Source organism: Henckelia pumila, chromosome 3, assembly GCF_033568475.1.
Source record: "Henckelia pumila isolate YLH828 chromosome 3, ASM3356847v2, whole genome shotgun sequence".
Lineage (NCBI taxonomy): Eukaryota > Viridiplantae > Streptophyta > Magnoliopsida > Lamiales > Gesneriaceae > Henckelia > Henckelia pumila.
The window spans coordinates 146307360-146379448 of NC_133122.1; the positions used below are offsets into that span (position 1 = coordinate 146307360).

Genomic DNA, 72089 nt, shown 5'->3' on the forward strand with positions numbered 1-72089 from the left:
ACGTTGTGTATATGAATCCTAGCAAGTATGTTAGAACACTCTTGTGAAGTTTGTGTTTGAGAAGTTGATGAACACTTGTGTAGTTCATGCTTTTGGTTGGATTCTAAACTCTTAGTTGATGTATGAACTAAGTATAAACATGTTTAGATCTTGTTATATGTATGTTTACATGTTTTGGGACATCATTATGTTGGATTGGAAGGGTTGAAAGGATGAAATTTTGCTGTAAAAAACCAGAGCAAAAGGCTGCCCAGAGTTGTGCTCGGTCTGCTCTTTTTAGCAGACCGAGCGCTGCCCATTTTTCCCCAACCCGAGAGTTGGGTTAGGGGGGGCGAACGGTCTGCTCTTTTTGACCGACCCCGCGCACCCCCCTTTGAAACAAAAATTGTTTGATCTTATTCCTTTCTTGTTTAATTAATGATGTTTAATTACTAATTGCCCTAAGATTGAGATTAGCAACCCGAGGCCCCACACAACATGTTTCGAAGAACTGAAAAAAGAACGAAGGACCAGTTGACCTTGATTTATTTCATGATCGCAGTCATAATTTTGAAATTCTTCACAATTAACCTTGCGAAGGAGCCCGCTTCGGCAAGCAGACTTCTTGCTATGACATCGGCCAATAATTTATATTCTACTTTTAATTCTCTTTTGGTATCAAAAATTGCCACAAATTTTCCCAAAGCAGTAAACCGAATCTGCATCTCAGTGAGATCTAGAGCAGAGATAGTGTTGAAATTAGTAATACCCTCTGAGGGAAGCTGAAAGAGATTCGCAAGGAACGCCTCATCAATGATCAACTGGTGGTCACCAATCGGTCTAATGTTTTTGTAGTAACCCGTACCCTGTTTAAGTTAATTAAGGGTTAAAACATGAGTAAGAGGTTATTAATTACATGATCAAGGGATTAAATGAGATGAAAATATGAATGTTGGACTTCAGAATTACCAGATGGATCGCTACATTTAAATGTAGTAGCCAAGTTTCACTTTTCATGGTATGATATGGCATATAATTTTCAAAGTGGCAAAACATGATTAAGGAGTCATTATTTGGTGAAAATAAGTAGAAAATCATCTCCGGAACGTTTGAAAATGGTAGGAATGGTCCCGGGGGTCTCGGACAATTCGAAAGCACCCAAATGAGTTCGGTAGGACCGAACCAGTTCGGACCATCCGAACCAGTTCGGACCATCTGAACTTGGATCCCCAATTCGGACCATCCGAACTCAGCCGAGAACCAGGTGTCAAAATGCTCTTATACGTGAACTACATCCATAGTTCGAACGATCCGAACCCAAGTTCGGAGCCTCCGAACTCAGCCACTTAAAAACGTGACAGACATGCACAGTTCGGACGATCCGAACCCCCCGAGTTTGGGCCTATAAATAGGGGTCTTCAGATGATGATTTAAATTACGAATTCACTTGACTCCTCTCTTGATCAGTAGTATATTGAGGGCCCAACGATATAGTGAGGTACTGGACTAATAGCATCCAGTTGAGAGTAGAAGCTAGGGTTTCGACATCAGCGGGCTAACGACGGACGAAGGTATGGTCCGAGAATCCTATTTAATTTATAGGAGTATATGTTAGCTTAGTTAAGGTTTGTAGAGCATGATTAGTGATATGATATATATTTGACAGTAGGCTTGGAACCTAGACTCTAATAGACTTGATCTACTATTAGAGGTACGTAAGTACTGACTGGGATATCCAGCGAGTATACATGATTATATGTTGAATTTATGTGGCATGATTATGTGGCATGATATATGTTTTACTGCTTTTATATGCATATGTCATGTGCACATATACGTTGAGCCTGTTTCCTTTGAGATAGCCATGATAGTACAGCCGCTCAGCTCTACACTTGTTTATGTGATTTGACACCGGGTGTTACCGCATGAGCGAATACTGATACTACGATGATCTATACGAGTGTGGATGTACCCCATGGTTTGACTCCCAGCTGGTACTACACTCAGGGCGCCTAGTCTGATCATGACATGATAGATGACCAGTTACCCAGTCATCACACTTGCATGCATCATATCTGTATGTTTTCTCATATTTACGTACTGAGCGATAGTCGCTTACGTCCTGGTTATATTCTGGACACCCCATTCAAAGTGGCAGGTCTGAAGCTGGACGGAGTGAGTGGATCAAGGCACGGCTAGCTGCAGGTTCAGGAGACTCTGGAAGTTTTTATTACAGTCTGTATATATTTTTGGGAATAAACACTTGGTTTCGTTTTACAGGTTGTATCCTACCGGTTTTCTTGTAATTATGGGATTTTAGTTTCCGAGTAATAAACTCTATTTAAGTTTGAATTATTCCTGTTATTTTATATTAAGCAACTTGCATGCTTAAGACTGCCAGTTAGTAGGTGATCCATGCGGGTCACTACAGTTTTGGCCCTCAATGTTGCTAGAGCACTTGCGATAGATAGTTAGAACCAGAAGTAAGGAAAGCTCGAAGTCCAGATGACTCAAAGTTCTGGAACATGAAGTAATTTCGACACCATTTATGTCATACACTGACTCGAGTCAACTGCCATAGCATTGATAATGTATGCGGGTTGAGAAGTAAACATTTTTAAGTAAGAATCTAAGAAAAAACATGAAGTTAGGGTTTGTGATGAAAACTTAGTAAGCAAGAACATTGAGAAAGTTTTTAGAAAATTTGAACAGTGAAGAAAGAGGTGAAAGGGCGCAATTGTAATACCTATGTACGGTGAAACTTTTGAAATTCCCTTAACAAGATACGTGGCGGTTTGTCTGAGGTCAACATTTTTAAAATATTTTTGTTTTTGAAATTTACGAAAAGTAAGTAACTAGACTGAAATTTCAAAACTTAGTCTTCAAGGTTCACTCAAATTATATGGAACAAGAAATTAGTCAAACATTAGTCAACTATGTGATATTATCAGTTAGTCCAAGAACTCAATTGACCTAATCCAGTTGGGATACCAAACTGAGTCAATCGAGCTCAAGGGTAACTGTTCTTTGGCTTATCAGTTGACTTTCAAAAACTCAAAGTTCCCCCTTAAACAAGTAATAGCATAAAGTAAGTAATAAATTAAGGGTGAGAAGAGATTAGTCTCATGTGATGGTTTCAGTTGCTTGTGTTCAATTGAGATCTACTCTAGTTGATGTTCGTTTGCAAATAAAAATATTTGAACTGATATTCCCCCCCCTGAATGAATTACCCCTCATTATTTGTCTATTTGAGTTGATGAGCTTGTGAGTGTTGCTTTGTCTAAGTGATTTGATAAAATAAGAAGTCTTCACAATAATAATTTTCAGTTGAGAATGGTTGATCGGTTTAGATATCAGTTTCAGGGATCAGTTGAACAATATTAGTTGAGATAGTATCAGTTGATATAAGCACCAAAACTAATTTCTTGATCTATTTAGTTCATGTCACCTGCAAGAACAAATTAAAATATCCTTTGGTGTCCATATCTACTTGGGTCCAGATTTGATTAGTCCTTGAAGAACCCGTACTTTAATTATCTTCAGAGATTTTCTTGTATGTGAATCTTTCAAGGAATAAGGTCGACTGAAATGTGCATTGTGTCGTGTGTGCACATGTGGTGTCTGTCTAGATTGATTTTTCATGTTAAACCTCCGATATTTCTTTGGAACTGATTTGTTTTTGAATGGGAGTCTATATTGTACGTTCACAGAGTCTTTTCTTGCTTGACCATGTTTAGACCAAACTGGTCTGTTCATAGTTTTGATTGACTTAGAACTCTATGGTTCTACATATCCCAACCTTTTATTGTAAAATGTGTTCGGTTTTGACTGACAAGAATTTCAGGTTATAAGTGTTCATATATCATGTTGGACCTGACAAATTTCACATATCTAGAGTTGTGCTTGTCCAGGCATGATTGATTATTCATCTTAGATGAACTACTTTCATTTGTGTAAAAACCTAAGACAGTCTTGTCATCAGCTTGCTTCTGCACTTTATGTAGTTGATCTAATGAGATAGAAGAATGATTCCAAGTGTTGATTAAATTCACCAACCTTTATTTTCTGATATTATTACTTGGAATTCATTTCTTATGTCATTGTTCTCAGTCATCAACGTAGTTACTTGAGCTTCCAGGCTGTCACAATTAATGGAGTTGTCTGGAAAGTTTTTCCTTTCTATCTTGTACTCCTCGAACTCATGAGAGAGTCTATCATACTCTTTTATCATGTTATCTAGTGCAGTGATGAGATCATCACGCGTAAAGTTGTTAAAAATGAAATTGAAAATAACCTCATCTTCTTCATTGGGTTTTCAGTGATCATCATCAGCCATCAAGCATAGAATAGGTTCTTCATCAGTTTGGCTTGATAGGCTACCTGAACAGCAGAGTTCATCACATGAATCGGTCAGTTGATTCTTGCTTGGCTTAGTTGCTTCACTCTCTTCACCTAACTGGATCAAATTTTGCCATATGTACTTGGCAGTAGGACATGCCTCGATCTTTCTGAAAGTTGTGTTATTCAGAGTACTGTGCAAGATGTCTGTAGAAATATTATCGAGATTTTCCAACATGTTGTATTTACTGATCCACTGAATTCTTGGTTTATTACGAATAATCAGACCTTCATTCATTACTTGCCACATATTATCATTAAGTGCTGCAAGGTGGACTAGTGTTCTCATTCTCCGCTCATCAGTCTTCAGATGAGAACATTGGGATATCATTGTATGAGTCCATTTAGAGAATGTTTAGAAGCGAGAAAGAACCTCTTTGTGATACCAATTGTAGGACCGAACGCTTGCCACTTTACTAAAAACTATAATTATGATAATGATGCAACTCAAATCTTTTATACCACACAACAACTCAAGAGACATGACTCGATCGTTCTACGTATCAGGGACAATTATTACACCCCAAAAATCTTTTTCCTTATAATTGAACTCCTTGCAATAAATGAGAATCGATCATATGACATTGGATATGATTTCAATTGTAGGACCAAGCGCGTGCCGCTTTACCAAAAGCTATAGCTGATGGTAATGGTGCAACTCAAATCTTTCAAACCGCACAACAGCCCAAGCGCCATGATTCGATCGCTTTAAGTAGCAGGGACAATTATTGCACCTCAATAATCTCTCTCCCAACAATTGCATTCATTGCAATCAATGGAAATCGAACCCATGACCTTGTCTCTTATATCAATTATATGATCGAGTGTTTGCCGTTGTACCAAAAGTATAGCTAGTGGTAATGATGCAACACAAATCTTTTAAATCGCACTGCAACCCAAGCGACATGGTTCGATCACTCTACCAAGTAGGGATAATTATTGCACCTCAATAATTTTTCTCCTAATAATTGCACTCCTTGCAATCAATGAGAATCAAACCCATCACATTGGCTCTGATATAAATTGTAAGACCGAGCTTTTGCCGCTTTACGAAAAGCTATATCTAGTGGTAATTAATGATGCAACTCAAAGCTTTTAAACCCCACAATAACTCAAACGGTCATGGTTCGATTGCTCTACATACCAGAAACAATTATTGCACCAAACAGATTATTTGTTAATTCAAAACACCAATTTTAATATTCTTATTCAATAAAAATTTTGAATGATTATTAGTGTGTTAGTACTCGTATGTCCAGATAATTTACTATACTATACCAAATTAAAAAAATAGCTATAAAAATATTATAGCTATATCACGTACGTACGTATCATCTGAAAATTAAAATCATATAGAAGAACTAGGTGTTATGATAAAATACTTATCAGGATGTCAAAGGTTGTAATTTATAATTATTAAGATAAGACACAATTTTATTTCCATATATCATGGTAGGCTGGTGTGGAGGCACAGAACCAGTGGAGGTGCCATATAGAGGCAAAAAAAACTATTATGATATCATCTTACAGTTAAATTTCGTTAGACATATATTTAATTAAAATCTACTTATAAAAAAATATTATTTTTATGTCAAATATTATTTTTCATTGTACATAGGTTGTGCACCTACTTGAGTGTCAATGGATAGGATTGACTATTAGGCCCATGAGTCCGAATGTGGACGTGTTTTATTTTTGGTATTATCTCATGATATCACCTTACAAAGATCAATCTTATTTTTTATTTACTTTCAACGTTTTCTCATATCAGCCATACCTAATAAGATTTGTCATCCATCTTTTACGACTTACCCAGTCAATCAAATAATACAACAACATTAGTAGTTTCACGCGTTAGAGCTAAAGCTTAATCAATGAGAGCATTAATTCATCCTAGTACTTCCATCACAGAAACACGCTTAACCTTACATTAGGGAATTCAATTAAGTGATTGAACTATCATTTTTTAAATGCATTTTATTTACTTAATAAACTACAAACTATATGGATTGTTGACTAAAACCAATAATTTTCTATTAGATATGGATTTTTTTTTATTGGAATATTCCAGTAGCATAAAACACTATTTCCCCTACTTCTAATTAAGTTCTAATATATGCTTCACTTCGGAATGGCAGCCAATAGTAAATTATTAAAGTTGTTAATTATTTGTCTTTTAATATAATTATAACGTGATTTGGAAAATAGTAATTTGTTGTTGGATTCAACTTAGACATGGAGGCACGTCCTTATCCTGAAAATGACATGCCAGTTAGACGTTGCCCAAATTTTTAGATATTATTATTATTAAATATATTATCTGCCCTATATATTTGCTGTCCCGTACAAAAATATGTGACAATTTTAATTAAGAATAGTTTAATTTATAAGAGAAATCAGTTTTTTATTATTATTATTATTATTATTATTATTATTATTATTGGGATGGGGCTTTTCTTTGTTATCACATAGGTTCGAATTCATGTTTTTTTTTTTTCTATAAAACACAACTTTATGTCATTACATCATAGTAAAATAGTTTAAAAAATAACAATATAATTGTGCATATTAACTTCAGCTACCTTTGGCATTCTATATATATTTTGACACATGGTCACTTGAATGATAAAGTTAGAGTTGTACTTGGGTTTGAATTGATTTTTGGTCCCAAGAGTTGTCGAAGTTTAGTTTTAGTAATAGAATTGTTATTTTTCTTTTTACTCCTTGTTTCAAATTAGTGTTGATGTCAATATATTGACAATACTTGATGTGAATTTTTTTTTTGAATGTCGTATTAGTAATATTTAGCGTTATATTAATAATTCGACGAAAAAATCTAAAATAAGAAAAAACACTTTTTAATAAATTAAATGTCCGCTATTCATGAGATCAAAACAAAAAAAACCAATTGTTGGACGAATTTTGCAATATTCCATGTTTAGTTTAACTTTCATGATCAGCCCTATAAAGATCATATAAGGATTATTTTCCCTCATATTAACTTCCCTAACTTGTATTGTATGTCACATTTGTAATTTTGTACATGAGTAATTTTCACACAAATTATTACCTGTTATTTTCGCTTTATAGATAACTGTTGAAGTACAATAACTGTCCATGTTGGTTAGAGCGATCGAACCAGCGGTTGGCTGCTGTAAGTTTTAAAATATTTGAGTTGTACCATTACCACCAGCTATAACTTTTGGTAAAACGACAAACGCACGATCCTACAATTGGTATTTCCAAGGTCATGTGTTCGATTCTCATTGATTGTCATGAGTACAATAATTGTCCCTGTTGGGTAGAGCGACCGAACCGTGACGCTTGAACTGCTGTACGGTTTAACAAATTTCAGTTGCACCATCACCACCAACTATAGCTTTTGGTAAAGCGGCACTAGTAGAAAAGTCGCAAAAGACTTCGGTTATTAACTGAAGTCGTAGATAGATAATTACCGAAGTAGTGTCATGTGAAGTAATAGGTACTGTTTTACTTCGCGTTATAACCGAAGTCATAGCCCTGAAATTACCGAAGTCTTTGGTCGGTTCATGAAGCCAAAACCGGTTCAGGATTGGGCCGATGCCGAAGTAAAAACATATCTTTTACTTTGGTAATTTCATTAATTAACGAAGTTATAAAAGAAAGTCGTTTACTTCGTTAATTTTATAAATTCTCGAAATAAAACATATGTTTGTACTTCGTCGATTAATAAAATTGCAGAAGTAAAAGATATGCTTATACATCGGCAATGATAGTCATTGACGAAGTAGAAGAAAGTCTTTTACTTCAGAAATTTCACTAATCGACGAAGCAAAATAATGTCTTGTACTTCGGTAATTTCACTAATTAACGAAGTAAAAGACATTATTTTGCTTCGTCGATTAGTAAAATTGTCGTTCCACTGTATTAAAATTTAGATACAATAATTACACAATATAAATATATTTTTGAAACTTAAAATAGACTAATAAGTTTCATAAATTATTCATTTCAAAACAACGAACATCCATAAATTCACAAGTATATCCACCAAAATAACCAAAAAATATGCATGTAACCACAAGTATTTTCACAAAACTAAAAGTGCATCTATAAAAAATAATCAAATTCTAACTCTATAAACACTAGGGAAAAAAACTATACATTAATCCATCCTTCAACGTAGGATCTATCATATTTGCAGGTGTTCCCTCACGCCAATGCCTCCAAGCCTGAATCAATCCAGAGACATATATCATTTCTCAGTAACTTATACTTGCAACAAACTTAGAATGCAAAGATTTGAGACATTTATATAATTTGAATTTAGGTGCTAAAACAAACAATATCAGGAGTAAGTTTCTGGATTTTAATCACCAAACTTAGCAGGTCTTCTAGTTTCTACCCATTCCTAAAAGAGTTATTCTTTTGTCCGGTCAAAATTTCAAAGATCAGAACTCCGAAGCTGAACACATCCGATTTAATGGAGAACTGGACATGCATTGCATATTCCGGCGCCATATATCCATTGAAGTTATATTCACTGAAATAAAAAAACAAAAATCATGAAACCAGTATTAAATCAATCATTACCTGTTCAATTGGTTGTGGGCCTCTAAATTGAGTACCCTTGCCTTTAACTTTTGACCATAATCCCATGGCATTGTTTCTGTAACAACAAAAAAAGAATTCAATAATTAACAACACAGAAATCATAGGTCGTATAAGTTATCTGATGCAAATATAATCAAAGAAAATAAAAATATTCATAAAATAAGAAAGTTGCGACCAACTTACTTTTCTAATGGTTGTACACTATAACCTTTATAAGAAATGAATCATACCATTGATAATCACCAAACTCAGGTTTTTGGCATATAGCAATTGAGGGATCTACGTCCACCTCCTCAGGGACCGTCAATCTCAATGACTCAGTCAAATATATTCGACAGTTTTTGTTTAATACTTCCCACAAACTCCTCATCCTGCTCAAGTGGACATGCACCCAAAACATCAAAAAAGCTCACCACATAAGTTGAAACAAGTTTTCTAACTATCAAGTTCAGTAAATGTTGTGTCACAGATTGACTTCGTATGAGTATGTGTTATGCCTTAGATGTGAAGCATCATAGAACAGTGTTACAACAACTCACATTTGCCATACTTGATAGGGACTGTGCCTTCACTGAGCAGCAGCAAAGTTTTTGAGAAGTTCTAATAATAGCTATCTAGTTTCATGAGAACCATGAGAAATTACAAAACAGAACCAAAGTTGCATTTAGATGAAACATAGTAGGTGCGGAAACTTAATGAAAGTAGCATCAACACAATGTAAATTAATAGATAGGTCACCAAAGGACCTTCTTGAAAAACATTCTTCAACTTCGTAGATGCAGCTTCGTGTATGGATAGGAACTAGCATGGTCAAAAATAATTTCTTTTGATTTTCCGTTTTTCAATGGAAATGTAGGAGTAGCTTCTTGATTACTGCAGTTTTAAAGCTTTTAAAAAATAAATCGCTTCTCTTGTGTTTGCCTCTGTTTTGCGCCTAAAGCAGAACAGTTTGGTGCTTTCGTAAACCAAACCAAACTTAGATGTTTTTTTATATTAACTTGGAAATTTGAATATTCCCTTATTAAATATAAACAAGTACAATACCACGTAACAAGATTATACAAAAAATAAATTGCAATCACTGAGTAACAAATAAACACTGCAACAACAGAAGAATAATTAACGAATTAAGCTCCCCGCATCAGCAATCAAGAATTATATCTCAGATGCATGTAATGTAAGAGAGAGAGAGAGAATGAAACTTACAGGCTGGGGAAATTGAAGTGGAGAAGTAAAATACTTAAGTGAAGGTCTCTCATTCTCCTTCACTTAAGGAACCAATATTAAATCAATATTTATTTCTTCCTTGACTCCCTCGGCAGTAACATCCGTATAAAAAGCATCCCACGTGCATCATTTAAACCAATTCAACGCATCAGGCATCTGTACTAAGACTAAGAACAAATTTATGAGAGTGAGAAAACTAGTGATGAATGCAAACCATGGGTATTTGAAGTGTTATCGATAATTTATATTTTATAATACCTCCTTATTATGACGATGGCAGAACATCTGCAAATGAGCTTCCAGAAACCTGTTCAAATCCCAATTATCGTATAATAAATATGGATTCAAACTCCCATTATGAAAGGATATGCAACTGAATCATTTTTTCTGCCAAATCACAAACAATGGGATACCAGGAAAGGTAACATTTATACTCGCTTAGTTGCTTCACGATACACTAAAAATAAGAAGAGGGTTTGTGCATTATACCTATAAGCATCATATAACAAGACGTCATTTAAGCATATATTGAACGCACTTTCTCTCCTCATAGTCAAGGATGTAAGTAAAATACAATGAAAACAACTAATAGAAAACCAAAGTCATTTGTTATATAATTATAGGTAAAATGGGTTCATGATAAGAAATTGTGAGGCCTCGGTTCTAAACATCTAATTAAGTAGTAAACAATAATTAAACAACCAAGATCTAAGAACTAAAAGCAAAGCAAAGGAAATTTTTTTTTTTTTAAAGAGGGCCGCGCTCGGGCGGCCAAAAACCGCCGCTCGAGCGCGCCCTGGACAGAGGTGCTACTGAGTTCTCAGAGTGGGGTGCGCTCGGGCTGCTAAAAAAATGCAGCTCGGGCGCCCCCCTACAGCAGAAACAGAACATCAGAAAACATGCTTTGCAACTCCATCTAAAACTATTCCAATGCAATCCAAATCAACACATATATTATAAATGCAGTTCCTCCGATTAATACATGAAGTTCTAGAGTTTAACAACTACTCCAAAATAGAACATGCCACGATAACAACACGGCAAAGCTTGCATGTCAATACAACATAATAACGAAGTTCGATATCTAAACATGTTCTAACAACACTAGGTAGACATGCTGACACGACTTCTAAACCGAGTCTCACTGCTACAACTTTCCCTCGGAGCTAACCATGCCTCTTCTGACTTGATCCTGCCCCACCTGTTGCCAAGTACACATACAAAACAAAGCAACAGCTGGATAACCGGTGAGAAAGACATTCCCAGTAAAAGCAACATAACAATTAATACAACAATCAACATGCTTTCAATACAACAAAGAAATCAATAATAACATAATGAATGCATGTCTTTTAAACCGGGATATCAATCTGATAAACGAGTGATTGCTGCTGTGCTTTTGGGATCCCGAGGATAAGATCACGTAACAACTCACCGACTCTCCCAATCGAGGTGGTGCCACGTATCTCACTCCTCTAGACTTTGAGCAACTATAATGAGTATGCTAGCACTAGGCGAAACGACTACGACCTAGGCCACTCAATCATAGTTCCCAAACGTCTAAACAAAAAGGGCGGTTCTACCCACTGAAAACAAGATTGGCTCAAGATGAATGCATAACAAAAACATAACACATAAGCCATTTAACAAAAGCCAATACAATCCAACAAGACACAAGTTCCTCATGCTAGAACAAGTGTAAATGCAAGTATGTGATTTCAAAGGGAAAACTCGAGAACCACAGTCCCGAGTATGCTATCCCGCTACGACGACTGCTTTTACCTTTCAATGCAGTAGCTTCCAACTCTGGATACACTACAAAAGAGACTGTATCAACAACTATACAATCTAACAACAACAAGGAAACGGTTCAAGGAATGCTCTATAACGTTCTTTGTTCAAATCTCGGAAATGATCAAACAGCTGCTAACTCTGGGCTTGATACCTCCAAACGAATCTGTACGGAGACAAATGAATGATCAATAACCAAGATCAACTTATAAGCCAAGTTCCAACAACTCAAAAACGGTTCAAAATCCCCAAAACTCAAACCGACGATATAACGGCTATAAACTGAACAAACCGGCAACGCAGACAGCAGTTCAATACCGATATCAACTCAACTCAATGCTAATACAACAACAACAAGGCAAACCCAACACATCTCAAAACTCACATTTTCAAAAATAGCTTCCAAAAATCATAACAATTCCGAACGTCGCTCTAATTCAAAACCGACAAATAATAAACGATCAGAACTCCGCCAAAAACAACATACTAGAATCTAAATCGATTATAAGAACCTCCGAAAAATAAAACATATCCGATCGGAGAAATACTTACGGTATAACGGAGCTCTCACTGCTGTGATCACTAATCTGCCTTCAGAATTAATTTCCAACGGACGGATCGAGTTCGGACTGGATTTTAAGAGCTTGGAGAAAGCTTGGAGGCGTCTTCAATGGTGGAGCACGGCTAGGGGAGGAAGATAGAATGCCAAGAATAGTCAACCCTTGCTAGATATTATAACAATTTCAATATTTGCATTTTAGTCCCTGAAAAATCCAATTTTTGCAAAATAGACCCTGATCAAAATCAAGTCGGCTCGTGAACTCTGTAATCTCCGATTAACTCAAATAAACTCATTTAAGATAAAAACAAGGCTTTACAGAAATATAAATAACTAACGATATGCAGCTTCAATGAGTAATAAAATAAATTATAGTACTTACCCAGAGAAGTGAAGTCGTAGAAGTTGCCTCTGTCAAAAAACATTTCTACAAACAGAAACTAATCGTGATATTGTTTCAGTCTACAATATTTCTGTATTCATAATTAAGTCAATCTGACATAAATAAAAAAAATTAAAAAAAAATTCTTGGGAAGTTCAAGATGAAGTGGCGACTAGAAAATTTAGTTCATACAACTACATAGAAGTAAAACTGAACCTGAATGCTCTGAATAACATAAAAAACAAACCTATTTGACCAAGAAGCTCTACTTTGATTCCATTGTGTTCTACCTTCTTTCCAGAGACAGGTACAATAGATATCTGAAAACACAATTCATGGGCGAACAATCACATTTTAACAAATCAAATTTCAAATTAAAAGTTTTATTTTTGGTTTCGAACTGGTATGATAATACAAGAAATACCTTTCCAGATATATTTTCTCGACTTTGGAAGAGTGGGACCATCACTGTCCGACCATTCTCCTTCTTCAATGGGACCTAAAACAACAATGGTACATACAATATAGAAACCATGAGCCTGTATTTCCATCACTGACATCAGATATAATAAGCAAAGAAATCTTAGTTACCAAACATCCAAACCGAATAAAAATTCAAAACATGTGTTTACTCACTCTGATCAATTACACACTATTAGGTACAATACAATGTCAGGTCAAACAAGTACAGAAATCAACTGAACTTCGTTAGATAGTGTAAAAGAACATATAGCCCCGCCTCTGCCCATAACATAAGAAAAATTCGCTAGCATAAATTCATAGTTCCTCGAGTACTTTCACAGTAAAGAATCCCGTACCCTTGCCAGTCATAAAACTCCAACCCAAGACACTTACAACCATAAAACACCAAAATCAACCGAAAAACTGATGAAAAACCACAAATAACTCCAACAGTCGAAAAATGGCCGAAAAACTGCAACAAACTCCGACAACCAAAATGTAAAGTCGCGAATTACCTTATGAAATGGGTACCGATAGATAACTTGCGGCGAGATCTTACCGAATATGTAGTCATTTGAACATTTCCGTCGAATAGGCGACAAAAATCTGACGAGGAAGGTGGCGGAAAGGGTTTGAGGAGTTGGGGGAAAAGGCAATCGGGTTTCACGACAAAGATGAGAGTCAAAGAAAATGAGAGACGAGAGATCGGTTCAATTTTTTACTTCACAAATTATGAATTAAAATTATTATTTAATAACTTTTACTTCATTAAATAAATATTGGCGAAGTTAAATGTTACTTAAACTCATGAGTGAAGTCCGTGTTTTTTAACATATGAAGTGTAAAATAGTATTTTACTTCGCCAGTTCAATAACCGAAGTCTATTATTATATACTACTTCGTCATTAGGTATTGCTGAAGTAATTTGTAGCGAAGTCTATTAAGAAAATTCTACTAAATGCTCGATCCTACAATAAATTTATCAGATATAAGATGAACAAATTAAAATCTATAATAGAAGTTGCGCACATTTTTACTGCAAGAGAAAATTGCATTAATGACTCCTGTGAAATCCCCCTATGAAAGTTTTTTGAACTGACAACCCATGTGATTCTACATCTGTAGCATACACATTCATTCCAGCTAAAAAATGACAAAAATATTCCTATTTACATAAATAATTAAATTAATTTTGTTTTATAATTTTATATTTAATTGAATAAAATAATAAAATTTTAGTTAAATAACTATGAAATTATATATAAATATTTTTTTATATTTGTTATAAGCGAAATATATTTTATAGTAAATTGTATTATTACCGTATGATGTTTTAATTTAAATTTTCAATAAATGGTGATAAAAGAGTTCATGGAAGTCATTTAAGGGACATAGTGCTACTAGCTCAAAAACTTTTATAGGGAGTTATTAGCAAACTCGAGATTTCACAGGGGTTATATATGTCATTTTCCCTTACTGCAAATTAGCAAAATATATAGGGAAGGTCATATCGATAAAATGGTTTTCTAAGTTTATTTATTCCACCGGAATACTGACATACGGTATGTAAGGAGGGAACAACATTATTACACATTCGAGCTATATTTTTTGTCTTTGTGTTTTTCATACTGTGATTTAGCTTAACTTGTATTTAGTCCAAGTAGCTCAAATAGAAAAGGAGAGAACTAATTCAGAAAAGTTTAAATATTTTTATATTTAGAATTAGCCCAGGTACCCAAGTAAAAATAATTATTAATAATAGATCCAAAAAATTGAGATTTTAGCACTCAAAATCTAATTGTTGTGAAGTTAATTGACATGTATTACTTCGTAATTAACTTGTTAAGAAAATTTAAGCTCGGCTAGTATAAAATTCTTGGCTTCGCCTCATACGTTGTGCACATCGATAATTCTTATTCCTATGATTGGTGTGTAAAAAAGTGAGGAAAAAAGAATGGAATAATTTTTTGAAAATAACCGAATCACTTTAAATAAAAAAAATTTAAAACAATGATGTTGGATCCGAAAATACAAGAAATCTTGATTTTGATGATAACAAAACTTGTTATTATGTTTCTAACATATTTACTCAAGTGTGTAGTTGTTAGATCACATTTTGGAAGTTTCGAGATGATGAACTCGAATTCATTTCCAAACTTTTTTTTTCAAGCATATCTCATAGCTCGATGTTCCAAATGATTAGCTGCCAAAACCGTCGCAAATCTAAGAAGATGATCTACAAATCATATTCACAAGTCAAAGTCTGAATCAGAGCCTAAGTGGTTGATATATTGAGTTGAAGTCTGTGATTCTGCAATGAAATTTTGCCTGGTGTAGCTGAGTATTTCAAGCATATCTCTCTTGTAAAACCTCGAAATTGAGTGATTTTTGATTCCATGAAAACCTAAGAGAAAGATCTACAATATTTATGTTTATCACTTTTTCCAGAAATCGACGAATCAAGATATATAATCACTCGATCGGACCACATTCACTCGACTGCTTTGTCCTCGACCATTTTGGAGCAGGCCTGGTATTACAGGCATATCTCTCTCATATGGAATTCAAATGGAGTGCTTCTTGATGCGTTAGTGATATGTGTTGTTTTAATGTGTTTTATTGCATTATTTTGCATTTGTTTTGCATGTTTTTATATTGTTAATGTCATTCATGTTTAGTTATCGAGTATTTATTGCATTCGGGTCACTCCTCATGATTTTTTATTGGTTGTAGGCAAAAGATGGAGAAAAGGAAGAGTTTGAGCAAGAGTAGAGTCACAAGAATGAATTACAGAGCAGCAATGGTTAAAAATTCATTTTTAATGATTGAGAGATCCAAATCCAATCTACCATCCAGATTGAAGCTCAAGATGTTTTGAAGTTGCTGTTAAAATTTCAGCTCAATCCGACGGTTAGATTGTGAGATATGATTTTTTGAAAATTGTCTTGCGCTGCAGAAAATTAAATGCGAGAATAACATTTTTGGGGCAGAACCTTGGGCCCCTAGGCGGGATTTTTTGGGCGCCTAGGCGCGAGGCGGCCTGAATAAAGCCTGAATTTTTGAATTTTTAAAAGTCTTGATTCGCGGGCTTTATTTGACGGGCTTTGAGGCACATATAAAAAAAAAACTTTAGACATCAGAACGGAGAGGAAAGGAGACGCAGAAGAGGCGGCCAAGAAGCGAGAAAGAAGAACGTGAAGAGGAAGAGAACTTGAAGAACTCAAGAACCTCCAACACTAGTTTTCTCTTTTCTCTTTTTTTTTTGTTGGGATTGAGGGGATCCTACCCCCAAAACTTTGTTTTGATTTCTTCTTGAAGATTGAATTTGGATTTTTTAGCGTTCTTGATTATATTATTGTGTTTATTGCAATTTTGGAGATTGATAAACTTCGAATTGAATTTATGTGTTATAATTGACACTGAAAGCAAATTTTATGACATGATAGAGTAATATAATTCATGGATCTACAACTTGCATAGACATATGAGGTTGGATACATGTTGATAGTCATAGTCCAATAGGTCGAAAGCTAGAGGATTCCACAAATCGTTAATACAATTGCAATTGTTAAATAACACAAGGACACTTGGTTATTGCAATTTGTTAATTAGATTAATATAGCTCGACAGAGTATATTGATAGATTAGGGAATTCCGTCAAAAGCATGACTTGATAATTGAATTTCAATCGTTAGAGAAGAAAAATGGGTAGGTGAACCGAGATCCTAACAATCGTTTATTTATTTTTTTAATTTAATTTTATTATTTTGCTTTTATTTCATCTTTTATTTTAGTTTATTAATTTATTCTCATCTTATCTTTATTAACTAAAGAATAATACTTGAGTAATTTTGTCACAAATGAATCTCTGTGGGACGATACTCGTACTTTGTACACTATATTATTACTTGACTCGTGCACTTGCGATTTATTCAAGCTTAATTGATAGACATATTTGAATTGATTTTCTGTGGTAGTATTTGCTCGATCAGTTAGAAAGCTAAGACAAAAAGCTACAACCTTTTTGTTTATTACTTTGCCCAAAAATCAACGCATCAAGATCTATAAGCATTTAACCTATTGACAGTCACTAGAACGCTGAGATATCCTCGACAGCTAAAAAGTCTGCTCGACTGTCGTTGAGCAGATTTGATATTTCAAGCATAACGTTCTCATATGAACTCCGAATTGAGTTATTTTTGATACGTTGGAAAGCCAAGACAAAGGGCTACAACATTCATATTTACACTTTACCCAAAAATCAACACAACAAGAAATACAAGCACTTGAATAGATAGCATTTACTCAAACAGTCGAGATGTTCTCACTTGGCCTCTCAATCGGTCGAGGTGGTGTCATATGGCCTCTCAACCGATCGAGGTACTGTCACTGGTCTCTCAACCTGTCACTTGGTGCTATCATATGTTTGAATTCTTCTCAGCCGTCCAGTAGCTGTCTAGAAGCGCAAATATGACCGTTGTCCTGTCAGAAACAGTACAAAAGCCTTTCCAACAGTCATATTCTTGTATCTAACATCTATATCATGCTTGGATGCTATAAATACAAGATCCGAAGATTGAGGAAAAGAAAGAGTGGACAACCAAAAAAGTATTCATCTAGTTAGAGTTTTTCCACATGTAGAGAGTGCGTCAAAACAGATTATTTAGCTAAGTTAAGAGCTTGCCCTTGGTGTGAAGAACACAACAGATTTCTTGAACTTTCACAGTCAAGTTCTTCACACCCCAACTCACTCACACACATTTATTAGATGATTTGTATAGATTATTTGAGTGAGAGTCTTTACACAAAGACGTTAAAAATGTGTAAATATTGTATCTTCAGTGTTATGTTATTGGAGAGAGTTGAGAATCTAGGAGTTCTGACTTAGGCGGTGGGGTAAGTCCTAAGGTTGGAGGGGGGTGATTACAAGATGTTGTAATGCTCAAAGTCTTCTAGTGTATCTTTTTCTGTGAGGAAGAAAGGGTTACGTAGGAGATTGAGCTCCGAACATCCATAAACAAATTCATGCATCTTTACTTTATTGCATTTACTTATTGTTGTTGTTTTTGGATGATTTTTTGAATCATTTTTATATGTTCTCTAAAATACCAAAATGTTGCATAAAAAATTGTTTGATAAAATGCTTCAACCAAAATGTTTTTACTATCTCAACTTGTAATCTTTTCAATCGACCTCTCATATGTTTAATCAGTTTTTAGATGGATTATTTCGAGTGTTTTTCGCTTGGTTTTGTAACCAAACTGGATATAATTTCTCGGTATTCGGTTCATTTTTGAACATTTCAAGAATGAGTTATTGTAGCTCAAAAGATTTTAATAGTGTGTATTCACCCCCCCCCCCCCCCATCTACACATACCCGATCCCCAACAAGTGGTATCAGTTGGGGTGCAATAATTGTCTCTGCTGGGTAGAGCGATCGAACCATGATGTTTGGGCTGTTGTACGGTTTAAAAAATTTGAGTTGCACCATTACCACCAGCTATATCTTTTGGTAAAGCGGCAAGCGCTCGGTCCTACAAATTATTATTAAAAAAATCATAATCATTATGAAATTATTTATTACTAATTGTATTATATTGGTATTTTTTCACTATATAATAATTAGTAATATTCTATATTTTTCTTGAATCAATGTTGTTTTTCATTGTTACTATAAAATTAATTTTATTTTGTAATTAACAATTGATAGGATCGAAAACGGTGTGTAGGGGGGAGTGAATACACACTTAAAAATATTTTGATCTACAATAACTCGATTCTTGAAATATTGAGCACCGATGAATTAAATCGAGTTTGGTTTTCAAACCAAGCAAAAGATACTCAAAATAATTTTTCGTAGAAACTCATTTAACAATTTGTAAATCATTTTAAAAAGATGCAAGTTGATAGATGAAAACAGTTTAGTTGAAGTATTTTATCAAACACTTTAAATGCAACATTTAGGTATTTTTTCAAACACATAAAATGCTTCAACAATGCAATCCAAAATAGTAGCAATAAATAAATGCAAGAAATAAAGAGACGCGAATTTTTTTATGGATGTTCGGAGATTTCAACAACTTCTACGTCACCTCTTCTTCCTCCTCGGAAGGATATCACTAGAAGACTTTGATTTATACAACTCATTTGTATAAACCCACTCCGATTTAGGGCTTACCCACTGCCTAAACAAGAATTCCTAGCTATTCAAATGATTGTAGGCCGCAACCTCGCAATGCACATAATGTTTAACGTCTTTATGTCAAGACTACAAACATAATTTTTAACGTTTTTGTGTTTAAGGCTCTCACTCAACTAATTTGTGAATACTTCTCTCGAATATGTGAGTGATTTGGTTCTCTTCAACTGATATACAAAGATTTTGGACAATAAAGAGTGTTCTATAAACTTGGGTTGGAGTGAAGAACTTGGCAGTGAACGTTCATCTTTCTTCTTGTTCTTCACACCTTGGGCTTTGCTCTGTAGCTGATTTCTTCAAGTAAGCTGCTCATGCTTTGAATCTCCTTCAAAATCTTGTGTTTGAACTCAAAGATGTTGTATTTATAGGCTCCAAGAGAGATATAGCTGTTAGACACAAAAATAGATATGTTAGAATGCTTTTGTACTGTTTCTGTACTTTTTCTGGAGTGCTAAACTGATTTCCACTAAACTGATCTTGGTAAACTGAATTTGGTGCGAAGCTGGTATTGTAGCAGTTTCAATACTGTAGCAGTTGAGTGATCTTCAGTTTGGGTAGGTAAACTGATCTTGGCCAACTTCAGTTTAGGTAGCAGTTTAGCAAGCAGAACTGAGTTACTAAACTGGATGTAGTTTGGCATGATCCATTGATATCTGGGCAATGTGATGAACATGAAAGTTGTAGCTCTTGATCTCAGCTTTCCAACACCACAATAATCAATTCATTCGTTGATTTTTGGGCAAAGTGATAAACATGGACATTGTAGCCATTTCTCTTATTTTTCCACGGAATCAAGAATCACTCAATTTGGATTTCATATGAGAGAGTTATGTTTGATATACCAAACTGTGCCATAAATTCTGCTCTGCAGAATTTTAGTTCCTAACCAGTAATGTCAACGTAGTTTAGCAGCTCGTTAGGATTCGATTCAATCTTTAACTTATGAATATGATTTGTAGATCATTGTCTTATCTTTCCAACTCAGGGTGAATAGTTCCATTCGGATAATTGAGCTATAAGATATTCCATAATATCAGAACTGCTCGATGTAAACTGATATATGGTGTGTTTTCTGCTAAACTGAATCCGATCAGTTTTGTAGTGCGACGTAAGTTTGGTATAGATAACATCCGTTTTTGCTCAACTGGCGTGAAATAAATATGTTCCAAATTGAGTTTTCTTTGCAGTCATTTTGGCAGATAATCATTTGCTTCTTTGATCTATGAGATATCATTAAAATAGTAGAGCTCGCCAGAGATTCAGTTTTGCTAACTTTGAGTTTTGGTTTCCATCTTCAGTTTAGCAACTTCGCACTAGAGTAAATAGTTAAAAACACAATAACAAGTTTTGTTATCATCAAAATAAATATTACTTATGTTCCAAAACCCAACAATATTGTTACTAATGCATTGCTATTATCAATATTACTACACTGAGGAACACATAAGGCTTCTACACTTAGGGAGAGTTGTTTTATTGCGGCACTTTTGAGCTTGTATTTGAATTGATGAATTTAAGTCGTGATTTCAAATCTAAATTAAAATATATAACAGATTCATTAGTTTGTTTGGGAAATTCATTTGATAATAGGTTTTAAATTTTTAATTAACTAGTTACGTTTGTGCATCAATAATATGAATTTCAAATTCATTTAAATATGAAGTAATTTTTCCTTCAAATACTTTCTGAATCCAAACCATTCGATCCAAATGCAACGTATATATCTGGTCTCTTTTATTTAATACACAAACCGTAGGGCTAAATACCTTAATTAAGGTTGTTTGGATGGAAGTACTATTTCAAATTCATGTGTTTTAAATGTATTTTATTTTGGTGTTTAGAAAAGTAAGATTATAAACTTCAAATCAATATCTTTCATGCTTATGTAATATTTAATGTTAATTACGATATATTTCAAGTTCGTCAAATAATAGTGTCGTTTGAAATCCATTCTACATTATATAACCAATATGTAAATAACTAAAGTGCGAATTTAAGATTTAATATATTATTTTATTGTTTAAAATAAAATTATAATCGAAATCTATAAATCTAAAATCTAAGCGCAACCTAAATTTTAAACTCATCTATGTTGAGGCCAGGGAGCATGGAGTTTGAAGGATACTTTTTCCTTATAAGTTTTTTTTTCTTTTTCTTTTTTTAAAAAAATTTATTGATGAATCCTGCAGTGTTCTTGATCTTCTTTGCAAACCTTTTATTTTGTTTTGTTTTGTTTTTTTAAATGACTTCATTGTGACAACATGCATTTGATTTTGATGCAACTTACTCTCACATCTTTGTTATTTTTATAAAATTTACAAATTAAATATTCAAAGGTTTGTTGTCACACAAAACCTTAAGCCACTACGTACCTCCATCAAAACCAAGTTTAAAAACAAATCCAAAAATCAATAAGTGCAAAAGAAGTGGGTTGTTTAGCATACTAAAATACATGGAAAAATAACACCTCATGTCCATTTAAATATTCTTTTAAATACTTACGCATTCGAGTGAAGAATTTCTCATTTATAAGAATTTAAAATAAAACTTCTATCACCTGTATAATATTTATTAAAATAAGTACTTAAGTTGTGCTACCATCCTAATATTATATTATTAAATTAATTTTTTTTAATTCTAATCATGACGGTATTATATGAGTAATATGACATGGTGTTTGGGTGAGCTTTTAAGCTCTTAAAAACAGCTTATAAGCTGTTTTGGAGCTTTTAAGCTCTCTAAAACTGTTTGGTAATTTTTTTTAAAAAAAATAGCTTATAAGCTGTCAAAATAAGCTGTTTGACAATTTATAAGCTGTTTTTAAAAAAGTAGATACACTCCTACTTTTTAAGAAAAGATCTTATTTTAATATTTTGTTTTCCACTATTATCCTTTTATATTATCCTTTATATATTTTTTTCAATTTCATAATATATTCAATTACAATTTTCTTTAACAATTTGTTATATATATTAAAATAATGTTTTGTTCCCGGTCAAAAAAATAATGTTTTGTTCTATAATTTTTTTATAATTTAAAAAACTAAACTATCGAGATACTATTTTAACATTAAATATTTTTAACTAAAATCAAAGCATACGATTTTTATATATTTAAATATAAAATAATATATATATAATTTTAAATAATTTTTTTTCTATCATTTTATTATAATTAAAAAAAAGCTATACTATCAAGATATTATTGAGTAATTTTAAAATAATACATATATTATTTTTAAAAAAATTCATAGTGTAAGATTTATATAAATTACAATATAAAATAGTTTTTATTTAATTTTAACATTTATCATAAAATTTTAAAATTATTTTTGTATATATATAATATTTACTTCACCTTCATATTATTATAATTTTTTGGTAATTTTGACAATAAAAAGATCTTATAAAGTCAAACGCATCAACATCTTTAATTTGTTTAAAATAAGTTTATCCAAATACTTTAACAACTTATTTTAAAATAAGACCTAACAGTTTATAAGCTCCTACAGCAATGGAGAAATTTATCAAGATTTTTTTTGGTTTTTAAATATCCCAAAGTTAAAAATTAAAATTGCGTACATGAAAATATTTAAATGGAAATTATTTCACCGCACATATGGTTAGTATGAAGAAGCAAATAAATTTGATTAAAAATAGATATTTCCAAATTGGCATTTCAAATAATAAAATTCAAATTGAGCATAAATAAAAATCCCAATTTCCAAATAACCATTTCAAATAATAAAAGTAAAATTGAGCACATGAAAGTTTTAAGCTAAAAAAAACAAAAACTCTTATGAGATAGTTTCAATGGTCATTTTTTTGAGACGATTCTCTTATATAGGTTATTAGGTTATCCATTAAAAATTATTACATTTTATGCCAAAAATATTACTCATTATTATAAATATGGGTAGGGTTGATCCGTCTCACGGATGATACCGTCTCATAGGAGTGTTACCTGCTAAAAAAACCTATGCACACCACTTACAATTGAAAATATATTTACTAAAAAGTTGCAAATTTAAAAGATGGAAAAACAATTTTTTTGGTCAATTAACTTTTCAAAGTTTGGTTTTGATACACTAACTGTTAGTTTTCCGTTATTTTGGTCCAATAGATCATATATAGATGGCGTGAGTCACGTGACACCGGAAAATACTGACGTGACATTGGAAAATGCTAACATAACACCGAAAAATGCTGACGTGTCAAGCTGTCATATTCATCGATCAATTGAACCAAAATAACAGAAAATTATTATAAAAATTTAGTGCATTAAAACCAAATTTAAAAATTTAATGGACCAAAACAAAAAATGTACAAGTTAAAAAACAAAAAAAAAAAACATTTTCCCTTAAATGTTATATGAGTTAATCTCAATTAAGATCACTGAAAGACAAACATAAAGAACTTAAATGGTTCTTTATAATATTGAACTTGTTTCCCAGTATTTATTTAAAACCGTTGAATCTCCTTTTCTTCAATTCATGTACCTATGAAACATTATATCAAAATTCTACTAGCTCGTAAAGAACAAACTGAGTGGGGTTTATGGGGTACTCACCCAACTTTAAATTCATGGGTCCAACCATGAATTCGTTTTGTCATAAGATGTCTGAATCACTCGTAGGCACTCCATGTTCTTTGTTTTTTTTTGTTTTTTTGTTTTTTGTTTTTTGAGTGTACTTCATGTTCTTTGTTCCTTGAGTATGTATATATAATTTTTTAAGTTGATGATTAATATTTTTTAACAAGTAATATTTAATTTTAGGGAAAATTGCATATATCACCCTTGTGAAATCCCGTGTTAGTTAATAACCCCCTGTAAAATTTTTTTAAGCTAATAACCCTCTGTGATTTTAGATTTGTAGCATACACACCCCTTCTGGCTAAAAAATGACGAAAATACCCCTACATAAAATAAATGATAAATTAAATAGTTCATAAAAGTCAAGGGCATTTTCGTCATTTTATAGCCAGAAGGGGTGTGTATGCTACAAATCTAGAATCACAGGGGGTTATTAGCTTAAAATTTTTTCACAGGGGGTTATTAGCTAATACGAAATTTCACAAGGGTGATATATGCAATTTTTCCTTAATTTTATAACGGCTTTATATATTTTTATCTTGTTAATCGATTTTATTTTTTTTATTTTCTAAATGTACATGGTTTTTCCCCTTATTTGATGTTTTTTTTTTTGAAAAAGTTCATGATGTTAGATCTCAGGTGAGCCCAACACACAGAGATTAGCCCATTCTGAGGAGTACCCCAAACACGCATGGTAATTTGGTGCAGATCGTTGTATGGGTTAAAAATGTTCAAAGAAAGAGTTCAAATCTATGAACATCGTCTTACAGTGCAATTGTGTGAAACAGACCGTAAATTTGATCGGATCATGAAAATGTATTATTCTTTATGTCAATTTTTATTTTTATTATTATTGATATAATTAGGTCGATCTGCACATCTCACGAATAAAGATACATGAGATTGTTTCACGAGAGATTACTAAAAAACGTATACCTCATTCATTAATCTTTATCATTTATTTGTTTATGCATAACAATAATCATAAAGGCTAAACACAAAAGTCATTAACTTTATGGGAAAACCCATATATGTTGTAGCCACGAATTTCAAGTTCATTTGATAATTTTTGGACAAGTTTATTTTCTATGAATGTGAAACCACTAATTTGTTAATTTATATAATGGCAATCACCTAATATAAATGTCATTTCACGTTCATTCATCAAATTCCTTCCCAGATTAATTATTTTGTCCAAGTGCAACTTAAGTTTTTTTTTTCCTATTGACTTGTCTTATTTTGCGTTTTAATCTACTAAGAGGGTATTTGGCTAAGCTTATTAAAAATATTTTATAAGCTCTAAGAGTGTTGGGGTGCAATAATTGTCTCTGTTGGGTAGAGCAATCGAACCATGACGCTTGGGCTGCTGTGCGGTTAAAAGATTTAAGTTACACCATTACCAACAGCTATAGTTTTTGGTAAAACGGCAAACGTTCGGTCCTACAATTGGTATCAGAGCCAAGGTCATGTGTTCGATTCTCATTGATTGCAAGGAGTGCAATTATTGAGAGGGTGATTGTTGGGCTGCTGTGCAGTTTAAAAGATTTGAGTTGCACTATTACCACCAGTAATAGCTTTTGGTAAAGCGGTAAGTGCTCGGTCCTACAAAGAGCTTATAAACTGTTACGATTTATTTTAAAAATAAGCTGTTAAAGTGTTTGGATGAACTTATTTTAAACGAATTAAAGAAGCTGATGTGTTTGACATTATAAGATCTTTTTATTGTCAAAATTATCAAAAATAGTATAATACTATGGATTTTATTTTAAAATAGTTTTAAAATTTTATCGTAAGTATTAAACCTATATTACAAAAAAAATAAAAATATTTCATATTTTAATTTAAAAAAATTGATATTATTTGAAAATTTCATTTTTATAAATATTTAAATTTTTATAAGTGGAGGACATGATGGAGAATTATGGAAATATAGAAGGTTATTTTGGATAAGTAAAATTTTAAAATATATATTTTTTTAAAAAAAATTAGGGTCATCCCGATTTTTTTAAAAACAACTTATAAGCTGTCAAATATTTTTTTTGACCGTTTATACATAAGCTGTTTGACCAAATTATATTCAAACAAATTGAAAGAGCTTATAAGCTCTAAAACAATTTAAAATTATTTTGTGGAGCTTAAAAACTCAGTCAAACACCTTCTAACTCAACAAATTTTGGTTTTGCCGTTATTTTGGGTTTCATAAAAAAAACCTATGTGAGACTGTCTCACCAAATCAATTTTGTAACGCGGATCTCTGACTCGAACCAACTCATGAAAACCGATTATTTTTTATATCAAAATTATTACTTCTCATTATAGATATAGTTTGAGTCGACCTCTCTCACGGATATAGCCATGTGAGATCGTTTAACAAGAGATTTACTATTTAGATTTTAGTCCACTAACTCAACAAACTTTGATTTAGTACACTAACTTTTACTTTTTTAACTATTTTGGTCTAATTACTGACACAATATCAGATCTGTCAAACAAATTTGGTGTCATGCATGTTAGCATTTTCTAATGTTTTTAGTATCATATCGACACAAATGATATTAAAACTAAAAAAAATTAAAGTTATTATACCAAAACTAAATTTTAATACATAGCATACGAAACTCGAAATGTGATAAGTTAATAGTATTTTAATTAACAAAGGAACGTTACGTTAACAAACTTTTTCAAAGTGAAGCATCTACAAATAAAGAAGGTACGTACGTAGAATAATTGTTAAGCCCTAGCCTTAACTTGCTTCTCTATGATAGCCCCAACCGTGACCCTAGTCCCTAGCTCAGAATCTTAAACTCTGTCATTCATGAGTATACTGGGGTCTGTAATTGTAATTGTAATTGTAATTGTAATTTCAGTCGTATTTATTGCCGGTAATTTTGGTAATATATATTGTTAAATTTCAATTTTAATCATGTTTTTTCATCTCTAACAATTTTAGTCATTTTTATCAAGATTGTTGATAATACTACATTAATGTAACATGAGAAAAGACCAAAATTGGAGGAAAAAAAACAGATAACTAACTAAGACTGAATTTAACAATTTAAGTGATCCAAATCAATTAATTACAAGAAATTGTTGTATCATCACAAACAAATTGGTTGACAGACTACTACTTATTTGTTCTATTTTCAATGCAATAAGATCTCTTTTTTCTTTTGATCGATAAAATAAAATAAAAAACTAGTTTTGATATATCCGAGATTATGACGGTGCGACAATAATAATCGATGCCAAATATATTAAAAAAAAATTAGTCTCAAGTCTCGATGTGGTGCCTCGATTTATTTCCTCTTTCTTATCAAACATCATTAAATAATTCTCCACTATCATGTTTATTTCCTACACTTAAAAAGTTAAGTATCTTGTCATTTGTAAGACGATGATCTCGTATATATTTATATATATGAGATATGATATGTCAATCCGATTTCTATATAAAATTAAAAACAATAATTTTTAAATATATTTTATAAATCGAATCGAATAAAAGATGAACGATACTAAAAAATTATTCTATAAAACGCCTCACATAAAATTTCATGTCATTTAAAATATTTGCATAGAGAGGACAAACAATTAAAGTGTATGGACCACTTCTTCACCCCAAACCCCTACCCTACCATACCAACAAATCTACCGCTATAAATAAAAGCAAAAAAAAAAATTTAAATTGAATGACTTTTTCTTATTTTTAGTTTTGAAATTGGAAACACAACCACTAAAATTTTGGTGCGCCTTGGATAAATATTTTCAGATCGAAGTAATAGATTACAAATTATGCCAATGAGCTAAACTACATGAGATAAATCATGTGCGACTAGGGGTGTAAGTGTGTAACCTATAGGATTTTTCATCGAGAGGGTAAAATAAACGCAGATAAAAATTTTTTGTCAAAAAAGTCATTGTTAAAATAACATATAAAGAAATATAATACAACAAATATATCAAGAAAAATAAACGAAAAAAATTAGAGATATAAGAGGTAATATAAACACAATCAAACAATTTCAGTAATTAAAAACAAAAAAACATATTAAACCAAAAATAAATTAACAAAGACTTTCAGGATTAAATTGAATATATAAAAACTATCAGATTTAAATAAAATAATAACATATTCCACGAAATTTATATAAGATAAACTCAAAAATTACATCTAGAAAATGCCAGTATAAAATAAAGAAACTAAAAAAAGCCGTCAAAAGAAAATTGAAAAATTGTATAAAAACTTGATACTTTATTATGTTTATTAAACGTTTAAAAACTTACTTTAATATTCCAAATAAATATTATAGTGTTTAAATTTTGGAACCTCGGCAAACTGCAAACGCTCCGTGCTCCACTCAATTCAAGAGGGAAAAAAGAAAGTCAAGTTTTAGGTTTTTTTTGGCTAAATTTTTTTAAAAATTTTAGTTTTTGAAATTCTCAACCTAAATTAAATTGAATAATATTTGATTTTTTTTCTAGACAAGTTAAAAAATATGATAAATATTCTATGAATAAGTCGAAATCTATAGAATAGATATTTACCGTGATCAAAATATATCTCGACAAGAAAATTTATTGATATGTGCTTATATGATATTATCAAGATATGATTTGATATGCTTAATAGATTTGATATGCTTAATATCTATAGAATAGATATTTACCGTGATCAAAATATATCTCGACAAGAAAATTTATTGATATGTGCTTATATGATATTATCAAGATATGATTTGATATGCTTAATAAAGTTTTATTTCTATTTACAATTGTTTCCTTATTCATGCAGGACTCTATTCATATGGAAATCAATAACTTACCTTGGATTCAAATCTATTTAGAGGGGATTTCCGCGCACAAGTTAGGAGAGTTTCAGACGACAATTCACAGAGCATTCATTGAAGAATTCCGTTCGTGAAGTTGAAGGTCGCTGAAGCCGAATTTTTCAATCATCGTTATTGATTGTCCCCGTGCTGTCGTTGGTGTTGAAGACATCGAAGACAACACTTAGTGCATAGGATTGTTCAAATATATTTTCTGTTTCTTCAAATTTAAACTACGGGAGTTGCATTTATATATTTTATACTATGATTATTTAGGATGCAAGTTTGATTTCGTTGAGAAATTTAAGATTTATTGATTTTTCGTAAAATCACTAGTATTGATTTGTAAGACCGATATTCTATTTTCTAGTAATATTTAGTCCTAAGACACCAACCCGCACGAGTTTTTATACTCGTGCAAAATTATTTGCTTGTGTTATTTATTTAAACTTTAATTTCCAATGCATTATGTTGTCTCTTATGTTGTAACATGGCTATTTTATTAACAAACCGCATACAAAGTTTCTTTCAAATATATACGTAGATTAGATTAATAAAGGTATGCCCTTGTTTCCGGGGAAATATCTAGCTAGGAATACAACTCATATCCATTTATCAAATGCTCGTCTATTTCATCAAATCAAATGTTTTGTTTTATATCCAATTATCAAATGCTCGTCTATTTCACCAAATCTGTTCGTTATCAAGTGCTCGTCGATTTCACCCAATCGAACGTTTAAAAAACTTAAAATGATTTTTTGCAAGTATTAAATTTCCAATGTTCGAAGGTGATCTCTCTCTTCGTAAGCAGGAGAGAAGCTACATATATTTTTTTAAAAAATTAAATTTCAAGATTTTAAAATCATTGTACATCACAAAACCAACATTTATCTCTGAGAAAATGAAACCCACCAGAGTGTTGTCCTTCTGGCATCAATTTAGGAACAAAAAAATCGTCAAAAACAACAAAACAAAACAAAAATAAATAAATAGCAACAAACGAAAAATCCCAAACAAGTGGTGTGTGTCCAAAGTGGGAAAGAAGAGAAGAAAGTAGTCACATGACATGATCCCTTATCACCAGTATTTTCCCTTTCCACCGGCATTTCCTCCATATTTATGGTGACATGCAAAGAGCAGCAAAAACAAAAAAAGAATAAGAAAAAGGAAAGAAAAGGATTTATTTATTTTTCTGGAATATTTGTAAATATCGTGGACCCTTGTGAAACCCTAGCTGTGCGTGTTGTTTCTCTTCAGTTTCTGTGGTTGGCTTGGAAGTTTTAATGGTCGCAGAATGCCCTATCCCACAAAGGGTATCCTTTCATTCTCCAGATCTACCGATTTGTGATGTAAATTTTGAATCTTTCCTCAAGAAAATTAATCGGGTCTGTTTCTTTGGTGCAGCTTTGGTTGCATAATGGTGTTTTTGGTGATGATCAGATGAATAAAACAGGAACTGGAAGAGATATATATATAATATATGGATGGAATTGAACTGACAGAAGAGAGTGAGCATACGTAGGCGGATTGTATAAAGAGTATACTTTGGTGTTTTACGTGTGCTCACTTCTCTTGCTGTCAGCTTCGAATTCCCTCTCTATAATAGTCTATAATATATATCCATTAATATGTCTACAGTACAGCAAACAATATACAGGCTCCTATCATCAGCTTGTTAATTCTTGGGAAAAAAAGCTGTGAAAGGAGGATGAAATTAATTAAGTGGCTTTAATTCAGATCAATCAAGTTCATCTGACAAAATGTGAGGTGTTTTTGCGTATATTTTGGGCAAAGAAGATGAAATTCGTGTCAGGTTTTGTGAAATTTCTCCTCTATTCACGGCATGTTTCTTGATGTGATTGTTTGAATTTCTTTTTTTGCGTAAAGAAATTTTTAATTATTATTATATATATCTGTAGCTAGCTAATCACTCATCATATAATATATATAAATTTTATTTATTATTTATTGGGATTGAGCTTGGAGGCGTGACTTTTGATGCTGCTGTTTGAAAGGACGACCCTGGATTTGGGAAGGTACGCCTGGTTACTGTTCTGGTTTAACGGAAAAAAACTTGTGTTTTTATTATTTCTTCTAGGGCAGTCTGCTAAATTGAATTGCTTTTAAGACTCCATAATATTTGTGGATTATTATTATTATTATTATTATTATTATTATTTTTGCCTGTCATTAACTGCAACTCAAAGAAAATGCAGTGATATGCTGAAACAAAATCTTGGGTTTCTTTTAGCTTGTCATGAATATCTCTTTTTCTTGGATTTGTGAGTTGAATTTTCCTGCGGGATCGGAAGAAGAGTGATTTATACCTTGGGCTATATTTTATGTGACTTCTTCTTTTTTGGGAGCAAGAAATGTCTTTTTGGGTAAAGAAAATGGCTGTGGCTGCAAACCAAATATGGCAAGATTTCGGTTTCCTTCACCGGGTGAATACGCATACAATAATGACTGTTGACCGGAGAAGAAAATTTCGTTGTACAGGTTAATTATTTGGAAAAAGATCCCTTTTTTTGGTTCGATAATTTCTTTAATGACTCAAGTATTTGATTTGAGATCATTTTCTTGAATTGCAGATAGCATATGGTGCTAGGGAATGGGCATAGCTTCCTAAATTGATCAGGTACTTTATCATATTCTTACCTTTTTTTTTGTTACAGAAGTTAATTAGATTCAAAGTTTAGTAATGTTGTAAACGTTAGATGTTTGATTGAGGTTGTTTGCGTTTCTTAATTTCTATTATTTAGTTTGTCGTATGCGTGCATACCTTTAATGAACTCCCTTTTCAGGTAGATGGCTGATTATTTGTTGTGCAATATAAACTGAAGATTTTTTGGAACACACACACACACACGCACACACAAAGGTGCGGATATTGTTGTAATTGTTTGGGCAGAAGAAGAAACTCTAGAAAGGAGTTTTCTTTGGATGGAATCTGCTAATCATATTGCTAATGATTGGCTAAGTTTTGAATTGAGATTTCCTCGTCTGCTTGATGGATTAGGAAAAAAAACTGGCTAAACATTAGGCATATGTTCCTTTTGTTGTTTTCGATATTTACGTATTACAAAAATTATTGTCCTAGACGACGGCGCAGTTAATTAGAGCAATTAACTAGCATGACATTACTTGGCGTTTTGCAGTAGATTTTGAATAACAGCAGCCTTCAAGTGAGATAAAGTAAAGGTGAACCGAGATAAGAGATAGGAAGAGTGTCTTGTTGAAAACTAGTTAGAGGGTTGCAATTACATGTGTGATTTGTCCTAAAATAGATTGCAGTTGTTTCCACCAAATGTTTAACTCCACAAGCCAAACTTCATGATTAGAATATTTTGTTTTCCATCTTCTATGTACATTCACCATGAGCTCGAAAACATTACTAGCTAGAATTTTTGGTCTAGCCTCAACTCCACACTTTTGTTGATTTTTTCACTAAAAGTTTTACTATGTGCTATTTGATGTCCTCGAGGTTTCAATGTAATCAAATAACTTTGACGAAAAATATATAATCATTCGGAGTGTAGTTGAGTTGCTAATTAGCTATATAACTTCTTGTTCTAGAGTACTTTGAAGAAGGGTATCATCATTAAGCGGGATCTTTTCAATGATAAACACAGTAGTTACCTAATTTACACTACTAAACATTTGATGGGGCCGGGGAGGGGAGATGAAATACACGGGTAATTTATTGACGAGTTTGGTAAAGGCTTTCACCATTACTATAAATCTAATTACAGAAGTGGTGAAAGAACTGCTTCCTTAATTGATGAATTTAGAAGCGCTGAATAAAAACCATTTGTTTGGTTGTAATTACTCAATGAGTACTAACAGTAACCATGGTTAGTTAATGAAACATTCGAAGCAGTTTTCGCAAACAACTTTTAGAAATAGGAATTCGTCAACCAGCCTTTACCATAAAACAACTTCTGAAGCTCAAATATTCAGAAGCAGTTTTATACTACATTACTAATAGCTAGTGTATACCATAAGTTATAGTGAGTAATGCCATGGTGTATTGCAAATCTTTCGAACCACACAATGGTTCCAAGGGATGCATAAGACGGAATTCTCTTAAAATTGTAAGTTCTTAGGACCCATTTCATGTGGTGCTACAAAGGCAACAATATATATATACCTACATACATACATACATACATACATACATACATACATACATACATACATACATATATTTTAATGCTTAAGACACTTCACTCGATGACTTTGCCTCCTTTATTGACAGTTGGTGGCCATTAGTGTATCTTGATCAACAAATCTGACCTTTCAACTCCACTATTGGAAATAATTTTATGGCTTATGTGGAGTTCCCCGAGTTTCATTGTGGCTATATATAATTTGTATATTCCACATCTAATTTACTTTGAAGGCATTCACTTGCTTAGTTTTAACTTATATAGTAGCCATTATATTAGGCCAAATATGATATTTTATTCACAATTTGTTCAAACTTTTGTTAAACTGCAGCTTTAACTTATCGACTCGATATTGATCAAGAAAGGAAACTCTCAAACCAACAAACACAACAAAGTTTGCATTCTTTTTCAAAAAACAAAAAAAGCAAAATCAAATTTCTACATCAAATCATATATTCATGAAAAGAATGTGAAGGAACTGGTTTTAAATAACAAAATCAAGGAGAAGTCAATGACTATTGATCTCCAAGTTCCGTGAGTAGTAGTCTAGTTCTAAACAGTTCATGAAGACTTATAGGTTTTGGTTCACTAACTAATCAAGGTTTGGTTTTGATGCATTAGTTTTTAACTTTCGGCTATTTAGGTAATTTTCGATGCCACACCGGCACTTCTCATCTACACATTAGTATTTCCCATTTTCACGTTAGTGCTATGACGAAAAAAAATTAAAAGCCAAAAAAAAAAAAAAACTAAAGTTATTACACCAATACTAAACTTTGATTATTTAGAGACCAAAATTCAATACGAGTTATTTAATCAAAAAAGTTATTTTCCCTTGGTTTAGATGATTTAGGTCAATGCCAATGGAGAGGGAGAGTTTATAATTTTATCTGAAAATGGTTATGATGTGGTTCCTCTTATGCATGTAAAAGCAACCTGTACTAAAGTTTTTTAAACACTTCGGATTTTACTTATTTTTGTGCATTTTCTCTATTTGTTTGTGTTTCTAGAGAGATCAAAGAGAATATTTTGATTATATTGCACAATATTGGATCCTACTCATTTTAGCCTCTTTATTTATGACAAGATGCCGAGCCATGTGTTAAAGCACGACTCATTTGGCGTTCCACGTTTCAACCTTCTTGGCCTATAGTTTGAATGCAATGCCAGGTCCGAATTTACTTCAGATGCGTTCAGTGATTTCTTTCCATTTGAGAAATTGTTCTAACCATGAATTTAAATCAAAATTTGCGTCATTCCGGAGAACAGTCACCATTTTTATACATACAATAAAGGGTTTTACTCTGGACGACGAATATTTATCCAAGGTAGAGTATAAATTTTAACTAGGTATTTCTTGTTAAAATGATTAAACAATATAGAACCATTTTATCTTTAGTGTTGTACTCTCAAATTTTTCTCCCTTTGTATTTCCATTTTTTTTAGGGGGGAGTTAGGATTTAATTAATTATCTTTGGTTTACCATCATATATTTAAAGTGGAAAGGTGATTAAGTGCAATGGATGAATATTGGATTTTCAAATTTCGGTTTCATCGATAAGATTTTATGCCAATTTCTTTGGCAATCATTCATAGGTTTGATATTTGATCATTTCAATTTAATTAATAGAGACTGAAAAATTTCAGGACACTAAATCTGAGTAACATATTCTTGTTTTGCTGTGTGCCTCTTGTCCATTTATTTTCTATGTTTGATATACATAATGGAGGTTTACTGCATAAGATTTTTTGGTCAGTTGGATTTAAGGCAGTGAATTATTTGGTTTTATTTTTTCACGCCTTCTCCTTCTATTCTATCTTTTTTTTTTTTTTTTTTTTGCATTCCGATCTTGTAATATAAACAAAATCTAATTCACCGTGTTTGATTGGAAATTCAAGTATAATAATTAAACTTACCGTAATTTGTTTTTGGGTAGGTCGTGTCATCGTCTATAAAATCATTGTCTTGTATCTGTAAAACTCACAAATAAGAAAGTTTTGGTTCTGTGATCAACCTTGACAAATCCTTTAATTTCCCCATTTTCTCTTGTTTTAGGAGATTGCGTTCATTAAGCACGCAAATAGCAAAATCTGGTAAGTGTACAAAGAGTTTATGTAAGAAGGGTGAAGAAGATTTTATTTTTCGTTGTGATAAATCCTGTTACAATTTTGAACAGTTTTATTTATTTATTTTTTTTGTTCAAGATCTCAAGCAAGATTGTCTTTTGTCGAATGTTTCACGGTTTTGATTGGCTTCAAAAATATTTCCAAATGTTTTAAATTCCTCTTTTAGTGTTTATTTGATTCATTCATGAGTGTGGTTAACCTTTGCACTACCCCTACTTTTGCAGAATTCTTCACCGTTTTTGATATATTTCGCGCTTTATTATCATATTTCGCTTCTTTGTTTGTGTTGATAAAATATTGAGTTCGCTTATTTTTATAGCAGATATTCGATTTTCCAGGTATGTTTCTTGAGTTACATTTCCGTTCTATGCAATGCGTCGATATTCTCTATCTTTTAAACTCTTTAACAACAAAGAATCAAGATTGATTTCAAGAAAATGTTTATTGCAAGTGCAGCTAAAACGATTATAAAACATCCTTATGTTAATCAATATTTGGAAATTATTGTTTGATTTTTTACCGTTTTCTAATATATTTAGCGTGTGCTAACTATAAGATTATTATGCTTGCTTCCAAATATGCATGATCCCCCTTTTGTAATTTTATTCAGTCCTAATTTTTTGTCATCATCTTGGAGGTGATCTGTATTTCTCTTTCTTACTTTTATGTAACAAATACAATAAATTTGTTATTTGTAATTATTCTCCAAAAAGATTGTAGGCATAAATATTGTCTTTCAAAGTGTTGTTTGCGCTTATTTGCCTGTGTGTAGACATAGGGCCAAAGGGAGAGCCAAGAAGGGATTTTTCGTGTATAATCCTGCATAATCTCGAATGTTCTCAGTTCTGGTACTAGACATGGTACTTTGTCATCAAACTTGAGAGGATTTTATGTATCGGACTGAATCCTGTGTTCCCAATACTAGAAACCAGTTTTAATGGAGAAGACTTGTTCCGAAGATCAGTTTCTTGCACTAACATGTTTGTTTTACCAGATTCATCATGGAAGGACATCAAATTTCATCGGTTGTTACGTCAAACGCTCCTCCTCCTCTTTCTGACTCAGAGGGCAGCATTCACCACTACTATCCAGTCGAGTATGCGACGCTGTGCGACGCCTCCTGCTTGAAGCCTGGCGTGGTGAGTCAACGGAATGGGCACTGGGGTGCGTACTTATGCGGCAATAATGAACACATATGGCTTGGATCTTTTGAAACCGAGGAGGAAGCTGCATATACCGCTTGCAAGACGGCATCCATCGAGTTTCATGACTCAAACTGGAGTACACCGCAGTTCTGGACCCCTTTCTCCTCTGACGAAGTCTTCAACATGAACATGGACACCTCATATGGTACAGAGTTTCCGAATTATTTGGGAGCTCAAGTTCAGGAACAGCCTGGTTCAGCAGCTTTTCCCGATGCCCCAGGCTACCATCTGCGGCGACTTTTCACCAAGGTCCTCACACCTAGCGATGCTGGCAAGCTTAACCGCCTAGTGATTCCGAAAAGGTATGCCATTAGGCATCTCCCTCGAATCTGTGAAGACGAAGGCGTTAACGAAGATGTAGAGGTGGCGTTTTTCGACGTGTCCATGAAGTTATGGAAGTTTAGGTACTGCTATTGGAGCAGTAGCCAAAGCTACGTTTTCACCAGAGGCTGGAATGGCTTCCTGAAAGAAAAAAGTTTGAAACCAAAGGATATGGTTATTTTCTCGGCCTACGAGCGCATCGACGGCATGGATGAGGTTGATAAAGTGTACATGATAGATGTGGTGTATAATAACGATGGTGGAGACGGCCAGGTTCGAGATGCGGCCGCCAACAACGGCGAGGGTTTTCCGTTGGAATTCGCGATGTTGCCGGCCGGTGACGGTGGCAATGGAAATGAAGAAATTGGGAGAATGGATGCACAACCTGCTGCAGGTTCTGAAGAGAAGGGTGTCAAACTTTTTGGGGTGAATCTTATTTGATGTGCCTGTTTGATTAATTATGGAGCAACACCAAACTTTCATGGTTTTTAAATAAATTGCTCCATGCAATGGTTTTACCGAATTATATATGAATTTTATAATAATTTTATAATCAATATTTTGTATTTTCAGTTATTTCTACCATGCATCATGCCTTATCTTTTTTCTAGCTCATCAAAAATATTTTTCTCTTTCTTTCTTTTTTCTTTTTTTTTTTCACTTTACGATTACTATGCCATTTTATTTGAGTTGAACTCTATAAGAAACCAAGTTTGCCATCTATCGGTTTCTATACTTTTATGATTTAAAACTGTAGATTAATTTTTAATTTGTAAAATATTAGCCTACATACTCTTTTTTTACTTTGTGACGGGGTACGATCAAAATGTGCACAGTAAATTTCCAAATAATCAATAAATTGGAAAAATTACGTACTCAGATTTATCTATTTCTGATTTTGGTCTAAATTTTAGTCAATTTTGCGATATTCCAAAATTTGGTCATTTATTTAACATGATGATGTGACGTAAATGTACAGCATTATTTCAATATAAAAAAACTGCACGTATAGTTGAGGAAAAAATAATACCATTGTCAGATGTGCCAAAAGTGTGTATGACCGCCGTAGCCTGCGTTAACGCTAAGTTTGGATAAAGGGAAAATACACCGTAGGATAACAACGTGCAATATTTTAAATTAAATTAGATATCTAATATATTATATTATATTACACTATAATCAGCACGATAATAGCACTATTATGTGCTACACGAGTACTAATTTTTTTGGGAAAATAATGTATTTTTTAATTTTTTTGATATGGCATCTCATTAAAATTAGGGAAAATGCTTGTTTATCTATTAACTTGTCCATTTTTTTGGTTAATTTGTAATTTTCGGTGATTTTAATTTAATTGCTGACGTGATAGCTTGACACATCGATATTATCCGACGCCATGTCACATTTTTCGATGTCATATAGCATTTTTCGGTGCCACATCAGCAATTTGACCATAATCATCGAAAATTAAAAATTAGAGTACCAAAACCAAACATTTGAAAAATTAATAGATCAAAACAAAAAAAATGAACAAGTTAATTGATCAAAAAAACTATTTTCCCTTACAATTATTAGAAAATTTAAAATTAATATCACAAACAAATTTTATATATTGAATTGACTAAAACGAAAAAATCAACAAGTTAAAAAACCAAAAAAACAAAAAACAAAATAAAATTGAGCTTCCTGCTGGAGTTGATATAGCAAATGGCAGACAAAGGAAAGTGACAAGGTGATGAAAGAATACTTCAAGAAACAATACTCATTATCTCTAAATCAGCACTTCTTAAACGATCCTTCAAATGGCCGGTTTATACACCCAAACACAAATCCGAGATCAGCCGTTGTAGCTCGCTCATATCACAACTGCTCCATGTCCACAACAAAGTAAGCACCTGCTATTGCCTTGCACCAGATCATGTCGGTCTACACATAGAAACATTGGTTAAAATTAGGCCTTAGCACGTCTCACTTCTGATGTTGCACCACAAAATATCGACATATTAAAGAAGCTATGAAACATCAGTACAACATCTCTTCTACAAACATTGGTGAAGCTTTACGACTACTAATATGCACGTGCTTTGACGAACAATCGCGCCAAATCAATCCCTCCCTTGTCATATTTCTTTCCCATTCCATTATGGTTTAGTACCAGACAACTGTCCTTCTCTGAACAACAAAAGGCTCATATGAGGACCGCAGACCATATTCTACGGCCTCAATATTTCAAAGTTCGATAGGTTGATTTTCAGGATCATGTTATATGATTAAAGAAAGATAAATGGAAAACATGGAAACGCAGCTCGCTAAAGTCACCTGAAAGAGGGTAAGGTTTGTTTTAGAAGCATGATTATTAGATAGTAAAAAGAGAAAAGCTCAGTCCAGAGTGGGATAATATGAAGCACCTCGATCGTAATTAGTCCATCGTAAAGGTTTTACTCGTCAATCACATGTATTTTCTAGGAGAATCAAGCCGTCACATGTTTGTATATTACTCAGTGACTCGTGGATCCTCTCCAACTAGCTCCACTCTTCCTGCAGATGGAAACTTTTATATTTTCATGTTCATCTTCGATGGATCACATCTTGGATTAAGTTGATTTCTTCAGAATTTCAACATGAGTTCTTCAGTGAAATGAGGCATCCGAGTCCTCAGAGCTAGGCCGCCAGTGTCCCCGAACAACCTATGTCCCTCAACTTGTCACGAGTATTTGCTTGTGATACGCGTAGAAACTTTGTTGTCCCAGATTGCCTGCATCACAAAAGGGGGCTTCCAATTCCTAATCTTCCATGCTAGCTAGAAGCACCTTTTGAAAGTAATGTGGTCTGGGACACCAAATGTTTCAAGAAACGTTCGCCATGAACGTATTAGCATCAAAATGCATATCAAGCAGATCTCAGTCTACTACCGATTGAGCATGCGATCAAACGGATTGGAAAACCTAAACATTCACTTCAAAAGTAAATTTTTATCTCGCGCAAACTAATTTTAAATAATGTTTCAGCTTTTATTACATAGCCCGAGCACAAAAGAGCAGTAAAATCCTAGGTATCAATGATAGAATGTCACTCCATTAATTCAAAGTTGTTTTTCTAATTCTAATGCAGTTAATAAATGTTTCTGAAACTACTGTACGGGGTTCTTCGATTCTACCCTATGAGTAGTACCCCAATCTTTAATTCAAGGGCTACAACGGGGCATGGGAATATATTTTTCACATTGGCCAACACACTGCATATTACATGGAGAAAATGTAGTCTCTTAACCTTTGGATCAACACTTACGGCACGGGCACTACCCATATAGTAGCATGAACAAATCCTTACGGCCAAACATGCATGTAGATATAGCACCAAATAGAGGCAATGGTCATCACTAAGAGGCTCCAACATTTGAGATGAATATCCATTAGGTCCTGTAAGATCTTGCTGAAGATGGCACAGATGCATGCATAGCCTGAGGATGTTTTCGTTTTGATACACCATTTTCCGGAGCATGAGGTTTTTTAACCACTTCAATTTGTGAAACAGTTTTAAAACAGCTCCTAGAAACACTGATATAGGATAACTGAGTCCACGATGATGATTCTCCCCAATGCTTTTCAATAGATTGTATGATTTAAGTATTGATATTATGTGTCATATTAGTTTTATGGATTTCTATAAATCTATTTGACTGGCCAACTATTCAGTTTTTGTTTAGGGGATATTTTTATTTGTCTAAGCTAAAAAAATATTAAAATCGTGATGGAGATTTAATTCATGCGAAGAACTAATTTAGACAACCTGTAATTTGTAATGTTTATAGTTTCGTCTTAAATTTCACAAGGATAATCAAGAGAATAGAATGTCGACAACTGTATGCACTATACACCAGCAAGGATGAAGCACAAGACAACAGGAGATGGAGTGGACAAATGCCATATGAATAAGACGTAGAATTAGCTCATACCCTGAACACATAACATCATAAACTACTGGGGAATCACTTGGTTTTACCCAGGTTGTGGTACATTTTCTTAAAAATAATAATAATAATAATAATAAACGATATCAAACTAGCTGTGGTGACTGCAATGGCGACCAACAATTATCACATTCGCTCTACGAGATTTAGATAGCTATAGCAGGACATGATTATAAAAGCTCGAAACATGCATGTTAAAACTCTCCTTTTCAAATTTCACCTACGGGCTACAACTACAATGCAATAAATTTAGTTACTCTTCTGCGGTCCAAAAAAGAGGGAGCCTATAAATTTTGTGAAATGTTAGGCTAAATAGGCATAATGGAAGACGCTCCATAATACGTGACTTCCATGAAATCATCATTCAAAGTACATTAATATGTTTTAACATTTTCAAAGCCGATGCATAAAACTCGTTTATATATAACTTCAAATCATGCCTCACAACAGCTTCTAAAAGTAACTTCTAGATACCAACCACTTCAAAATACACTACAGATGTAGAGGATGAGCCTAGTCGCGCAGCATATCTCTGAGCTATTATATATATCAAGTTGGACTCATTCTATAATTTCTAATTCATGCAAAACTAGGAAGACGGTCAACATATGTACTCGAGCCTTACCTCTTGAGTTTCCTTCATCTCACAAAGCTACAAAAGTGTTTCAGCTTGTGATGCAACACTGGCAAGTAAGCTAATTAAATGAGATCTAAACCATGAACATCCATCTCATCATAATCAATATTATTTACCTTCTACTCAACGATCCATCAAAATTTTCAACTCTATCGATTTTACACATTAAAGATAATATTGCATAAATTCCTTTCTGGAATTGCACTCTCTAAAACTTCGTAACCTCACATCAAAATAATCACAGATCGACAGTAGATGGTTGCACGCCCGTAGACCATAAAGACAATTAGTACTTCAAACTTGCAAAACAAGCATGAATTCAAGTATTCAACAAGTAAAGAAAATAATAAAGTTCAAGAATAAAGTATACATCATAATACTTCGATAATCATAAGCAAAGTAGGCTCATATTTGCATTTCACCCAGGGAAAAAAAATTAAAAAAATAATAATTAATAATCGCACCAAGAAAATTGAACAGGATATCTTTACCTGGGAAGTTAAACATATTGCAAGTGAAATTATGCATACTCCCAAATCAATCACCATCTGCATAGTCTTACATCAGACTTATTTGATAAAAAAAAAAAGACCAAAAATAATAATATTTTAAGAAATAATTAATAGTATATTCACAAAATGGAACCCCCATACCAGTAAACTATATTCTCCTTCTTCCATCTCCATGCTTCTAAAATCCTAATCCGAAAGAAAGAACTAATCAAACAAAAATATTAAAAAATGACATAAAATACAACTGATTAAATTAATTCTTCAGCTAGCAGATACGAAAAACACTGATATCTGAAAATGAAAACACTGTAGTAAAAACAAACAAAAAAACAAAACCCAATTTTTAATTTGCAGTCCGAAAATCAAATGAACAAAGTCTTAAAAACCCATGCTTTTTGCTGTTTGCATCTTGAACAAGAAACAGCTTTTTCATCAGTTTCCAGCCATCACAATACAAGAATCAGATGAATCTGAGAATCAATATCACCCCAGAAAACAAGAAACAAATAGCCAAAGTTTTTGCATTTTGAAACAAGAAGCACTACAGAAAACAAAAACTAAGGATAATGAAAAGGGCTTCAACTTATCGCATCAATGTGTCTCTTTTAGGTGCAGAAAAAAAGGGTTAATTAAACTGATAAAGATTAGCGATAAGCTTCGCATTTACTTTTTTTAAAAAAAAAATCGGAGTTTTTTTAATCCAAAAAGATTGCCTGCCCTAGTACCAAAAATACACAAAGTTTATTTCCGTTAAAATAAGAACAGTAATCAGGCGTACCTTTGTTCATCCCATTTCGTCCTTCTCCCAAAGCAACATCAAAAGTCACGCTTCCATCAAATTATTACACCATTTTGGGATAACATTATTTATTCTCAAATATAAAATATTATTATTAATAGATATTTTAAAAGTACTCGGGACAAACGAAAGTCAAGAAACACAACAGTGGCAGGTTGACTGATGAAGAGTAAAATGAATACCAAATTTCTATATTTCTCTCAACTTTTTACAGATTTTATACCAACAAAATGGTGAGGATATATATATATATATATATACATATTAAAAACATGTCACATATTTAACAGAGAAGGAAGCTGACAGAAAAGAAGTGAGCACACGCATATCACAAAAGCATAAACATGTATACAATTGCCTGCGTATGCTCACTCTCTTCTGTCAACTCTCTCTCTATATATATATATATATACTTATCTTTTTGAAGCAAACTCCAAAACCCATAGATCTGAGCAACCAAAAAAGGAACCCTTTTCAGGAGATGATTAATCTGAGGCACAAACGAACACTTTGCCATACAATTCCGATCAAGCCATTTTAGGGTTCTTGGGAAAATGATGTTTGGGACAAATTCTTGAGTACTGAATTTTCTTTCCCCATGAGTACTGATCCTTTTAGTTGGCATTTTGTAGATTCCTAGCTACTTCCTTTCGGACAAGGTCCCCTAATGGCGTTGGAATCTTAAAAAGACGAGTGATGCCACCTTAATTATGAATCTTAATGCACAGAGGTGTCGACGGCGGATTGGTTTTCATACTATTATTATTTTTTTTTTGAGATAGGTTTTCATAGTATTATTATTATTACACTCAACTTATTAAAAAGTTCCCCCCACCACTGTTCGCATGGAACACAACATAAGTTTCGATCAGTTTTTTTGAGCAAATCATTGATTTAAAAATTTATTTTAAATATTTTTGTTAGTTTAATTTAATATAAGTCTTCTTTTTAATATGAAATTAGTTTATCTTATATTATTATTTTTCATTTTGTGAAAAAGTTTAATTAGCTAGTTACGTGCAAGATTTATTTGTTGCGGATTTAAGTCCAAATGTCATAGCAATAGATAGGTTTTTTGTATATAAATAAATTACACAAATCATTAACATGTATAAATAGTTTACTTTACGAGTTTTACTTATAATCATATTATAGTTATACATAAAAAATTTTGTAGGACAAATTTTTTATTCGATCCAACGTTCTCATGAAAATGAAAATTTTTTTTTACCAAAAATATTACTTTTCACATTATATATAATGAATCCGTTTCTAGGATATAGATAAATTTGTACGTCTCAAAAAGACCTAACTAAGTTATAATTATAATTAAATAAAATGTTCGTCCCACATCTAACTAGTACCAATTGATACTTTTTTTTTTTTTTTTCAAAAAAAAGACTTCATGCACTAATTAATTAGCTATAGAAATCCAAAACTTTAAAATTGATTGTTGTCGATAACTTGTAGTTCATCTGACATCAAATTTCTAAGTTTGAGAAGAGATCTCAGGTTCGACACTCAATTGTAACGATTTCCTCCTTTAACTCAAAAAAAAATATATTATCCAAATTATACTAAATCAAACCAGATCGAAATTTCAAAAAAAATATTATCCAAATTATACTAAATCAAACCAGATCGAAAATTTTTCCAATCAATAATATACATATTACATCCAATAGATATTGGTTTAGGCATAATTATATTTAATTAGGATGTAGATTGAGTGTTCTAAATTGGGTTCAAACTTCAAATCATTGAGCTCAAGGAAGAAAGTTCCATATTTTGGAAAATCCATGGCCCGTTTAAGAAACTATAAAAATATGAGGTGTATTTCTATTCTATGGATAATACCCAAATCATTCATCCAAAGGTCCACATTTCAACACATATGCATAAATAATATTAGGATTTATTTAAGTAATTAACCTCCAGTTGAGTGTCACTTAGAAAAATAACTTCTCATTTTTTATTACTTTATTTTTACTATTTCGCCCTTTTTAAACATGACTCTCGTTACTATGTATTAGATTTTTGAACTTCTCATGAAAATTTAAAATATTAGATTTAATTACTTAAATCATTCTACCCAAAATTTGAAAAATATTTTATTTTAGTAACCTTCTTAATTTAATGACATATTACCTTATACTAGGAGTGTTCATTCGGGCGGTTTGGACCGAACCGAACCGAAATTTCGGTTCTCCGAAAAGCCAAACCAAAAACCGAACCGAATTGGGCGGTTCGGTTCGGTTTTTAATCGAAATTATTTTGGTTTTTCGGTTTTTTTTTTGAACTATAAAAATCGGTTTTTTGAAAAAAAAATTAAAATAAATTTTTTTTTAAAAAAAACTAAATATTTTTAGTTATTCGAATAATTTTTTGGAAAAAATTAATGGTTAAATCAAATATTTTTGATTTAATACTTCGAAAAATATATTTGAAAATAACTACACTTAGAACAAAAAAATTGCTAACGTTTTTAATTTCAATAATAATAATTTATGAATTTATAAAAATAATGTAATATATAATGCAAATATGTGTATATATAATAAAATAACTTCATTAATTTTTAATTATTTCTATTTCAAAAATCAATATTTTTTAAAATCTATAAATCAATACATTTTTCAAGTTGAATCCACAATTCAAGTATGTTTGAATAATTAGATAAGTAATTAAACCAATTATGTTTTTTTTTTAAAAGAACGAATGATGATTTTTGTTCTTTCAGTTTTTTAATAAAAGTAATTTTATGGGCACACAATATTGATGTACATATTAATTAATTGGTAAAAAAATTCAAATTCAAAAACAAAAAAAACAAAAAAAAAAAAGCAAAAAAAAAAAACGGTTTTTCGGTTCGGTTCGGTTAACCGCGAAAAAAAATCGAACCGAACCGAAAATCCGAAAACCGAAAACCGAACCGAATTTTCGGTTCGGTTTTCGGTTCGAACCGAATTTTTGGTTTCGATTCGGATCGGGCGGTTATCCGAATCGTGAACACCTCTACCTTATACCGATTTGCCAAACACTTCACTTTTTTTCACAATTTCTTTGCATCATTAATTCCTTATTTTATTATGCTGTCGGTATTCATAAAATTATAAAAAAATTAGCCACCAAAATTAACGATTAACAAACAAAAACAAAGGAATAAAAATTAAATAAATAGAAAAAAGAACAAAAATATAAAAAAAACATACGTAAAATGGTTGCACCGAGTGGATGATTTGGAATGTTGTTTTTTTGTCCTGGGTGCAGAGAAGTGGAAGGTAGCAAAATTTTGAGAGTAGAAAAATAATTAAAAATAAAAAAGTAAAAAAGAAGGCCGGGAAGAAGACGATGAATAGCACGACGGCAAACAAATCTGAGGAGGGAAAATTAGAGATTTTGGGTGATTAATCTAATTGAAATTAAATAGCATAAAAGGTAGTTTGGACATAAATTAAATTAAAACTCATTTAGAAGGTTACTTTACAAAATAAAATATTAAGAAGGTCAAAAATCTAAATAAATAGTAACAGAAGGTTATATTTCAAATTGTCCCATAATATTATAGGGTTGACATAACAAATCATGGGTTGCTAGATCTCTTATTAGGATAATACTCTTATTAAGGTAGGTTGAACTAAACCATTCTGGAGCTACATTCTCATTTTTTTCAATTTATGCTCGAAAAGATTTTTAGTTTTTGTGAGAACATATTTTGAGTTGATCGTTGATTTGAGAGTCGGAGGGTTTTCGTCGGATATCCCCCGATGTCTATAACCTCATTTTTTTAACGCAGATGACGACCCAAATTTTACTTGATTTGACACGTGAGAAAAATTTGTCTACCAAAACTGTTGTTCATCCTAATCGACTAGTCACACGAAACCTCTTCCTTAGGGTAACAAGATTTCATACAACATCAACATCTGATTCAAATTTTTATATAAAACTGAACTAAACTGTAATTGAACATCTCTTTTCATAATGTGGTCTCTCTGGTTAATGAGATCCTACACTAATGATAATACTCAAATCATGCATCCAATGGTTCGTATTTTTACACATAGACGTAATTAATGATATATTGTTGATGTGGCAAATCATGAGACATTAGATCTATCATTAAAATAATACCCATATGTTAAGTTGAAGTTTACCGATCTGAAAGTTGATTTGTTCTCATTAATTGTCACTTTGTCAGTGACCTCGTTATATAACTTATACTCCACCAAACTTAAATTTAAATTATGCCTAACTTATATAAAAAATTCCTAATATTTTTTTTATAAAGAAAAAGAATTCTTTTTTTAAAAAAAATTATTTAGTTATGATATAAATATTGCATATTAAAGTACTTATACAAAACGTAAGTTGAAGCCATGTCAAGCCTGATCCAGATAGTCTAGAAAAATTATAAATATCAAGTTTAAATGTGAGAAATAATTTTTTTTAGAATTACACTAGTTATAGTTACTAGAAATTTAAAGGAGTGACATTATTTTTTTAAAAATAATTTCAAGGAGTGACATTATTAAAATTTAAGGGACTTGATGAATTGTTTGGTACATGTGACATGTCAACGGTCAAGAGTTGGAAATCGAGAGAGTTCTCTAATATTCTTTAGATTTTCTAGCTATAAACCATTGAATTTTAATTCAACAAGTATTCGATTAATTTTTTTATTTATAGGTAAAAGCTTGATTATCTTAAAATTTTAGGGAGTAGATAGAGGATCGAATGGGTTCATAGCAGGACCACATGAATTGTTATATCATATTTATTACTAGCGGCAATACACGTATATTCTATGTGAAACATAATAGATAGTTAACATACATCTAACGGTTGACATTTATTAATAAATATGGGATCCATTAATTTTTAGTGAACTCCGTAGGTATTGATAAATAATCACCCTTAGATTTATCATGGGGTTATACCTATATAGGTAGGTTGAAATGATCCAATAGTAGATAAATACAATGTATTATGTGTATTAGTGTATTATATATATATATATATATATATATTTATATATATATATATATATATATATGTGTGTGTGTGTGTGTGTGTGTGTTTATTTATTTTGTAATTTGATAGTTTTGTGGATTAATTTGTTTTGTAATTTAGGATTGTTTATTTAAAAATATTTGATTTTAATATGATATATCTTTTTTTTTTTGCAATTGATAGTTTTGTGGGTTTGTTTTGTATTTAGGGTTGAGCATACCAAAAGACCATCTCTAAGGTCCTATCATAGTAATATACTAGCAATCACGCACACGCATTATATGTATAACGTAATAAATGAACATGATATATTTTTAATGTGCAATGAATTTTGAAATATAATTTAGTTGACATTTGGCCATAACGTGGCTGTTATGTTAAGATGAGTGGGTAGATTTAATTTAGAGTTGGAGTGCAAATATATTAAAATTGAGATAGATCGGAAAGGTGGTGGTATAACTGTGGCGCTTAGTGTCTCTTTCCCACGTTTTTTTGCAAGCTAATTGAGAACGAAAGTTGTGGCAAATGAATGTTGTGTTTAAGTTTGGTTTTATTTTTAATTTTTATTGTTTTTTGTAATTTTTTTAATGACCATACCAAGAAACCACACTATGGTCCTCTTACATAATAAATAAGAATAGATAATAGCTCACAGGGGTATAGGCGAGTTGTTAAGACCTGAGATGACGTGGGAAGAGATTCCCCAATATTGCGGGTTCGATCCTAGACACGCTGGGGTAGTCACTTCCCAAGGATCTCAGTTTGTCCCTCGATGTCTAAACTTCTCCATGTTTAGAGTGTGGAGCATATTCCCTGTTGAAATATTATGGGGTATGCTCTGGGAGTTGGACCATGTTGCTCCCTCCTTCAGGTCCCTGCCGCTCGTGCACATCTCTCGATTTAACCTTCACATGAGCCAATGGACCTCCGACTCATGTGGAATGGAGTCCCCTTCGGGGTCAACCTTTTTCAAAAATAGATAGTATATATGAAAACTTTCAATTTAATTTGATATTTTTCCCACGTAGTGACAATGTACCGCTAATTTGATAATGTAACGACGCTTACATGTGTGATGTTAAATCATCATTTATCGATAAAAAATGATTAAAATTATCAAAAACTAAAAAATACATTATAAACCCAATTCTGGAGACTTGAGAATTTAATTATAAAAAAGAGACAAATATAAGAAACGATTGTGTATAAGTATAAAACTACACGACTTTATACTTTCGTGTAGTTTTACACTTAAAAATACTTTATATATTAGAGAACGCGTAATTATTTTTGAATAAATTATAAAAAAAATATGAAATTTACTTGTAAATTTGTTTTTTTTAATATATTTGAAATCAAATAAAGTTATATACTATTTGAGAATTGAGACAACAAATAACACGAGTTGTACCTGATCCAAAACTGATGACTTGAGTACCTGGAATCACTGTTTGTGAAATAAAGGCAATCAATGAGAAATCAACACTATTTATTATATGACTTGTATATGATGATTTGATTAGTAACTTGGAATCACTATTTTTGAAATAAATGTATTGATGAGCAATTAATTATCTTCTGAAAATTCTTTTTTTTTTTATAAATATCTTCTTAAAATTCTTAGGCATGTCAATTTGGTCATTCATTAATCAATAATTTGTTTGATCCTCATCCGTTTGATAATTTTGTAAATATAAATATATATATATCTCTCTATATATAAAGAATCTCCCCCTTAGACACCATCTTTTCATTTATCGAAATTACCTTTATGTGATATAAATATTAAATTTTTATTTTTATTTGTTTTTTTTTAAATTTTAATATTTCAAATTTTCATATTTTTCTCAACTAAACATTATAGATAAGATAAATTGATAAATAAATTTTAAATTTATTTTTATATTATTTTATAAATAAAAAATAAATGAATTTAAATATTATCAAAAAAATAATATTTATACATAACATACAATATTAAATATATTATATAATTTTATACACATGCAATGCGTGTGTGTGCGATTATGCTAGTATAAGATTAAAGATCTTACAAAATTATCAAATTTTGTAACATCTTTAATCTTATATATTTATATTTTCAAAATTAAAGTATTTAAATAAAATAATTTGTTGTGGGAAAAAAAATCAAAGAGAGACAGAAATACGGAACTTTTATCAAACAAGTGAGAAAGGTAATAGTGACAAATAAAACAAGAGTAAGTTTTTCTTGAGACCGTGTCACGGATTTTTTTTTGTGAGAAGGGTCAATCGTATCCATATTTACAATAAAAAAATAATATTTTTTGCATAAAAATTCATATTTTTTCATAAGTGACCCAAATAAGAGACTCATCTTATAAAATTGACAAGTGACTTGTGATACCATCTTACAGGAGTTTATGTGATAACTAAATAATTTGTGAATAAATCTTACAGTTAAACATTTTTTTTTTTTTTGAAAAAAATGATAGTGTCTTATCATATTTTTTTTCACAAGAACTTGTAACCTTTATTAATCACAGATAATATCTTTAGTTACAAGAACGACTGACTAAGAAGGAAAGCTCCCAAACACCCACAGAAAAGGTGCAGGGGAGGAACTAACAAATTTTGTCACAAAGTGGGATACTGTATTTGTGGAGACCTGGGTTGCTAATATTTTCTTAGGGCAAAATAACATGAATCAAACTTGAAACCATATAATTCAAAGACTAATTTTTTTTTAAAAGTACACGAACTCCGTGCACAGGTCCGTGCTCGGGTCCGTGTATTAACCTGTACACACAATAAAAAGATGCAAGGTACACGGACTCCGTGCACAGGTCCGTGCATTAATCTGCACGCCCAAACATAAAATGCAAGGTACACGGACCCCGTGCCTACCTCCATGCCCGGGTCCGTGCCCAAGTTTTAAAATTTTTGAAGTTACTGGTTTCATTCCAGACCACACGGACCCCTACACGGATCTTGGCACGGGGTCCGTGTCTTCTTTATTCTAAACATGTTCTGAAACAATCGGGTACACGGACCCATGCACAGGGCATGCACGGGATCCGTTCCCTGTACTCAAAATTCAACAATGAAGCTTTTGAAATCTGAAAAATGATACAATCTATCATATAAGCTTCTCAACATGATTCTATATACTTGACATGCATTTAAACATCAATCTACATATATGTAATACATGAATTCTCAAGTATAAATCAATACTCGACAACAACTTATACAAAGGTGCTTGTTGTTCTAACATGTTTACCAAATTTATAAAATACATGTCATCTGTTTAAAACCCGAGTCACCACTTCTAATCTTTTAATCTTGAGCTATCCAAGCCACATCCGACTTGCTTATGCTCCAACCTGATGCGATGCACGCATACAAACAAAACAACAACCGGATAACTCCGGCGAGAATAAATCTCAGTATGAACGACATGCATATACATCATTTAAGCATAAAAAAAACTATATGTTATAATAATCTTAAATCTCAAACATGTAAGAACATGTAAATCATAGAATCATAATCCAATCTTCATTCGTATAACATAACTATTCATTTACGGCAATATCAAATCAATCATATAAATACATTCATATCTTGAATAACATATAATCACATGCTAGCATTTATAAACGCATATTCTAAACCATAGAAATCTCTAGGTTAATGCATAAATGCAATGCATGTTTCACGGAATAGGCTAACAAATCTGATACCAATAAATCATAGTTCTTGGGATCCCGGGAAAATAAAATATTTAACCGACCACCAACTTACCCAATCGAGGTGACGTTAAATATCTCAATTCCCCTGAATTTGGTGCAACTATAATGAGTCTTCTAGCTCTGGAAGTAAATCTACATTCCGTGCCACTCAATTATAGCTCTCCAAACGTCATTTCGCAATCTAGGCCAATCAGCCCTCTATGCTTTTTGAGGTAGGGTTCAAGATGAATGCAACATAATCTTGATGCATTAAATCATACAATACTGTAAAATATCTTGAACACACAATTCAATAATCATTCAAAGCAACAATATCAATTAAATCATATAAAAGCTCATAAATATTTAAGTATGTGATTTTAGGAAACTCGATAATCACAATCAATCTTGAGTTATTCTTTCCATCAAATCTAATGTCTATTCATACCTTTGATCTTGATTCAAATATCTTGAATCTCTCGCAATTCTGTATCAAACAAAAGCTTTCAAAATTCTGCTCTTCTCAACTTTGATAACTCAAGCTCTTTGTTGCTCTCATTTCTGATTCAATATTCATACGGCTCGAACTCGACGACTCGACTTCGATAATCTTTCACTTCAATTTTGAAATGAATTTATAACATAGCTTAACATCAACTTTCATTCCCATTTCAATCTCATCAAATCTGAAACCACTACAAGACTTGATTGTTCAATCAAAATCAAAACCGGCGGCATAACGGTTCGAAACCGAAATTCCAAATGCATTAACATCAATAATGCCATCATCTCAACACTATAACATCAAAAATTCAGCAGCATATTCACGTGAATATCAACCCCAAATTTCAGAATTTTTGACAATTGCTTCAATAATTCATAACAAATTCAAACGTCATTCTTTTTCCGATCCGTCTTGGATATGTAATCTATGCTAGCTCAAGCACATCTATATCCAATCATAACTAAATTCCATCATCCACTCCAAAATTAAAACATGGTAGAACTCAAGAAAACTTACGTCAAAACGTAGCTCTCGGAGGGGTGATCGCAAATATATATTCAAAACGTAACTTTTCCCAACGGTTATATTCTTGTATCTAATATCTATATCATTTTTTAAGGTCATCAATACAACACTCTGAATATCGAATCAAGAAATATTGTGGGGATAAAACCATTCCTACATGAAGAAAAGTAGTTATAGTGAAAGCGAGGTCAATAAAGTGATATATATATGTGCGTAACAAGAAAAAAGATGAACTTTCAAATATGCATCTTCCACACTCAAACAAGTTTATAGAACACTCTTTCATGTTCAGGTATTGAAAAATATGTCACTTGAAAGTGTTCACACACACAAAAAGAGAAATATGTTTTATAGAATAGTTGAGTTAGAGTCTCTACACTATAGAATAGTTGAGTTAGAGTCTCTACACATATACATTAAATCATATGTGGTTTGCTGCTTGTCATCAAAACCTAGTTGTAGGTTGTTGACTTTTCTTCAACAACAAAGTGACAATGGTATTGTCTAATCGTCAAGAAAATTGAGTTATTTCTAGGAGTTTTGATTTAAGAGTACATCATCCGAAATGAGATTGTACAAGATGAAAGAGTGGGTGCCCGGTGAGCCAACTTGTGGCTAAGGGCTTTGATGACTCTTTGTATAAACAATCTTTTGTTTAATATAATTTACACTTTTATAATGGCAATGACTTTATCTTTCTTCATATTGTTATATTGTGATATACTATTGTTGTTTTGATAAAGACCTTGAATATACTATAGTGTATGTAAGATGTGGTAGTGCATGGGGATGACTATCATGAAACACATCTTATAGTCACTATATATTCTAAACAGTTCCTAGTCGATTGAGCCGTCCGTTAATAAGGATAAGGATCGCTCGAGATTGAGACTAGCATTTGCGATGCCGAGTACCACGTTTCATTGGTATGGAACATAGAGATGTTCAAAGCATGCAAATGGATATTCATACGATGAATGATCGAACTACCCTATCCGGATTTTCCAAGTGGTTATCACTTATCGAGTGGATGAAGTTCGCGGTTTTGGTTGTACACCATTAGTCCTTACTACTTGAAACATCATTGAGACTCTATATGCTAGTACTGTGCTTTGACTTGTTTACCGACTCTATTGGGGTCATCAGGTGTCGGGATTGGGTACAGTTACGACACATATAGGAGTCGATGCTTTGTTGTCAAGGATTCACCACATACTTGCGAGTGTGGATATCCTATGCAATCTGAGGAGATATTAGTGTGACAAATCTCTGGCCAGAGTACATGATGTGTTTTAAGAAATGGTTTCTTAGTAGCACATGCGATGTCACTATTTGATCTTCAAGATGTATTGCATAGTTATCGAATCTCGAACGACTTTCGATTTACCAATGGTTGTTGATTCGATCGGGATATATGGATGAAGGGACCGTACTGTACGCTAACCAAAATCTATTGGTTCTTGCAGGCACTATCAGTGATACCTAGGGAATCATGGGGCGATGTTGCTAGGCGCTCTTACCATGATTCGATGGGCAAGTCGGAAATTGTTGTTCCGAGTCACAAGAAGTTGTGAGCCCACGGCTAGCTGTATCCCTGAACCATTAAGGGTCACACAAGTAATGGATTTTTAATCCCCGTTGAGATAGTTAAATTTAAAGAGTTAAATTTAATGAACAAAGAAGTGGAACTTCTTATTTAAGAGTAGAGGAGTAAGATTTCCTAAAATGACATAGGGATGGGCATTTTTGGAAATCACTGAATTCGGATTCAAAAAATTTATCTTGACTTTAAAAGATGCAGAAATGGTTTCTGTGCACATTGGTGAAATTGGTTTATCAATCTGAGTCACGATGAATTTTATATTAATTTCTGAACATGCGGGCTTTGCTTGTCAGGCTTGAACTTATGACTAATGGGTCCTAAGCTGTTAGCAGCCCACATTATAAATAAGTTATTGCAGTACAGAAATTAGACAACAGAGGCTCACAATTTTCGAAAACCCTAGTTGTTTTTATTAAAAGTGGCCGCCCCCTTTTTCCTCTCTCTGCACGAAAATTCCATCCTGTGAATTTTGAATTTGTAGTATGGTTTAACGGATCAAATTCGTTAATTCTCTTCGTAGAAACTTTTGATAGATTTTCTAGTGCAATCTATCAGAGGGATTAAATTTCCGTTCGTGGACCTGATTGAAGAATTGTTCTTCCATCAGTTCCTGGGATATACAACAAGAGCAGAGTAATCTGTTGGTGTCCATAATCTCGATTCGAGATTGGAGGTAAAAATTTAATTGTTATTTAATTTTTACACGCACAATTTAATCGTAAAGTTTTGATACCCATTATGGAATCGTTCCATATAAAATTTTTAAACTTCCGCTGCACCGGGTATCAATCCTGATTGATCTGATCACGGTTCTCCAACAGTGGTATCAGATCCAGGTTGCTCAGATCAAGCGATTAAATTAATCGATTGTACAAAAATTTTAAGCCTCGGTTTTTGAAACAAAATAAATTTTTTTAAAATAAATTTTTTTTTTTTTTGGGCAAAACACGGGCAGCGATTGGATCGCTGCCCGGGGGGGGGGGGGGGGCGCGGTCGTCGCTGCCCTAGGGGCAGCGACGGGTTGCCCGGCCCGAGCCCCTTTGGGGCGCGGGCAGCCCGGGAGCGTCCCGGGCGGCCCGGGAAAAATTAATTTTTTTTTATTTTAAATTAAAATTTTAATATGTTAAAATTCTATTTTTGGTTCGATCGAAAATTGTTTTTGATTGGTCCACGAGGCGTCGGATCGAATTGTTCGAGTCCGAAAATTTTTAAAATTGATTTTTGGATAAATTTGAATTTTTGGAAAATTTATAGATTTTATCCGTTAAATCAGATTTTGTGAAATTAATTATTTTGGTACAATTGATGATAAGATATGATCTTATGGAAATATTGAGTAAAATATGATTTTATGTATAAAATTGGATTTTATATGTAAAATATGATTTTATTTGATAAAAAGATAAAATATGATTTTGTATGTAAAATAAGATTTTATATATGGAATATGATTTTATCCTTTAATTTAAATTGCCATTGCATGTTATCCAATAAATTAATTTTGAATTAAATATTATTGGATAAGGATGAACGATTTCCATGACCAATTTTGTAGGTGTATGTTAGGAATTTACATTTGTTTTTATTGTTGTTGGATTTATTAATGGGCCTGGTTTATGGCCCAATATGAATTGTCATATGTAATAAAAGTGGGCCTGGTTTATGGCCCGTTCCCACCCCTTAAAATGTATCCCCTACTTGTCATAGTTATTTATTGTAAATACATTAGATTTAGTGGGAGATGAAGATTTGAAGACGGAGGTGGGCCCAGCAGACAATAAAGACTGAAGATATGTAAATTGGAAGCTCAATGTAATAGGATTGCATTGCATACCTGCATATTACCTAGGATTGGACTTAGACTCGTGATTGGCAACCACGGGTCGATTAGAAATGGAATCGATCATCCTATATAATATATGATATTATCGTTGTATGCATGTTTTAGACTAAATTGTATGAATCCCGCAAGCATACAAATTTTAAATGATGAGACAAATTTTTCAAAATTAAAATCCCTCATTTTAAATATGATTTAAAATTGATATCAAGATAAATAAAGGAAATTTAAAATTGTTTAAATGTTCCTATCTTCCATCAACGATCAATGTATGAGATGCTACCCGCGGATACGGTCCGACTCATATTATTAGGGGGCCCGTTCGTCGAAAAGCTGTACATTGGATCGACAAATGTTGTAAGTTGGGTGAAACTCCCATGGGATCGGCTCATATTATTGGAGGATCCACATGGCGACCGTCCATCATAACTTAATATTGATGGGTCATCTTGACATGTCACAATAAACGGCGTCATATTATTGGGCCCTTATTGAGCATGAGGTAAAAACGTGGAGGTTGCTTTGGAAGCAATTGGGCTCTACCTTTTGAAAATTATGGTTGGCTGATATTATTCGGGACCATAGTTTGTCAATTGGACTCCATGTTCCCACTAAGGAAAACAGTTTCCCGTTTTCACTAGAGGGTAGTGAAATCGTTAAAATAGTGGGAGTGAGATTCATAAAATAAATTTCGCCTATTTTATGTCTTAGTAAATTAATTAAACAATCACTGATAATTGTCTGTTTCTTTTCAGCATTTCATAAAGATGAATTCGCGCAATCCACTATTCTCTATTCTCGAACAAAATAAACTGACTGGCACAAACTATACGGAATGGTTCCGTAAGTTGAAGATTGTCTTAACCTCGGAGAAGATGCTCTACGTGTTAGAAAAATCTCCTCCGAAGGAAGCACCAGCTGACATAAGTCCGGAAGAGTTGGCCAAACTTGATACATGGTGGGACCATGATATCAAGGCCAAATGCTATATGCAAGCCTCGATGTCTGATGAACTCCAGAGGCGATTTGAGGACACCGTGAATGCTGCTGACATTCACGTATAACTCAAGGAACTTTTTGGGGCTCAATCGAGAGCTGAAAGGTTAGCTACTGTAAAAGAGCTAATGACGTGTCGCATGCGTGAAGGGACTTCGGTCCGTGATCATGGGGTACGAGTGATTTGGCTCATACAGAAGTTGGTAACGCTTGATTTGGTGTTGGAGCATGAACTCAACGTGGACTTATTACTTCTCTCTCTTCCTTCTTCGTTTGACGGATTTGTGGTAAATTTCAATATGAACAAGATAGAGGTCTCCCTTGAAGAGATGGTCAATATGCTTGTAACATATGAAGCCACTTTAAAGAAGGATAAACCGGTTCTCTTGGTGGGCTCCTCTTCCTCTGCTAAGAAGGGGCCAAGTACAAAGGGTAAGAAACGTTCTGCCCCACCCAAGAAAACCGGACCCGAGAAGAAGAACAAGACAAAGGCTTCAAACATGGAAAAGTCCAAGGATGTTTGCCATTACTGCAAGAAACCCGGTCATTGGAAACGTAACTGTAAGGAATATCTAGAGCAGTTGCGAACTGCGAAGGGTATGTTCTATATTGAAATAAATGTTTCACTTAATACTACTTCTTGGGTATTGGATACCGGATGTGGATCTCACATTTGCAATGATTTGCAGGTGATGACAAGAAGTCGCAAGCTTAGAATGGGTGAGACCCAGCTGAGGCTCGGAAATGGTTCTAGAGTTGAAGCTAAAGCTGTGGGAGATGTTTATTTAATTTTGCAGAATGATTTGAAGTTACTTTTGAGAGATGTTTTATTTGTTCCAGATTTGATTAAAAACATTATTTCTGTTTCTATGCTTGATAGAGATGGTTATTCTTGCAATTTTGTGAATGTGATTTGCAATATTTACAAGAATGAATGTTTGATTGGAAATGGACAACTTGAAAACGATCTATATAACTTAAAATTAAAAGACGTTCCAATAAATTATGTTGATAAACCGGTAACAACAAACAAAAGGAAAATCGATAGTCAAAACCCGGCAAACCTTTGGCATGCTAGGCTAGGTCATATTTCCTCAAGGAGGATGAACAAGCTAGTGGGAGAGGGCATGTTTGATATGTCTGATATTAACTCTCTACCTACTTGTGAGTCCTGCCTGAAAGGAAAAATGACTAAATCTCCTTTTAAGGGAAAACCTGAGCGTAGTCAAAATCTGTTGGATTTGTTCCATACAGATGTTTGTGGTCCATTTAGAATTGGTACTCAATTTGGCCACACCTACTTCATTACCTTTACTGATGATTATTCAAGGTATGGGTATTTATATTTAATGAAATATAAGTCTGAAGCATTTGAAAAGTTCAAAGAATTCAAGGCTGAAGTAGAAAACAAGCTAGGTAAAAGTATTAAAGCACTTCGATCGGATCGAGGTGGATAATACTTAAGTACCGAGTTTTTGGACTATCTGAAAGAGAATGAGATTCTCTCTCAGTGGACTCCTCCTATGACACCTCAGCTAAATGGTGTATCGGAGCGTCGTAATCGAACTTTGTTGGACATGGTTCGATCCATGATGAGCTTCACTGAGCTTTCACCTTCGTTTTGGGGCTACGCGCTTGAAACGGCGATGTTGTTGTTGAACAACGTCCACACCAAAGCAGTGGACAAAACACCATACGAGTTATGAAATGGCAAAGCTCCTAAGTATTCGTACTTGAGGATTTGGGGATGTCCTGCTTACGTGAAGCAGACAGTGGGAGATAAGTTGGATAGTCGATCCACCTTATGTTATTTTGTAGGGTATCCGAAGAATTCAATCGGATATTATTTCTATCATCCTGCTGAAACAAAGGTGTTTGTTTCAAGGAATGCCACCTTCTTGGAGAAGGAGTTCTTATTGGATAAGAAAGGCGAGATGATGGAACTCGAAGAAATTCGAGAAGAACCCGAAATACAAAATAATGATCCTACACCTCAGGAACCAATGATGGACACGCCTATACCTAGAAGATCCGAGAGGACTTCTAGACCTCCTATTCGATATGGTCTTCTTCTTGAAGGGGATCAAGATGAACCCGATATTGGATGTGATCCAAGAAACTTCAAAGAAGCAATTTCTGATGCGGATTCAAATTTATGGCTTGAAGCTATGCAGTCGGAAATAGATTCGATGCATACAAACCAAGTTTGGTCTTTAGTAGATCCTCCCGATGGAATTGTTCCAATAGGGTGTAAATGGATCTACAAGAGAAAGCTTGGGCCTGATGGTAAGGTATTGACCTACAAGGCACGATTGGTGGCGAAAGGTTATACTCAAAGACAAGGAGTTGACTATGATGAAACCTTTTCACCAGTTGCAATGTTCAAGTCCATAAGAATCCTTATTGCCATAGCTGCTTGGTATGACTATGAGATATGGCAAATGGATGTAAAGACTGCATTTCTTAATGGAAACATTAAGGAAGAGATCTATATGACGCAGCCTGAGGGATACACATCCATGGGAAGCGAGCATAAGGTATGCAAGCTTCAGAGGTCGATCTATGGTCTCAAACAAGCATCAAGAAGTTGGAACCAGAAATTTGATGAAACAATAAAGGATTTTGGTTTCATCAAGAACCCGAAGGAACCGTGCGTGTACAAGAAAGTAGTTAAGGATGCTGTGACATTCTTAGTACTTTATTTTGATGACATCCTACTCATTGGGAATGATGTAGGGATGTTGCAGTCAACAAAGATATGGTTATCAGGTAGATTCTCGATGAAGGATTTGGGTGAGGCATCCTATATTCTAGGGATACAGATCTATAGAGATAGATCTAAGAGAATGATAGGACTTACTCAAGCTACTTACATCGAAACCATATTGAAAAAGTTTTCAATGGATGGGTCCAAGAGAGGACATCTACCTATGTGTCATGGAGTTTCTCTATCCAAGTCTATGTGTCCCAAGACTGATGAAGAGATAGAGAAAATGACACATGTACCATATGCGTCAGCCATAGGTAGTATCATGTATGGGATGATATCTACCAGACCGGATGTAGCATTTGCTCTGAGTGTCACGAGCAGATATCAAGCTAATCCCGGTCAAATGCATTGGAAAGCCGTGAAGGACATTCTTAAGTACTTACGAAGGACTAAGAATATGTTCATGGTATATGGAGGAAGAGAACTAAAATTGGAAGGCTATACCGACTCTAGCTTCCAAAGAGACGTGGATGACTCGAAGTCAACCTCTGGATTTGTGTTCATGCTCAATGGCGGTGCTGTCTCTTGGAAGAGTTCCAAGAAGGACACCACAGCGGATTCCACCACTGAGGCAGAATACATTGCAGCATCAGCTGCTGCTAAAGAGGCCGTTTGGATGAGGAATTTCGTCCAAGAGTTGGGCGTCATTCCTGAAGTTGTTGGTCCAGTCCCAGTGTACGGTGACAACACGGGTGCCATTGCTCAGGCAAAGGAACCAAGGTCTCATCAAAGATCCAAACACGTACTGAGGAAATACCACATCATCCGGGAGATTGTGGAAAGAGGAGACATCACTGTCGAGAGAGTGGCCTCTGCAGACAATATCGCTGATCCACTTACTAATCCCTTGCCAGGACCATTATTTGATAAACATCGCGAAGCAATGGGTCTACGTAGTATGACTAGTTGGCTTTAGGGCAAGTGGGAGATTGAAAGAGTGGGTGCCCGGTGAGCCAACTTGTGGCTAAGGGCTTTGATGACTCTTTGTATAAACAATCTTTTGTTTAATATAATTTACACTTTTATAATGGCAATGACTTTATCTTTCTTCATATTGTTATATTGTGATATACTATTGTTGTTTTGATAAAGACCTTGAATATACTATAGTGTATGTAAGATGTGGTAGTGCATGGGGATGACTATCATGAAACACATCTTATAGTCACTGTATATTCTAAACAGTTCCTAGTCGATTGAGCCGTCCGTTAATAAGGATAAGGATCGCTCGAGATTGAGACTAGCATTTGCGATGCCGAGTACCACGTTTCATTGGTATGGAACATAGAGATGTTCAAAGCATGCAAATGGATATTCATACGATGAATGATCGAACTACCCTATCCGGACTTTCCAAGTGGTTATCACTTATCGAGTGGATGAAGTCCGCGGTTTTGGTTGTACACCATTAGTCCTTACTATTTGAAACATCATTGAGACTCTATATGCTAGTACTGTGCTTTGACTCGTTTACTGACTCTATTGGGGTCATCAGGTGTCGGGATTGGGTACAGTTACGACACATATAGGAGTCGATGCTTTGTTGTCAAGGATTCACCACATACTTGCGAGTGTGGATATCCTATGCAATATGAGGAGATATTAGTGTGACGAATCTCTGGCCAGAGTACATGATATGTTTTATGAAATGGTTTCTTAGTAGCACATGCGATGTCACTATTTGATCTTCAAGATGTATTGCATAGTTATCGAATCTCGAACGACTCTCGATTTACCAATGGTTATTGATTCGATCGGGATATATGGATGAAGGGACCATACTGTACGCTAATCAAAATCTATTGGTTCTTGCAGGCACTATCAGTGATACCTAGGGAATCATGGGGCGATGTTGCTAGGCGCTCTTACCATGATTCGATGGGCAAGTCGGAAATTGTTGTTTCGAGTCAAAAGGAGTTGTGAGCCCACGGCTAGCTGTATCCCTGAACCATTGAGGGTCACACAAGTAATGGATTTTTAATCCCCATTGAAATAGTTAAATTTAAAGAATTAAATTTAATGAACAAAGAAGTGGGACTTCTTATTTAAGAGTAGAGGAGTAAGATTTCCTAAAATGACATAGGGATGGGCATTTTTGGAAATCACTGAATTCGGATTCAGAAAATTTATCTTGACTTTAAAAGATGCAGAAATGGTTTCTGTGCACATTGGTGAAATTGGTTTATCAATCTGAGTCACGATGAATTTTATATTAATTTCTGAACATGCGGGTTTTGCTTGTCAGGCTTGAACTTATGACTAATGGGCCCTAAGCTGTTAGCAGCCCACATTATAAATAAGTTATTGCAGTACAGAAATTAGACAACAGAGGCTCACAATTTTCGAAAACCCTAGTTGTTTTTATTAAAAGTGGCCGCCCCTTTTTCCTCTCTCTGCACGAAAATTCCAGCCTGTGAATTTTGAATTTGCAGTCTGGTTTAACGGCTCAAATTCGTTAATTCTCTTCGTAGAAACTTCTGATAGATTTTCTAGTGCAATCTATCAGAGGGATTAAATTTCCGTTCGTGGACCTGATTGAAGAATTGTTCGTCCATCAGTTCCTGGGATATACAACAAGAGCAGAGTAATCTGTTGGTGTCCATAATCTCGATTCGAGATTGGAGGTAAAAATTTAATTGTTATTTAATTTTTACACGCACAATTTAATCGTAAAGTTTTGATACCCATTATGGAATCGTTCCATATAAAATTTTTAAACTTCCGCTGCACCGGGTATCAATCCTGATTGATCTGATCACGGTTCTCCAACACAAGATGTATAAATCAAATATTCTAGTGGAATTCTTCTTGAAGCGGAAGAAGTGGAGACATATAACGATTTAAACTTTGAATTTTCATAAATGGTTATGTCTATTTACTTTATTGCATTGAATTATTGGTGTTGTAGTGACCTACAGAGAATGTAGTAATCATATCCAGATCACTACTATAAGCCTTAATAAGCATGCAATCAACTTAAGCAAAACGATAAGTAAATAACAACGGAAACTAAAACCAGGTTTACAAACCAAACGGACAGTACTATACAATCGGTGACTAAAAAACTAATGGAAATTAAACTGTATCAAATACCCTGAGCTAAAGATACTCACGGAAACCACTGCTCCAGCTCTCAACCCTGCCTCGACCCACCGACATCGTCCAACCTGAGACCTGCCTTGTCGAATAGGGCGTCCAAGAACAAAACACTGAACGTGAGCGACTACTCTCAATACGATAAGAACGAGTATACAAACCTAGTATGATGCATGCAAATGACTGGGTACTGGTTATCATAAGTCCTGCTCAGTCTAGACACCGATGAGTATGTAATACCATCTAGGATCAACTCCGTTGAGTACATCCACACTCTCGTCCAGATCACCGTAGCGTCAATCCCCATCAACACGGTGTCTCCCGGTGTCAGACAATATAATCAAGAGATATAGGGTAAAGCGACCCTACTACAATGGCTATCTCGAAGGAGACTTGGCTGAACATGAATATGCACATACAACATAATATATATTAAAGCAGTAAACCATGTATCATGGGACATAAAATACAACATATAAGCATGCATACTCGCTGGTTATCTCAGTCAGTACTACGTACCTTACTAAGGAAGTCCTAGTAGCACAAGTCTAGGATCCAAGCCTACAAGCAGATATTTACCATATCACTATTACTGATCTAAAAACCTTAACTAAGCTAATAGATACTCCTTAATACTAATAAGGATCTCGGACTATACATGCGTCCATCGTCAGTCCGCTGATGTCGGAGCCCTAACTCCTAGTACAACTCCGCTACGACATCGAAAACGCCCTGCTACTACCCGGACCACACCTAGATGGCTGGAATTGCCCAAGAAAACATCAAAAGAGGGAAAGAACTTGTGAAATGAGCAATTTTGAATGAGCCTCAAATGCCCTATTTATAAGCAACGTAAGGAAGCTCCGATCCCTCGATCGGAAGTTCCGATCTCTGCATGCAAGCAACATTTCCTAAATATCCTAATCGGAAGCTCCTATATCCACTTCAGAAGCTCCGAACTCACCCTTTGCTTCCGATCTCAACTGCTACGGTTCGGTGCTTCTGAACCCACTTCGAATGGTCCAATCTGTTCGGTGGTTCCAAAGTCCTGATTCCACATTTTGATCCAATTAATCACTTGGATAATTTAGATTGGTATCCCTTAATCATGTTTAATCAGTAAGGTCATAAAATGTAATACAGGTTACTACAGGTGTTGTTTTGAAATGCAGAGTTAAATTGCATAATGTTTTATTTACGATTTGAGAAAATATTTTAACCAAACTTTTTAAAAAATTTCAAGATACAAGAGTTGGAGTTAAAAAAAATACATTTGAAGTATCAAGCGTATCAAAGCAGAACTGAAGAAGATCAGTTTACAGAACAAAGAAAAAATCAAAAATCAGTCGAGTGTTGAAGAATTCAAGTTTTTGAAGTTCAAGAGCTTTTTGAAGAAACAGATACATTGGATTATTTTGGTCTAAAGAGGACTGACATGCTAAAAATTTTTCAACACCAAAGATGGAGAAATTGTTGGATAATGCATAGTTTCAGTGTTGACAAATTATGACAAGAAATAGGCAAAGTGAATGCTTAGTCGAAGTCATTAAGTCAAACTGGAACTGAATTTCCTTAGTCCGCATACTCAACTGAAAACGTCATCTGGACAAGTAAAACTGAAGACAGTCAACTAATCTCTAAACTAAACTAGATTTAGTTGAGTAGAGCGAAACTTAATCAATTGAGGAAGACTGAATGGTGCTCAGCTGAAACTGACATAGTACAATCAGTCGATCAACTTCTCAAAGTCCATCAGTTAAAGACAATAACCTTTGGATAAGGTTTCCTGTACTACTGCTCAGAAACAGTAGAACTCACCTTAGTATGGATGTCAGAAGCTACAAGACAAGATAACAGTTATGTATTTGAACGGCTATTTTGAAGATGATCATGATTGTTGCATCTCTCATATAAATAGGAGATAGGAGATCAATTCAATCTGTGCTAAGACATGTTTTCAAAACTGGACCGGACCGATCGGTAAGACCAGGAACCGGTCACTGGTCTGGTCCAGAACGCTTTCAAAAAGCATTTTAACTGTTGAACTGCTCGGAACCGGCCCCAAGAACCGGTACAACTGGTTTTTTGAATTTTTTTTATTTTTTTTAAAAAAATTAGTTTTTTAAAATTTAAAATCTTAATTTACTATTTTATTATATATATACATGATTATTTGGAATTTGTACTTCGTTAAAAATTTTATTTTGGTATTATTAAAGTTTTTTTAATTAATTAATTAATTTTTAAAAATATATATAACTATAATTGATATTTTGAATATATTTATATAGTTATTTATTTTTCAATCTATTATAAATATATTTTTGTCTATTTATACACATTTTTAAAATTTTAAAATTTAAAATATATTATTAATTATATTATATTATATCAACGATTTTTCGGTACGATCGTCCGGTTAAAATGGTCTGACGGATGGGACCGTTTTTCAAGGTGAACCCGTTCGATCACTGGTCTGATTATGAAAACATTGGTGCTGATTATATCGAGTTATAATAATCTATAATAGATCAGTTTAGTGTTGTAAACATTGTGTAGAAGAATTCAGTTGAGGATTGAATTCTTCTAGTCGAGTTGTAAGCAAGTCAGTCTAGTAGAATCCTTCCAAGGGGATAAATGGTTAACATCCAGTCGAGCACACTCACTCACTTACATATTCATTATGGCCATTTGATATTAGTTATAATATATTATTTGACATTTTTCCGTACATAATTATTTGTTGGTCAATTAACATCGATATACGAAAAAGACAAGAGTCGAGTTGTCAACCAAACTGAACTCAGTTTAGCAGACCAGTTCTAGTCGAGCAACCCCCGGTCCACATAGATCCTGACAAGACATGTGGGGCCCTGTCTTATAATAAAATCAGTATATTCAACTGTTGCGTAATTTCTTGCTCGCAAGTGCACAGTGTCAAATTTTAATATTTAGTGAGTAAAGTATCGTTCCCACAAGGAGTATGTATTGAAAATTATGTCAATGCTTGTAATTAAAATAGGCTAGAATTTATTTAAAAAATTAAATATGAGATTTTTCAACTTAAGTAAATTAAACAAGAAAAATAATGAACAAATCACACACTTGACATGATATCAATGAGAGAAAATATCTAGAGGTTTTGATTTCACTTAATTTCGACAACAATTAATTCTAATTAATTTATGTTCATGGATTCTTTTTATTTAATAGCCAAAAACACTTATTTATTTCTATTCCCCTTTTCCAAGCAACAAATAGAATTTATCAATTAAGTTTTGAATCCAATATCCCTATTAAAAATCTAGACTTAATGATATGTGAAAAAGATGTTCTTATTCAAGCTTTGTTGACGTTATATGCTCCTGAACTATATAAACATGCAGCAATGTATTTTCAAATTATCCTATTCAAAATCCCCTCTCCCGAATGTCGGATTTCAAATAAATTTAACAATTCAATTAGTGATCAATTAACTGAAAAACAATCAAATCTAGAAAATACAATTAAATTAGAGAAATTCAATCAAATAAATTAAAAAGTTGTAGAAGTTGTCTTAACTAAGCTACATCAATCCTCTAGAATTTAAAATTAGTTCATGATCCAAACTAAAAAAAAAACAAATCATGTTTAGGAGTTTAGGAGTTTAAAGAGAATCCAAAGTTGAGTCTCTGTCCCCAGATTCCTCCGTCTTTGTCTTCTTATTCTTCGTATTTGCTTCCGAATTTATATTTATGCGCAGCCCTTGCTCTCAAATCTGTGCGGGTTTGTGCTCTCAAATCTGTGCGGCTGAGTTCTCCTCCTTTCTATGCGTGTTTTTTCCCCTTTTATATCTCCCAAAAACCTGTCAAATAAAGCCCGTCAAGTCAAGACTTTAAAAAGTTCAAAAATCTGCAACCTTTCTCACGCAGGTGCAGCGCTGGAGCGCTATTTTGTGGCACTGGAGCGCTTCAAATATGGCGTTGGGGCACCTCCTGTTCAAACGATCAGCGCTGCAGCGCTAGCTTTTGGGCGCTGGGGCGCTACCTTCAGCCCCCATTCACTATATATGTTCATAATGCTTGTAAAAATTATATCCAAAGTTCTAGCCGTTGGATCGGGCTAAAATTTGGAAAAAAGCTTTATAACAACTATACTACACTATGAACGGTGGAGATCGGATTCGGATCCTTCTAGATTCGACAATAATTTCTGGATAATTGTTGCTTCGTAATTCTTTCTTGCGCCTCTTCTCAGTGCTTAAGCTCTTCTTTTGTGCTCCAAAATCATATCTTACTTTTTCTTATACCTCTCTTGTATCCTAAACACCTCTCTTTTCATATAATTCATATATATTGTCCCCATCTACATTCCCCAAAAACAACAGTGAAATACTCATAATACCACTCGATTCATCACGAAAGCCAATTTAAATCATATAACAATAAGTGCATAAATTTCACATATCATCAACTCACAGTAGAGGAAACGTATACAATCCTTAACTTTACACAATTCATAACCAAAATACTCATATAATGATAAGATCTTGTAATGTCGCGGGCTTGCTAATCCAACATTTCAATTTCCATAATTTCATTCCTATTTGAAGTCATGTAACCTATATCTGAAATTTACAATAAAGAAAATAAAAATTGAGGTTATGTCGTAACCCGATCTCCGATTTAAGTAATTAAGTGTCTAAACATGTTGAGATGGTTAAAACATGATAAGAGAATCTTAATTTGAGTTTATTGAGTAGAAAATCAAAATCAGAAAGTCTAAAAATGGTCCAGAAGGTTCCAAGGACCAGAATGGTTCGGGAGGTTCGAACTTGAGAGCTAGGATGATCGGTGATTCTGAAGTGATCAGAAGAAGTGATGTAGTTAGGAAGTAGAGGGTGATTTTGAAATCTCCAAACCAACGATCGGAAGTTCCAAAGTCCTGCAATCAGACAAAATATGTGTTTTGATTGGGTGATTGGACGGGTGATAGTTAGAAAACTCCAAACTAGATTTCGGAAGGTCCGAGCAGTGTCGGCAGTAGTGAGTTGTCAAATCAGAGACACGCGTTCGGCAGTGAGGGATCGAAAGGGCAGTCAGAAGCTCTGAAGAGAGTTCGGAACATCCCAAATGGCTATCGAAAGGTCCGATCTTTGTCTATAAATAGAGGCGATATTTCTCATAGTTAGTGCATGTTTTAGGTGTGGGTTTTGATCCAGTGTTTGATTCTTAGTGTTTTAGTCGTCTTTTCGAGGGCCGGGCATTAGTGAGATGCTACGGAGCTGGTAGATGAGCTGTGCTTGGGTCAGGGTCTTCGACATCAACGGGTTGACGACAGACGCAGGTATAAGTTTGGACTCTTAGTAGTTATTTGGAGTAGCTATTAGTCTAGTTAAGACTTTTTAGATAAGTATTGGTGATATGGTGTTGTCTTTACTTGTAGGCTTGGATTGTAGACATTTGTTATGCTAGCCAGCAGTTAGGTATGTAAGTAATGACTTAGATAGCCAGCGAATATGCATGTTTATATGTTACATTATTATGTGTTGCATTACTATCTGCATGAGATGCATGATATTATTGTTCATGGTTTATATTGAGCATTAGCATATCACTTTGAGCCTGTATATTCTTTCAAAAGATAGCCAGTTGTTTCTCTGGCCGTTCAGCCCTAGGGTTTCTTTGTACGATCGGGTACCGTGTGACACCCAGTGTACCAGATCATTCATTATTTCATGTTGCATGCATTATATTGACTTGTGTACTCGTACTTTGCGTTCTGGGCGTTAGCGCTCACGTATCTATTTTTATCTCGGACATTCCATTCGATAAGACATGTTTGTAGGTGGATCAGGATCAAAATCAGTGGTTGTTTAGTGATCAGGGCTTTGGAGCAAGAGATTACTAGAGGTTTTCAGTTTTAGACATTGTTTCAGTATCTATTCGATTGGGTTGTATCGATTAGGATTCAATGATTTATCGGTTTTACTCTGTCGGGTTGTCAGATGGTTTAACTTTTCCACAATTTCTCTGATTATCGTTTTTATGTTTTAATTGCATGCGTAAGATTTGTTTAATAGGCGATTATGGAATGGGTCGCTACATTTATTGGTATCAGAGCATGCATTAGATTTTGGGATATATGACCTTCAGTTGGGAATAATTTTCTTTTGTGTCTTTGCAGAGAGATGTCTGGATATGACGATGAGAGTAGTCATGGCAGTGTCGGTCGATGGAGCTGTAGACCTGGCCACTGGCCGGGTTCGGGTTCGGGTCGGACCCGCCGGGTCCGAGTCGGCAATAGGCCGACCCTTAACCGGCCCGCTCGTGGCCGGTTTCGTTCCGGGTCTCGAAACCTCCGGTCCGATTCCGGGTCCGGGTCCGGTTAACCGGTGGTTCCGGGTCCGGGTCGACCCTTATTTTTAAAAAAAATTAAAAAAACTTGTACAGTTGAACTTTAAAAACTCTATCAAATATTTCATTATCTCAATAAAAAAGCTATTACATTTATTAAATAAAAAATATATTATATTTCAACTTTTAACATCTTATAATATAATATTTATTCAATAAAAAATAAATGGCATTTCAACTTTCAACATTGTATATTAAAAACTCTATCTAGTTCAATAAAAAAATTATATTATATTTATTAAATAAAAAATATATTACATTTCAAATTTTCACATATTATATTAAAAATTATATATATCAATAAAAAATTTATTATATTTATTCAATAAAATATATATTATATTTCAACATCTTATATTAAAAACTCTATTTATCTCAATAAAAAATATATTACATTTCAACTTTAAACATCTTGTATAAAAAATATTATTACATTTAATTATATTCAATCCCATTCAATTATCAAATTAACACTTGGCCTAGTGGCAATAATGAGGTCCCAAAATCATTTGGTTTTGAGTTCAAATCTCATCCATGTGTGGGTATCAAATATATATATTTTAAATTATTTAAAATAATATTTTAAAAAGGTAAACCGCTAGGTCAACCCGGCGAACCCGAAGGGTGGAACCGGCCGACCCGCCGGGTCGGCGGTTTTCCAAAGATAAAACCGGGACCGGACCCTATAAGGACCCGATATTAATTACCCAATTATTTAACAGGATTTATGGTTAATTATTTTAGAAGTGTTAAATTAGAATAATTAAGCCAAAAATATTATGGTTGTGTTATAAAAATACGTATTTAGTAGATATCAGAATATAGATGATACAAGAGTACATATTAAATTTTTATGGCACACCAGAGTTGAAATAATTGAACCTTGTCATGTTGCCCAATAATAAGAATAAAAAGTGACACACACACATCTTTATATACATACATATACACGTATAAACATAAGAAAGAGAGGGAAAAGCTCTTCCCCAAACCCCAAACTCATTCCCGTCACCCTTGGAGCAGCCTGCGTATTTTGCTCGTATCTCCCTCGTTCGGTATCCAAACTTCGATTCGTTTGTTGTGTTTTCTTCCTTTCATCCGTAGCTTCGATTTAAGCCATGAATCTCCTGATTTGATGCTGGTTTAGGCCTGAATCGAACCCTCTGCGTTTTGAGCTTCTCCGGTGTGCTGCCGCCGTGCCACCGCCTCGATACAATAGTTGTTTGGTTCCAGTTCAGTTTAGCTCCGAGTATTGAAGCTTTTAAACTCAATTTCCAGCTGGTTCAGTCAAGGTATTATAGACTGCTCGGAATTGGGATTTTACTGGCTTGAATATAATTCATTTTCGCTGGTTATATCGCACCATTATTGATAGATTATGGATTTATTGTTGTAGGTTCGACACTTGGAGGAATTTAAGGTAGGGGCGTTCAAACTTCGGATAAAACCGAAAAACCCGGAAATCCAAACCGGAAAAACCAAACACCGAATCGAACCGAAAACCAAAATTTAAAATTCGGATATAAATATTAAAATCAAAATTTATTTGATTCGGTTTCGGATTATATATCTCAAAATCCGACCGAACGAAAAAACCGAAATTTTATTAAATTAATAATTTTATTTATATAATTGTTTATATTATATATTTTATGATATGATATCTAGTGAATAAGGAATCATTTTTAATAATTTTTAGTTGATTGGTGTTTATTTAAGTCATTTAGACTTTGAATTTAAATATTTTACAAAAAAATCATTTAAAAGATGACATATTATATTTTAAAATATATTTATAATATTAATTAAAATAATTATATCAAAACCGAAATAACCGACCGAAATAACCGAACCGATTTAGTAAAAAACCGAACCGAACCGAAAGAAAACGATTCGGATATCGGATTACATATTCTAAAATCAAAAACCAAAAAAACCAAAATAAAAAACCAAAACCGGACCGAACCGACCGATGAACACCCCTAGTTTAAGGTATATTTTCATCAACCCGTAAATTATGTTGAATTGTTTAGTGCGACAATTGGAAAATATTATGGTTGTTTGAATATCATTGGGATTAATCTTAGGATTTCGAGTTTCTAAGGTTGTAATAATATCATGTTCGGAAGTATTATGCATTAAAATGTTCAGATACTAGTTCCGGGATATTCTTTGTGTTGTCCAAAAAATTCAGCTTCAAAATGTGGGAATTTTAGGAGATTTTTAGAATGATTTAAATTGGATATTTCGACATTAGTATTGTATATTTAAATTGTTGATAATCTCGGTATATATATATATATATATTATATATATATATATATATATATATATATATATATATATATATATCAGAATTTAAATATAAATGATAATTGCCAACAGGTTTGGATAACCGAGAACCATTCAGAGTTTCGTAAGAATTATTGTGGTAATTTGTTTGACTTTGAGGTACGCTCAAACTTGTATCTGACGATGTTTATGAAGTCATGTAATTGTATTAAGTGCTTTGTTAATTGCTATTATGTGCCTTGGATGACTTGTATGTGCATTCATGCATAATTTGAGATTGTGCTAAGTTGAGTAATTATCCCTAGTTTTTATTTTTAAATAAATAATATATTTTCTTTTTAAATAAATTAAAAAGGGATATTCGTCAACTAGACACATTAATCTAATGGCATAGCATATTGAACCTTGACTCATTTGATTGTTGCTGATATCGATCTGTTGAGATTTGTTGGATCATCAGAGGGACGAGTGGGATAGGATTAGCCACATTTCCAGATGACAGCATGAGGGCGAGCGGGTAGCTCCCGTACCCTCGATGCTACGTGCATGGACTAGCGGCGACTTGATGCTGCATTCCTGGCACGGGTGGCCA

The 72089-nt window shown here is 33.4% G+C and overlaps 2 protein-coding genes and 1 long non-coding RNA gene across 17 annotated transcripts; 1 reads left to right on the forward strand and 2 right to left on the reverse strand.

Moving 5' to 3' along the window:
• Window positions 1-8337: 8337 nt before the first annotated feature.
• On the reverse strand, window positions 8338-14105 carry LOC140891309 (vacuolar protein sorting-associated protein 26B-like). Of its 8 annotated transcripts, none has more exons than XM_073299748.1 (9): window positions 13951-14105; window positions 13354-13428; window positions 13177-13249; window positions 10456-10504; window positions 10177-10364; window positions 9510-9580; window positions 9201-9341; window positions 8950-9025; window positions 8338-8588 (listed from the first exon to the last, which is right to left on the reverse strand). In XM_073299748.1, the coding sequence occupies exons 1-5, from the start codon at window positions 13963-13965 to the stop codon at window positions 10346-10348; spliced, it is 231 nt and encodes a 76-aa protein (XP_073155849.1). In that variant the 5' UTR covers window positions 13966-14105; the 3' UTR covers window positions 8338-8588; window positions 8950-9025; window positions 9201-9341; window positions 9510-9580; window positions 10177-10345. The 8 variants fall into 8 exon arrangements, 4 of the variants coding, with proteins under 4 accessions (XP_073155849.1, XP_073155848.1, XP_073155850.1 ...); XM_073299747.1 differs by having other exon boundaries at window positions 9510-9584; XR_012152484.1 differs by lacking the exon at window positions 9510-9580 and having other exon boundaries at window positions 10177-10358; window positions 12930-13249; window positions 13907-14105.
• Window positions 14106-30092: 15987 nt separating this feature from the next.
• LOC140892190 (AP2/ERF and B3 domain-containing transcription factor At1g50680-like) lies at window positions 30093-37397 on the forward strand. 8 transcript variants are annotated; one of them, XM_073300996.1, is made up of 8 exons: window positions 30093-30322; window positions 30414-30822; window positions 31025-31045; window positions 31261-31508; window positions 31601-31647; window positions 34266-34348; window positions 34448-34506; window positions 35235-37397. In XM_073300996.1, the coding sequence occupies exon 8, from the start codon at window positions 36307-36309 to the stop codon at window positions 37270-37272; it is 966 nt and encodes a 321-aa protein (XP_073157097.1). In that variant the 5' UTR covers window positions 30093-30322; window positions 30414-30822; window positions 31025-31045; window positions 31261-31508; window positions 31601-31647; window positions 34266-34348; window positions 34448-34506; window positions 35235-36306; the 3' UTR covers window positions 37273-37397. The 8 variants fall into 8 exon arrangements, with proteins under 8 accessions (XP_073157097.1, XP_073157098.1, XP_073157092.1 ...); XM_073300997.1 differs by having other exon boundaries at window positions 31380-31508; XM_073300991.1 differs by having other exon boundaries at window positions 30414-31508; window positions 35235-35272; window positions 36300-37397.
• A 1013-nt stretch (window positions 37398-38410) lies between these two features.
• Window positions 38411-42710, reverse strand: LOC140892664 (uncharacterized). The gene is made up of 3 exons (XR_012152877.1): window positions 42092-42710; window positions 41930-41986; window positions 38411-38757 (listed from the first exon to the last, which is right to left on the reverse strand). It is a non-coding gene; the product is annotated as an uncharacterized lncRNA (long non-coding RNA).
• Window positions 42711-72089: the final 29379 nt, after the last annotated feature.

Excerpts from the sequence above, each read along its gene's own strand:
- LOC140892190 (XM_073300991.1), top strand. The coding sequence starts at position 36,307 with ATGGAAGGACATCAAATTTCATCGGTTGTTACGTCAAACGCTCCTCCT.
- LOC140891309 (XM_073299746.1), bottom strand. Across the intron at positions 13,250-13,353 it reads GAGAAAATATATCTGGAAAG|ATATCTATTGTACCTGTCTC; the intron begins GTATTTCTTGTA and ends TTGTGTTTTCAG. Across the intron at positions 10,505-13,176 it reads AGAGCTTCTTGGTCAAATAG|GTTTCTGGAAGCTCATTTGC; the intron begins GTTTGTTTTTTA and ends GGATTTGAACAG.